Source organism: Blennius ocellaris, assembly GCF_963422515.1.
Source record: "Blennius ocellaris genome assembly, chromosome: 8".
NCBI classification, from domain to species: Eukaryota; Metazoa; Chordata; class Actinopteri; order Blenniiformes; family Blenniidae; genus Blennius; species Blennius ocellaris.
The window spans coordinates 18,336,843-18,408,931 of record NC_137657.1 but is presented as its reverse complement, the minus strand read 5'-3'; the positions used below and the strand labels follow the sequence as shown (position 1 = coordinate 18,408,931).

At 40.1% G+C, this 72,089-nt stretch overlaps 2 protein-coding genes across 4 annotated transcripts in view; both read right to left on the bottom strand.

The window, feature by feature from the left end:
* Window positions 1-8,787, bottom strand: part of ddc (dopa decarboxylase) — a gene marked incomplete at both ends in the record, with an annotated part of 12,784 nt that extends 3,997 nt beyond the window's left edge. Inside the window, 10 exons of the mRNA XM_080500363.1 lie at window positions 14-33; window positions 987-1,063; window positions 2,164-2,231; window positions 3,625-3,719; window positions 4,305-4,371; window positions 4,750-4,893; window positions 5,550-5,684; window positions 8,098-8,217; window positions 8,296-8,409; window positions 8,587-8,787. Of these exons, the coding sequence (XP_080356489.1) occupies window positions 14-33; window positions 987-1,063; window positions 2,164-2,231; window positions 3,625-3,719; window positions 4,305-4,371; window positions 4,750-4,893; window positions 5,550-5,684; window positions 8,098-8,217; window positions 8,296-8,409; window positions 8,587-8,787 (1,041 nt within the window). The remainder of the gene's footprint in view (window positions 1-13; window positions 34-986; window positions 1,064-2,163; window positions 2,232-3,624; window positions 3,720-4,304; window positions 4,372-4,749; window positions 4,894-5,549; window positions 5,685-8,097; window positions 8,218-8,295; window positions 8,410-8,586) is intronic.
* A 7,447-nt stretch (window positions 8,788-16,234) lies between these two features.
* On the bottom strand, window positions 16,235-68,338 carry grb10b (growth factor receptor-bound protein 10b). Of its 3 annotated transcripts, none has more exons than XM_080500290.1 (16): window positions 68,245-68,338; window positions 60,239-60,335; window positions 52,046-52,364; window positions 49,593-49,737; window positions 31,017-31,173; window positions 25,711-25,826; window positions 25,166-25,240; window positions 23,424-23,561; window positions 23,164-23,274; window positions 22,784-22,882; window positions 22,204-22,281; window positions 21,951-22,067; window positions 21,412-21,478; window positions 21,198-21,285; window positions 21,010-21,103; window positions 16,235-20,614 (listed from the first exon to the last, which is right to left on the bottom strand). In XM_080500290.1, exons 1-16 carry the CDS (start codon window positions 68,293-68,295, stop codon window positions 20,468-20,470), a joined length of 1,899 nt encoding a protein of 632 aa, XP_080356416.1. In that variant the 5' UTR covers window positions 68,296-68,338; the 3' UTR covers window positions 16,235-20,467. The 3 variants fall into 3 exon arrangements, with proteins under 3 accessions (XP_080356416.1, XP_080356417.1, XP_080356418.1); XM_080500291.1 differs by having other exon boundaries at window positions 21,412-21,475; XM_080500292.1 differs by having other exon boundaries at window positions 52,046-52,346.
* Between the last annotated feature and the right edge of the window lie 3,751 nt (window positions 68,339-72,089).

The following is a 72,089-nucleotide window of genomic DNA, read 5'->3' as shown; positions in this document are numbered from 1 at the left end:
AATAAAAACCTACCCTGTAATCTGTGACCAGACCTGTTAGATAAATAAAACAGTGTAATCGATTAAAATCCAGTATTGTCTGTTTTTATTATGTTGTACCTTAAGACAAAGTCTGTGTTCCTTTATATCATTTAATACGTTATTATACTTTAACATACAGAGCCTTTTCTGAGTACAAAAACATTGGCTCTCAAAATGAATCTCCTCTAAAAAGGTTCAGTTTCTTGTTGTTATCCTGGACTTCTCTTTCATTGTCCAGGTGTCGCTCAGTAATCATGGCATCGTCAGCCCACGCCGGCTACAGGTAGCTCATCTTTACAGAATGGAGGCTCGTGTTGGCTTGTGCTAATAACTACTAATTAGATTGAAGAGTCCAGATTGTATGAGCGAGGGCTTTTGTAAGGTGTCCGTGTTTGGTGGGAGGTGGCACTCTGGCTTTCTCTCTGCCTGCTTTATCTGTCAAGCAAATTACAGTGCAAATCTGAGCCCATCTGCAGCTTCAGGCAATGTTCACCAGCACAGTGACGGTGTATTCACGCAGATTCAGATTTATATCTCTGGGCTGTTTTTGTTAGCATTTTTGTTGTTTGACATCTTTAGACTTTGTAATCCTCAATCAATTACCATAAATATCTTAATGATATTACACTTGTCTTATTTATTGGCTTTTACTACTGTTTTTACTGTTTCACTGTCTTGTGTTGCGATGTCTTGTTAAATGCTTCTCTTCCTGGTTTTATTGATTTCTTATGTTCTGACGTTTCCCTATGTCTCTTGCTGACTCCCGACAGACCGATTGAGCGATGACCAAAGCATGCATGCAAATGTACAATTGGGAACTACAAATGAATTGCCCCTTGTGGTATAAATACAGGTGTCTGAATGTGACTCTGAATAGCAAAAATTATACCTGGTAAAATAGTTCTTTCACATTCTGATTGAACCTGTGATCGCTGATCTGGCAGATTTTATTGAAAACAACTCACCCGACTCCTGGTTTTCGTGCTTTAGATAGAGTGGCTCCATCTTAAAAGCTCCAATCATGTCTATTCTGTTCTTCACCCTGTTGACATTTTCACAAGTAGCAACTCTGTCACTTAATATCATGCTATTAACCATTGGAAAATTGTAGGTTCATGAAATATTATAGTGGTCTTCTATTAACAGTTTCACAGACACCTTTAGTATTAATTGATATTACAGAGTCGGAAAAATGATTTGAAAGGGTCTGGTACTACCAGGTGATTCAAACTGAAATTAATTTAAATACATTTCTATCATGTCCTTCAGAGATGCTGATAATACTAATTAAATGGCAAAGTTTCTGGATCTGTGTATGTGTGTTTTGATTATTGGCATATAAGTTGGCAAAACATATTGATGGCTTTTAAAATGGTTTCAGACATTTCAGACAAATGTCCCCCTCATGGAGATTTCTGTGTGTTTTGGAGTGTGGGTGGATGGGTGGATGGATAAATAAGCTTTATTTCCTGGGAAAAGATAAACTATAATCCCAGTATATCGCAGGTACAGAAATTTTTTTCCAAACAAGCGACAGGTTTTTGTTTTAACCTACTGGATGTTAAAAAAAAGTCAACACCTGAAAATAAAACTGCATTATGAAGCCAAGGGATAACGTGTTATAAATTATATCAACAAGTCAAGGTGGTGACTCTGTTAAACACCCACACATCCACAGCAAGCTTCAGGGAGTCAACCGAGCCTCATGGAAAAAGTTGTAAGGAAGGTCTTTTCTTTACCACACATTGGGGATTAAATGGGTTTCCTCTTTGTGCAGCTTATGTCTTGTTTTGCTATTGCTGACAGACGGGACAGGTGGAAGGGAAGACACACTCTTATATTCACTGCACAGATGATTGAGGTGCTGACAGATATCAGCATTCATTGTTATTTTACGGGACAATCAGTCACCGTTGAGTTAAACTATAAATAATAAGACAGGAATAGGACCAGATGCTAAAATTGTAAAGCTGTTTGTTAATACATAAAAAAAACTGTTTGAAATACAAATGTGAAAACTGTATAATTATTGTAATGACGAGTAACCACCAGAGATTAGTGCATGAATATAAGAAGACAAGAGAAGCAATGATGTGGTTTTTGTTTGTTTGTTTGTTGTTGTGAGTGTAGTGGTGAGCTTACCACATTGTAGAACAGTCAAAGTTGATCAGGAGCCATTTGTGTGGGTTGAAGTTGAACGAGTCTGCAAACTTTACAGAAAAAAAATAGTGATAAAGCCACAATAAACAGCAAAAAAAATTTAAAAATACAATACATTATCAATTGTTGTCAATGGTCGTCTGTGTGTTTGATTGCAATGTGCCCAAACGTATGATTTGTATCATTCATACAGCACTCAGCATATTATCCCTTTGCTCATTATCACTGCCACAGAGAGAGCCACGTCACAAGCAGCCACCATTTATTTGAAATGCAAAAGAGGACCGTCCATCCAGCCAACAGCTTGTAGCACTCTCTGAAAAATAACCATTTCAAGACGGGTTTATTCAAGAAGAGACAAACTGTTTACAATCTGCCTCCATCTTTTTGTTTCCTATCTTTTATAATATCCTTTCCTCTATCTCCACAAATGCAATAAGGCAGTCGAGAAACAATGCGAGACAGACTCCTGGCTGACAGTTGCCATGCTGACTGATTCAAAGGGGGGGCTGGTTGCCTGCTTGCCCATCATTCATATCCTAGCAACTGACCCTCGAGCAGGGCGGCAGTCTCATCCAAAAAGGACTAGCTTTCCTCTACGTGTTCTCGTCCAAACATTTTTACTGACCTTTCTAGAGTTACGTCCTAAAACTGCATGCAAATTCATTCAATATAACTAATATATAAATCAGTACTGGAGCACAATTCACCTGTGCCATTAAAGTAGGTTTCCAAATCCAATTGTACTTTTAAAAGCAAGCAAATACAAACTGTAAATTGTAATTGTTAAATCTAAGACTTGGGATGAAAGATTAAACAACAGTTGGTCATTTCGCTGTCAAAACGGCTTTCTCCATCTCCCCACCGACATTGTTTGAACTGGTGTGTCTAATAAACAGTGATATATAAAGGTCTAACACTGCCTCAGGAAATTACGCTGTCCTTATCTCTGCGTCTCTGCACAGCTTGGGGAGCAGCAGCTGCCTCGGCAGCCTCAAAAGGCGGATTGATGCTCCCGCATCTTACGCCGATTGTTTGGCCCATTACTCAGTCTTGCATGCTTCCTCCTCGACATTAACGCCGTGCCCTTTTCAAACACTACACACTTTTTATTTCCATCCATAGATGTGTGATATTTCACATGCAATTGAACAGAAATAGGTTCACTTGATATTCAGCACCATCGTCTGCCCACTTAAGTCTTGCACATTAATCTTTTTAGACATATTGATATGATCAAAGTTAAAATCATTGTCAGTTTTATAATAGGGATTCTCAGCTTAACCTGAACATGGAATATGTTTTCTATGTTCAATAATATGCATTATATGCATGATAATGCACCATATGAGCATGTAAGCCTTCATTTCAATTCCATTTTCATTTGTTCAGCGTCAAATACCACAGTGATTTCAATCTGTGTAAATTCATTTGTTTACGCACCTCGATGCCATTCAACAAAGGTCTGAATTCAGGACAGATAAATGCACTCCCAGCGTAAGCAGCATCAACATGCAACCACATATTCTCTGAATTACCTGCAACAGATTCAAAAAGAAAAAAGTCAAAGTAGTTTCCATGGATATAAAGTACTACAAACACGTTTCAACAACCAATAGCACAGTACTGACACAGTACTAGCACAGTACTGACAATTAATAAAAATGCCTGCAATGTAATAAAATAATAAAATTATTTTTTATTACCATGATTGGGTGACATAGCATCTTTACCCTCAAAGGATTAATATTTCGTCTATGCCAGCTACCATAATCATTTTTCATAAATAAATTGCACAAAAACCTCTAAAAAAGGCATACATTTAAAAAAATTTCTGTAGCAGCAACTATATCTGTTTATGCATCTCTATATTAGTACATTATTGGCTGCGGTTATGACATTTTCAAATCGATCTTTTAATGGATGCTTATATGCATACATTTAATCAAATATATTGGCAAAATGTCATTAAAATGGAGCAAATATCTCCTTACATTTATGGCAAGTTATTGTTAATGGTTACAAATGGTAAGATTTTTTTTTTTTTTTAATCTCTTGCAATTGGTCTCTATTTTACATCAATTCATCCTTAACATACATTTTTTTTTTTTTTTTTAACTCACACAGTGGTCCCAGGTCTGTGAGATGATCAAACGCGCAGGATGGTGTGGTGCCAAGAGTTGCACATAACTGAAATAAGCATGCAACAAAATTATTTGCATTATTTGTGCTTTGCTCTATAATTTAAACAAGATAACCAAACACAAGCCGATACAATCTTTGTAGCTACATTAACAGGTTTCTTAGATGTGGACGAGGAAAGAACACCATGCACAGCACTAAGGATGCACCTCTAATTCATCCGATAGAGATCTGTAGGCCCAGATGAGACACGGATTGTCATCCCTAACTCGATACACATACATTATATTCAACAGAAATAACATTATCCTTCTGCAGAAGCCTCGGGGTGTGCACAGCTACGTGTCTCAATGCCGCTGTCAGTTTAACGATGGGTGAACAAGCAGATCTGTTCGGGAAAACCAATGGATATCGTTCATTTCTTACAAAGAAAGGGATGAGTCCTTTCGCCTTGTCCTCCTCTAGCATCTGTTTGAGTACGTCCTCTCTGACAGAGTAGCTGTTGTCGGTGGGGACTTTCTTCATCATCACGCCTCCGATCAGAGCAGCACGCTCGACGGAGGAATGAGCCTGACAAGAAAAAAAGAAGCAACTTCAACAAGGTAAACAACCTGCAAGACACAAAGGGTTTGATCCGCTTTGTGAAGTCATAGGTGTGTACAATCAATGCTGCAGAGTATGATCAATCTTCACTTTGAGAGTTAATGCTAAGATTTTAAAGCAAAAATCAGTTCTTTTAAAGTCATGGACAAAATTAATTTAAAGGCCCAACACGCACACATAATCCTCCACATTATTTGAAAGCGTTTATCTAAATTTGATCATCTAAAGAATGTATTGTCAGAATAACTTAAGACTGCTTTTGAGCAGCTGGTGAATAAAAAGTGGTTCCCCTGAAAAGGTCTGTGTGGCCCTGAGGCTGCTCCCTAACCCAATCACAGTGCCAGCCTTGTATTAAACCTGATCAGACCTTGTTGTTGCCTGACCGGACCTCTGTCTTCTTCAGGGGCTAAAACCCCATGCTGCGGTTACTATGGTAACCAATATGGCCCTCACAAGTGGCCAGTGTTAGGGGGTATTTCATATAAGTGGGGTCATCTTAAACGCTCTGTTTAGTGCAGGTGAAAGCTCACAGGTGACCTGTCTAGATAGTAATAATATTTGAAAAAGAAACTGACAGACAATACAATATCAAAAAGCAAAGGGCAAGTAGCTCTTGCTCTTACTTGCTCAGACGTATAGGCCACCAGTTTGGAGAGTATGTCACACTCTGATTTTTCTGGCTGCATCGCTTGGAGCCGTCGGACCACCTTACAGCGAGCAGCAAGCAGAGCCATCAGCGTCGCCTCACTGGCTGTGCCCTGTTGGCGGGAGGAAGAGTTGAAGACATGAAATCTGCACTGGTTGTGAGGAGCCAGTCAACACGACAACCCTGATGAGCAACAACTTTATTACAAACTATATTGGTCACTTGGCTGGTAAAGGTTATGAAGCTTAACAGCTGTATAACCTTTCCTGATATAGAATATTTTTAGATTATTGTAGGATTTCTCAACTTTCATACTTGGGAGTGTAATTTATATGTACATATCAGCAAAGGGAAAACAAAGGTCAAACATGACTGCATCAATCAAAGAAACCATGTTACAAATAAAAGCAGACTTAAATTCAAATGATGTTCCTGTTACTGTTGTCAGTAATGAGTTGGATTACGAGCTGAAGTGCCCGTTGTTTTTTGTAGGAATAGTACTGAAAGAAATGAAAAGTTGGATATCCACTGAAGTAATGCCACAATAGAAAAACTGTGGGGAGTGTGAGAAGCTATCAGCCTGTCTGACACAATGAAGATTGTTTGAGGCTTTGTAATGAAGTGTGGTTTCCGAGATGTCTGAAGACAATATTACAGGACAGTCAATAAAACTGTCCAAATAGAACAATCGATAGAGCATAAATCACCAGACCAATATTAAGGCCAAAGAATGTCAATGTGTTGATACCAGCAAAATACTGAATAAAAATGGGCAAATGCATATAACAGTGCAAGGATCATCCTGCAGTAACGCCTTTATCAGTACTCAGCTGACTTTACTTTAACCAACAGTAATATTAGAAGAACATGTGAAGCAGCCAGATGCTGCTTTTGAAATCAGCAATAACAAGTGAGCAGTGATCCATTTTCTTGTAGCAAAAGATGATTCCATTTAATTTACCTGTGGTTATTTATTCATCCCGCATAAATGTGGGTTACAGTCCAATACGCATTTTATGAAGATTGAGACACAGTTCTAATGCACAGGAACTTCATTTATTTTCTAGATTTACAGTGCAAGTTCAGATGAAAACCACAAAGCTTTCAAACTCAAACTGTACTTCTTGGTCTTTTACCTGCTTACAATAGCACATTAGATAACAGAAAATATACTGAGACCATCAGTGATGGTGGCAAATAGCCTGGTATACTTCAAATAAAGTTTAACCGAATTATAACGTAACGTTACCACACATACTGCGTTTTCCTTGAAGTCTTTAGTGTATTTGAATTTATATGCAGAGTGAACCACAACGGGTGGCTGGTGACCTTCTACTGATCCACCATTGGAAGAATACTCATGTACTGCTCTCGGCTGCACACAGGAAAGCCCTGCAGAGGCTCGTGAGGCAGCCCAGAAAATCATCGGCTGCCCTCTACCCTCTCTGCGAGGAGATTGCCAGCTGGAGATGCTTGAGAAGGACCGCTGCCATCCTCAAAGAAACCCTCCCACCCAGCTCATCACCTGTATGAATGTGGCCAATGAAGGAGCACACATCCAAACTTTTAAACAATTTCTATTGTTGTTGGATCCATATTCTTAGTGCTTTTAATGTCACTCCTCATTATGCCATTATAAAGTCTCTGCATGCTCAGTCATTTATCTTTTTACACTTTTAAATGTTCTACTTATAAATTTACCTTAATTGCACTTTTATATTACGAGTGTTATTTATTTATTTAGTTATGTCTACTTTTCAACACTTTCTTAATGTTGCACATTCATTACATTCATACAATGGAAAATAAAGCTTATCTTAATCGCAACTAAAGTGGTTTGTTTAGTTACCTTTAAGTTTGCTTTTTATCCAAGGATGGCTCATTTTACTAAAGGGTTTTTGGAGCCATCCCATTCCCTCTTTGTGTTGAAACAAGGCTCATAATAATAGGCTGGCAATCTGCTGTCACTATACTCATTAGCCCTGCTGCAGTGCAAGAGCCCATTTGTTGCCATAGTGAACTGGTAAGCTGAACTAAAAAAAGGAGATTGGCAAAGCAGAAACAAAAGCACGATGAGCCATACGAACACACGCGCAGACACACACTCAGGTGGTCACAATAGAAGAGGCATGAAATGAGCTGTCATCAGAGTGCACTCCCATGCTTCACTGGGCATACACACACACACACACACACACACACACACGCGCGTCAGTGAGTGTATCGTCTGCTTCAGTTTCCGTTTCTGTCAATGGATCGCTAAACTAATGCTCAGCCCTTTTCCACACGAAAGCAATTCCAACACCATCACTGTCACCTCTGCCCGCCTGTGGATGACATATTAAAAGGCAATTTCCTGGGTAATTTTCACCCAGTGTGGGAGAACAAAATCGATAGCACGCAAATTGCTGATAAATATGGTTATTGAATATCGGAGCTGTTTGTGCTTATGGACAAGGTGAAAGGTAAACTGGAACCTGCACGAGAGGAAATAGTGAACCTGTGTGACATGTTTGTGCTCTTACCTGGATGACGCCTCCTCCTTGGCCACTCGTCCCAGCTATAAAGCACTCGGGCAGGTGGAGCATCTTTCCCAGCCAGTCCAACATCACTGTCTCCAGCTCTGTGCAGGCTGGACTGGCAGACTGCAACAAAGGTCCCAGTCAAAGACAGTCCCAAAGAAATTGTTTTAAGATGCAGTGACAGAGCAAAGTGTCTGTTACCCAGGAGAATCCAATGCAGCCAATAGCTCCACAGAGCATGTCGGCCAACATGGCAGGATAAGAGGAAGCCGTTGGGAAGTAAGCGAAGAAGTTTGGGCTATGCCAGTGGGTGACCTGGAGAAAAAAAAAAACACCTGGCTTGAGGCCTTCCCTCAATCTCCCAACCATGGAACTGGTTCTAGCTAATGTTTTGAACCAACTACTTTCTTTCTCAAAACTTCTCACATCTGACAAAAAATGAGTTTATATACATCTACAATGTAATTAACAACACATCAAATGTCAGCTCACCCCAGGCATTATGACCCGTTCCACATCTTTCATGACGTCTTCATAACTCTCTGGCTCCTCTGGCGCCTCGGAGGGAATCAGGGAACGAAGATACCCTGGATTCACATCTGGGTAGACGTGTCTCTTTTCTATTTTTTCCAGGTAGTCGGCCGTATAGTCCACCATCTCCTTTCCTCTGCGGCGAAATTCCTCAGCGTCCATGATATGACTGGAATAAAGCAGACACATTCCATCCTTAAAGAAGGTTTGGTGGACATTAAGCTAAATGACTTGGATAAAAACTCACTAAAACGGTAGATTAAAAAAAAACAAACAAACAATACAATGAGCATGGTCAAGCAGCCTTAGATGCCACCGTGAAAGGAGGCAACAAAATATAATAAGTAATGAATCAAGCAGATGCACAGTGCTACTGACTGCTTCTTTTCAACCTGGGGTGAAAGAATGTCACTGACAATAAATTAATAATAATAAAGTAAGGTCAGCCCTTATCAAACCTTTTCCATAGTTAACCTTATCACTGTACCCTGGCACCCTGCAGACAGTCTCCAATCTTCCGCTCTGATCCCATGAAATAGTCGTGGATGTTTTTATTCACTTTGTACTTGTACTTAGTGAGACAATCTTGACAAATGTCTAAATATGAACTCAATCCATAATCTAAACAGTAGACAACACAGGGTTCAAGGTTACTTTTTACTTTTTTTCCCCTGTGGGTCGATGTTATCAATACAACTTGATAACACCACAATAATGTCACATCTTTAAAAAAAAAAGAGATAAAGTGTATAAACTAATTTAATAAGTGCAATATTAAACCAGGATAAACTTTTACAAGTTGACTAAAACACTGAGGAGATTAATGATGATTAATGATTAATAACAGTGGAGAACAAACAGTTCCTTATCTTGGCATTTATAGGATTTGGGGATAAATACATTTTTAGAAATATGATATTTGCAAGCAAAAAAAGCGATTACCAGGAAGTGGCTGAAGACGGAGGTTCCTAAAGTTGAAGTCTGGGTTGATGTCATACATGATATATATGTGATGGAAAAGCTTACTTGTTCTGTGAGACTGAAGGAGAATACATTTTTAAAAAATTGGGAAAAACTGGATTTAGTACATTAAACCAACTAGATCAGACTTTATTTGATGTATATATCTTGAAAAAAAAAACTAATTCATGGTGACACAAGTTCAAGTGTTTTGATTTATTTTACTTTATTTGCAGCACTGGTAACACGATTTGGTTTATTAGGTCAAAAGTTTGGCATAAAATCTTGGATATATTTTCATTTTTGTACACGTATAGGTATAGATAATGTTTTTTTCAGTTTGATTCATAGTCACATTTACAAATAGACATATGTCGAGATACATGATAATGGATGGTTATATAAAAGTGCAGGTATGTATGGGCTGTGTGTACATATATGTACATGAGAGTGGGGGAGCGTTTGAGGGTCTGGACATGTATGCATGGGTGTGTGCATGGTATATTAGTATGAATATATATATTTTATCTTCAGAAGTAAATGGGAGAGAAAAGGATGGCGAAATATACAGAAAGTGATATCTTTGTTAAAGATATGTCTAAGTTTTGATTTGCTTAAGGCTTTGGGAACAAAAACAAAAACAGATCTGCAAATCAGTTGTTTGCAGAATGTTTGTAATGAAGTTCAATGAAGTACGTGAAAAGGGCTTAAACATTTTTTTTTTTAATAAAGCTGACAATTGATCTTCACCGGGGAATATAATTGTAAAAGAATTGCACATTTTTGGTGCATTAAAAAAAGAAAGCAGCTTCACTAGTCACTTTTATGTGTTTCATGGTAAGAATATTTAATTAAGAATAGAAATGTTTTACACATATCTGTGCTTCAGCACACCGAAATCTAATGTTTAAGTAATCATCAAGTTTTTTTTTTTAAGAAGTTCAACGAGGAGCATTCAACCAGGTGTATTGCAACTGGGAGCAACTGGGACCTAAAGCATGCAAGATGGTGCATGGTGGCCCTCCAGAGCAGGGATTGGACACCCCTGCCATAAAGTGCATTTTATTTATCAGAAAAATGTTCAGTTCTACTGACAAGATCACTAACATTAAGATAAAACTAAAATAATTCTAACACATTTCCAGACAGCCTGGCTCATTTAAGATGACCTGAAATAATATGGTATATAAGAGGCGTACACTCTGGCCTGACAGGAATACCACACATACATACATGGGGGAGAGCAGGTGAGTACGGCAGGTTTGATGAAGAAGCAAACAGTTTTCCAACAGCATCTGATCTTTTAGTACGTAAAAGGCTCTTTTGTTTGAAGGTGGAAAGGTCCGAGAATATGAGTTAATAAACGTTTCAGTTTATTGTATACAATATCTATCTTTATTGTATGCAATGTCATAAATGTGTTGGGAAGTCTCATCTGACCTCAGGACGCTGCACGGATCATGTTGGATCAGTCAAAAACGCAGTTAAATCCACTGAGTGGTTCAGTTTGCCCTTCAGTGAATGGTTTGCTGAGGGCTAAATGAAAGGCGATAGAATTTATACATATGTTTGAACTGCTGAGAAGAAACATTGTCTGAAGCTATGGCAGTGGAAGTTTAATAAATCTGATTGACACACAGCACGAACTGACTCTGTTGAGCCATAATCCATACATAATAATCCCCCATATAACGTAAATGATTAGTAGCAGATGAAGAGAGTTTTATTTGCTCATAACAGTGACAGTCCATGGACATTGCCCCTTGCTCTGCACCAACACCAGTAATCAACAAGTGTTTCATCGTACAGGTCCCGTTCCCTTGTTAAGAAGAAGAGTCCTTATCCTTATCCTCATCTCAAATAGGATTAGACATGCTGTATGGATGTGTGTGCATGTGGATACTCACAGTTTCAGGTGAGCGCTCCTTGCAGCGGTGGTGGACAGAGATCTTCCTCCTCCTCGTTCTTCTCTCGCCCTGCACAAGGAGAGCCAGACGCGGCCAGGCACGTGGGGAGTGTGTTAATGTGTATGTGTGTGTGTGAGTGAGTGTATTCAGTACAGGAGAAATTTGCTCCTTTTATCTTGCCACTTACCACCTCCCGTCCCACCAGCCCAGCCAATGGGCGCAGGGCGCACAGCCAACGCAAGAAGGATTCACTACAAGTTCCAGAAGCTGCGACCTTAAAATCACACGCACTTTAAAATATGAATGAATAGACCTTTGTCTTCGAGGTGGACACAAATAAAGACAAGATTAAGCGGGAGAGGGAAATAAATAAACAAACAAAAAAAAAACCCAAATATGAATAAATAAAAAAATATATATATATATTTGTAGAGGGAAAAAGAAGCGGTGCCTTTGGTTTTTTCTGGATTGCGTTTATTTTTCATCATTTAAACTGTTGGAATTTGGAAGTGGTTTATTTATCATGCTATGAAGAAGATTTTGATGCATTGGTGGAAAGACACATTTTCAGAGGTAGGCGCTGGAGTTTTTGTTTTTTTCTTTCTTTCAGAGTTTAAATTATTTTTGTGTTTCTGGTGTGAGATAATACAATTAAACACGTAATAATAGCTTACGGAAATGTTTTGACTACTATCTAAACAGAATGCAAATATATATATAAAAAAAATTTCTAAATACATTGAGAAAAAAAAAAGGCATTTAAAGGATGGATAGATTATCCCCGTCAGAAATCGTCTTCTGTACCAAGCATGCATTATATGTATGAACGCTGCGGACCCCTTATTATATCATTTTAGTGGTTTATTTTTCTAAATCAGGTCTTGTCACACTTTTGCAACATGTTGACCCTATGCACATTTTTTTTTTTTGTGGGCAGAACTACAAACGATTGCTTTTAACACTGGGAAAGGATTACACGTTACAAAAAAATTCTGCAGATTTCAGATGTTTTAAATTGAGTGTTATTGATTGATTGACACTTTTGAAAATTTGACTTATCTTTCCACCTCCGCATTCTGCATTGCTGAGGGATCATACGTCAATGCCATTCCACACTGGGAAAAGAGAATAAAGGAGGAACACACACACACACACACACACACACACTCACACTCACACTCACACTCACACTCACACTCACACTCACACTCACACTCACACACACACACACACACACACACACACACACACACACACACACACACACACACACACACACACACACACACACACAGGTATTTAAACAAAACAAGCCCCTAAAGAAAACAGTGAAATTATGGTATGTAACCGTCTGTTGGAAGGTCACAACCTCTCACACTGCTTTGTTTCTTTGTCGAGTCATTCTGACTTCCTAAGGTCACACAACATACACCGTGTATCCTACTGTAGCAAACAAGGCAACCTCTTGTGAAAACATGGCACAGCTTTATCAGTAGCATTGCATATATATATTAATGAGTCGCACCCAAACAGTAAAACTTTCCATTTAACCAAATGGGAAAATGTGTTTGAGGTATTAGTGGAATGCTGCACACAAAAGATATCTATACTGTTCATCTGTATTGTGTGTTACCGTTGCAATTGACTGGAAAAATGCCCTATGTGTCATACACCTCTGTCAGTTGAACCAGGGCTCAGCTTCCTTTTGTAACCTTTACTGGGGAATACATTGCTTACACCGTTTTGATGACTCCCTGTGGTTAAAAACAAAACAAAAAGCAAAAACACTTTATGCAATACACAAACACAATACATGAGGAAACCCACTGAGTCTGGTAGTAACATTTTTGCTTCTAATTTGGATAAATATTCACATGTGCAGGCATTCTTTTCTATTCATATACATGTACCAAACAGTATGAGACATACAATTCAATTTGAAAATATTGAATGACCGCAAGTTTGTCTAAAACTGTTGATGCGACTTAACTGGATTGCAAGCAAAGTTTATATATATATATATATATATATATGTGTGTGTGTGTGTGTGTGTGTGTGTGTGTGTAGCATGCTACAGATAGTCATGCCATGCTTTAGGCAGGCTCAGGATTCAAGGTGTATGTTGTGTGACCTTAAGAAGTCAGAATAAATGGACATAGAAACAAAGCAGTGTGTTAGGTTGTGACTATTCAACAGAAGATTACATACCATAAAGTCACTGTTTTCTTTAGAGGCTTGGTTTGTTTAATTACCGATTTAGTCCATTTGTATTTCAGCAGCTGCACAGGGAACAGTGTACACGGTATACTTTGTATGAAATGAACTGCTGGATATAGGACCTTTACTTTGTGTTTATAGGTGACTGCAAATAACCCACATCTCGCACTGCTGACTGTTCAAGTGTAATAGTCAAACAAAAATACATATTGTTATGAAGACAAGATTCTAAAATGATAATGTTAAGTTGATAAGGGCCTTGAAGCTCATCATATTAAATTGACTTGGCAACTATCACACCCAGTGAGTGATACTGTAACTTGCATCAAACAGTGTTGATGCATTGAACATAATGATGAGGCACTTATTGTTGAACTTTTACCATATTAGAGCTACATAGACAGGAAAATATGATGGCTGCTTTTGGGGTAAACAGCTGATGAGAATCCATGAAAATGTAGCCTGTTTTTATTTATAATATTAGAAAAAAGGCAAATTTCTTAAAAACTCTCACGCACGCGCGTGTGTGTGTGTGTGTGTGTGTGTGTGTGTGTGTGTGGGTGTGTGTGTGTGTGTGTGTGTGTGTGTGTGTGTAAGTGACATATAGGATAATGTGCTTTAGTTCAGATGGAGGTTTTGGATTAAAAATGTTGTTGCTCACCTCTCTGATACCAAGTCATCCCTGTTTTATAGGATTATCCATAAGTCCATAAATACACTTTGCCATTGTTTAATGTCATCTTTTGACCAACACACACGCACGTTTATCCATCCATCTTCTACATCAGATTCATTGGCTCACTTTAAGAAATGATCCACAGCCACCTTGTCTATCTTTAGACACACTGCAGTTTAACTCAGTTTTATATTATTTTTAGTGTCTTGTTTTTATTGTTTAAAAGTCACTAGTGATTTAGATTTTTCTGTTATTATGATCATCATTGTCAAGTAGTAAGTTTTCAAAAGTGCTGTATAAATAAAGTTATTTTTTATTAATATTCATTGAAACTCCCAGCACACAGATACTCAGATAATGAGAAACTGAAAAAAGAAAAAGACAAATAACAAAGATCATTTTAACATTATCATTTTATGCCTCAATGTCTGAAGAGCAACATTGAAAGTGAAAGCGATGAACTGTATTTAATTGAGGATGTTTGTGCAAAAGCTTGAGCAAAAGTTATTTTGGCAGTTAAATGCAAAGCTGCAGACATGTTAATCTGTTTCTGTGCCTACAGCAAAACTTTAATCCTTGAAGTCTCACTACTTTTGCATGACTGATAATCCCAAGTGTGTGACATGCAGATGGGGTCAGACGCTCAGTTCTGTGTTTTGTTATAGATCGCAAGTTAATCTGGCTTTCTCATTGTGTCAGCATGCATGCATCATAAAACGGTTTGAAAAGCGAATCAAATGGTTTAGCATCTGCTGTGAGTGTAAAGTTTGATCTGGATGTGGCTAAACCAATTGTTTGGAAGTCGTTCAGCTAATTGCTTTTTTCCTTGCGATACTGCGCCATCTCGTGGGGTAAAATGGGATGTCCATTTTTGGGAATAGGGGAATTGTGATGACCTTAATAACCTAATATGACAACTGTGAATGCAGATCGTTTGTGTAGAGAAAACCTTCCAAGGATGGTTTCTCTGTAAAGACAAACACTGAGGGTATTTTTTCCTTTTATAGCAATGTACTATGTTTTATTCTAATTACAATAAACAGAATATATCAGTCCCTTATTTGTACAAAAATACCTGAAAAGGTTACAATTAAGATTTATAAGCCATTCAATTATATACAGATTGAAGCAAAGCATATTATGAATACAGGCGCTCTCTCTGACAATAAGAGATAAGTTACTGTTTTCGTTTTTGCATTCCCTGAAATACATATTAGTTTATATTCTTATATATACATTTTTATTTCGTGACTCATTTGTACAGCCATGGTATCTAGTATGTTGACAATGTTAGGAAAATGCACAAAAATCTGAGGAGAACAGATTATTTCATCTTTGCAAGATCACGGTCGATTTGCTTTGAGCTCCAAACTTCTACTGAAACAAGACAAGCATTCATTCACAACAGCTTCAGCCATACTCAAAGAGTGCAGTTTTTTTTCTTTTCTTCTTACAATATTGACTTACATTTATCAAGTATTTGTAAAATTGCAACAGCATAGCTTCACCATTCGGTCCATGTTGCGCCTGTGTTGTGTGCGAGTGAAAATAGGATCAACAGAGGCACCATCTGTGGTCGCAAGTGACCTGGCTACAAAAACTGACACTGTGATCCACTGTCTGTCATTTTATTTGCACATCTGAGTGTCTACCTGCTTAAAATGAACAAAGCTTAAAACTATAACACACACAAAATAATTAAATTATGTTACTTCATTAGGAAGCATCAGTGTAGGAGCTTTTAATCAACTCAGGTAGCCAGGTGAGCATTGTTTTTAATCGTGTTTAAAAAAAAAAAATCCTAAAGAATTACATTAAAACCACTAATAAACTAGATGTTTCTTTTAAATAGTACTTGATCTACTCAATTTTCTTTATGTATTCTTTTCAAGTAATCACAACTAGCAGACGGTTGGTGCACATTTAATTGAGAAAAGTTTACAAGTCCCAGCTTCATAAAACTAAAATAGTATCATCCTGTACATGGAGTCCATCATCATCATCATCATCATCATCATCATCATCACCACCACCATCATCCTGTACATGAAGTGTTTTGATGGACCAGTAGTTTTTCAATATGCTCCAAGTCAGCCCTGAGCAACCAGTTACATTCATGTCTATTAAGTGTAAAACATGTGGACACTTACTGAATCCTGCCTTTTGCATTGCAGAGTACAATTAAGCAAGATCTTATGCGAATACATACTTCACACCTTGCAAGGCAACCTGACTAATCCCTCACATGGAAACATCTGCTACTTTTCACACGAGTCAGAAAAAAAGATAATGTACGTAGGTAGTTTTGTGGATGAGTGCATGAGACTTTATCTCAGGGGACGTTGATGAGTTATTTCGAAACATCTGGCAAACATGTCACCGATGTTTTGCTAATTTTCAACATGAATTTCAGCACCTGTAACTTAATTTATGTATTGCTGTATAAAATATCTGCACTGTTATTATTAGTGAAATAAATCCTACATGGTAGACTTTGTATCCATGTTTTATTTTAACTCCTCGAACAATACTCTGATATGTTTTCAATCAAATAAAACTGGAGATATTTGTTTTTGATTCAAGGATGAAAATCAATGAGTAGAATGCTTTACCAAAACAATTGTTACACATTTGAATAACTGACTTAATATATGCATTTAAGTTTTTTGTTTTTTTTACTGATTAATCTCGAATGTAAGGGTTTTGTGCTAATCTAAACTTCTACAATTCTTTTTTTTCTTTTCAAGGCAAGGCAATTAAACAGTGAATCACGGTCAAATGTCTGATTTCTTAACACAGTTTCCCAAAACACTGGCAACTTTAATGAAGTTCATGTCTAAAGTTTTGTAATTAAATTAATCAAAATATGGCAATAAAGACTGAATTACAAGCCCGTTTTTCAATTGGAGAATGCCACACTGTCTCTACAGAGTAAAACAAACAAACAAACAAACAAAAAAAAAGAAACAAGAGTTACTAATGTTTTGGGAGACTGGTATATTCTGATTTCAATTTCACAAAATTTTATTTGTCAACTACTGGAATGACTACTGGAGTTAAATCTACCAGTGTGCTTTAAACATCACTTCAGGATATATGTTGGATGATGACAAAATTATTTTGGAATAATCAAAACAAAAAACAACAACAAAAAAAAATCAATAAAGGCTATGCCATTAGAATTATAATAATAATCACACTGGTCAATAATTTCATGGTAATGACAAATGAAAAAAACCAAACAGTACAGAACAGCGCAGAAAAAAGAAATCTAAAATTTTCAAGTAATCAGTCTCATCCAGATAAATAAATACATTTTGCTGCAACAATAAAAACAGACAAACAAAAAAAAAAAAGAGTCATTGCATCTTAGATAAATAATAGTGACCATGCACAGAGTGTCAACATAGTGCCGCTTATTCTGCATCTTGGATGTTTTAAGACAACCTGGCTGGCAAAGAAAACATGGCTGCTGATGCACATATGTACACTAAACAACGCTACCCCCTTCAGGTGTACATATGGAACAAGCAAAGGAACAAAGGACGTAAAAAAAAAAAAAGAAAGAAAAAAAACAAATTCTGTTGTTTGTGCTGAAAGAGGTAACCCTGAGTCTAATTCACTATAGGTTGCTTCTGTGAGGTGGCAAAGAAGGATAATCATCCAACTGAGCATTTACTAACATCTGTGAGTAAAACAGTGTCCCTTCTGATTCAAAGACAAAGCTGGCGGAAACAGAGACACTGCAGTGAAACCCTCCATTCTATACAGTTAATTACAGGAGCTCGGTTATGTACTTGCAGGAAAAGACTTTTTTTTTTTTTTTTTCCTGTCATAAAACATTAGACTTTCGCTCAAACTGCACCGTCTGGGACAAACATCCCATTCGGTTGCTTGTTTGCTGCCTGTTCTCAGTCTGTTGCTCCCATTATTCTCACTCAAGGCTGCAAACCTAAATGAAGGAACAAAGGTGTGTTTGTGTTCTCCAGTTTCCAGTTTTCTGTCGCCCCTGATGGGTGTTTGGAAGAAGGGCATCAAGAGTTTACTCTGGACACACTTTATCAACAGCAGCTCTGTCTTGTGGGGACAGTTTCTCTGGACACACGGGTGACTTTGTCCTCAGTTTTTATAATTTTACATATAGTTCAATTTACAATACCTTTTCTGTCATATATTGTAGGCGCAAAACAACAGGGTTGTTAATCAATGAGCTCTTCCACCACATGTGTTGAAATAATCTGGCTTTCATTTCACGTGTTGAATTTAAAACAGGGAATAAAAAAAAGGGGAGATACGTCTGGGAAGAATAAGAGAAAAAAAATAGTTTGTTCTGGAACTAGTTCCTCTGGAAATATGAAACCATTGAGACACCATAATGGTTCATATGGGTAAGTAGCTGTTGACAGAAACAGCAGGATAACATCTGTACTGATTGAATCGAAAAGCAATTGAATCGAAACTCTCAAAGGACGGTGAGATGAGCCGACACTCGTCAAGTTCCCAGCATGTTTCTAAATATTAAGAATTTCATCTCAACATTTGAGGAAGATATCAGGAAGAAACTTGCGGGATGATGTAGACCTGATTAAACAGTGACTGCATTAGAGCTGGAACTCCACATACAAAGTTACGTTTAAGAAAAATAGCATCAAACCCTGATGGTCTCACTGCCTTTGGAATGTAATGCACACAGTTTGCCATTTCAGCCAGAGCACACCAGGCCATTCATTTTGTCACAAGCATAATGGACATTATGTCAGTGATTTACAACAGTTAGGTGATAAGTTGTGGAACGTCGGAGACAGGACCTCTGAATACTGCTCCAACACAAGATCTATTAGACTAAACAGCATTGCTTCCTCTGATGACAGCGACCCTGGCAAAAAAAACTCTTGAAGGAAATGCTAGTGGTTATCCTTCTGTGCCTCAACCATGTGGCCCAGGCATTAAAAAAACCAATATACTAAGTAGTCACGGCCTGTACCAGTTATTCCATTTGCCAATTTCCTGCACTGGATCTACAATTTCAATCAGTGAGCATATTTCACCCTGAATGGTACGCAAACGTTTTGATTTCATTCTATCGGTTTGTTTTTTTTGTGGCATTTCATTGAGGTTTACATTAAAAACTTCAGTGAGTAACTGAGTAACAAGTACACGATAACCTTTTTGTAGCTTATTTAAAGGATTAAAAAATAGCAAATTATTAAAATGCACAATGTGGACAAAATAACAGAATTGCAGAACAATACATAACAGCACCCGGAGGTACACTGCTAAAAGAAATCCTGTGTGGTAAGAGATGAAAATACTTCTTTTTAAAAATATCCAGATGTCATTTTCTCTCCCCCGCGAGACCTCAAACGGATTCGAAATCAAAACTTTTAGGTGCTTTTAAATCTCATCCATGCTGAAGTAGGACATGTCCATGCACTCTCATGACACTAGAGGGCAATAGAGGTCTCTCACATGTATGTGGTGGAGAGGTCATGCACCAAACAAAGGGTACACCCACTTGACTGAGCACAAAATTGCGAGACAAAACACTCCATCTTTTGTCGACCCTTTGAGGATGTGTGATTGAAACGTTTCACTGAGTTTGTTCACAGAAAGCAGAGTGGTCCACAAACAACTGTGCCACCGATTGTCCAGTTAAACAGAGGCAGTCTTCACTTGACTGTAAGGGAGAGTCCATGCTTATTGATGACTATAGATAGCAGGGTTGTGAAAGAGTTTGCAACAGCATTGACACAAGTGGCAGTGTTCATTTCTATTATCTTCCCTCAGATGAGGAACCTCGTGAGCTGTTGTGCATCCGACTCCACAAACCTCCATGCAAGCCAGAAGATATCAAACAAGTCAGCAGTCTCCAGCAGACTCACAACAGTAAAAAAAAAAAAAGAAAAAAGAAAAAAAAAAGTAATAGAGAACAACAATAAAACATCAGTCAATTCACCAGCTTCTTAAAACAAAACAAAACAAAACAACAAAAAGAACCATCCAACAGAGAGAGATTCCTTTTGTTGGTTTTAGGCAGTCAGGTCAAGTGTTAGGGGTCACAGGGTCACATGATCCGAAGATGTCATAAGGCCACAACGGTGCACGGGTGTTTGAGTTTACAAGGCAGCACTCCTCTGTTTAGCTGGTAAAACTCCACCAGTTGAATCAGGTCAGTGAATTTGGTGGCGCCATCATCAAGGCTGAAGAAGATTTGTCCGTCCTCTTCACACTGGAGGCATCAAAGCATCCGGGTGACAATCACACACGGCAAAGGAGAGAAGGGCAAAAAAAAAAAAAAAGGAAAAGAAGAGAGACGACAGTGAACTTTCTCTTTAAAGACCAATAAATATTGTATGGGCAACAATACACAACAAACATATCCCTTATTACTAGTGATCATTTTGGTAACTTGAAAAAAAAAAAAGAATATATATGCGTAAGACCAGATTTACTGCATCTTTTCATGTGCTTTATCTTAAGAAGGCTAGAAAATGTCAAATTCAATGAAGGTCAGCAAAAATGTGAAGTAATGGACTTAAAAACACAACAATACAACCTGCAAAATATCATTTTGATTATTTAGGAACGTGATGCCAGGCATGTCAAATATCACACATTACTCACCGGTAGTATCTGGAAATGTTTGATTTTCTGGTGATGGCACAACGTGAGCACAAACGCCTTGGGGTTACTCTGACTGACTCGCAGCAGGAACAAACTGGACGACATGAGAGGAAATAATGCCCGTGAGGAACTGTGGATTTTATCTCATGATACTTGAAAGAAATAGAAGGCTACTATTCTGCACGTACCCATCGACTTGTCCCTGCTGTTGGATGATGCGATGAGACTCTTCTCTCGTTATCCTGCCATGGAACCACAGCTGAGTTATGTGGATTACTGGGGGAAAAAAAACAAACAAAAAAAACAGCGTACAATCATGCAAATATACTTGAACAATAAATGATTATATAAACGCTGCAATAAAATTCACGATCAAGAAGATTTCTCTCAACTGTAGTTTACCTGAGTTTAGTGAGGAGTGGTGGAGTGGACTGTGGGACCCTAATATGGTCATTCGTTGACTCCTCTTCTGAGAGAGATGCCACAAAGAAACAACACAATCTGGATTAGTTCATGATTTAGTCACGTGACAGATCAAAGACAACGTTTATAGCTCTGTATTTGTGTGCCAAGGCTTTACATGTTTTGACAGTAATGGAAACAAAAAGCTATAATCTAAAACATAAAGAAAATGGGAACCGGTTGAATATTGTTGGTTTGGTGAAATATGTCCCCACTACATGCATGTTGATTTGTTGAACTTGATTCAGGAACATACGATTAGTGCTTGTTTAAGTACATTTGCAGCCATGGCTTCCATATATTTCTGTTTTTGCGGGTGCTCAGCCAGTTTTTGAGGCCCTCACAATAATCAAAGTTTTGATGCATGATGTTAAGTGCTTATAAAGCTACTTAGAAATGCCTGAATCGGACAAGATGTTTGGAGGTATGTTCTTAGCAGAGTTGACAGTGACGATATAAAACCCAAGCTGATGTCTCACCCTCCATGCGAGGCCCTCCTCCATGGCAGCACTCTGGGCTTCGACGGGGTTATCGATCACCCGGCCTATCCTCCCTGAGAAATCCATTGCCACGAGGGAGTTCTCTGATACACTCCGCTAGGAGGAGACGAGACGCATGACAATCAAGAAACTGGATTGTGCTCCTGCACAATCAAGTTTTCTTTTCAAAAAGTGAAAATGTTATAAAGGTGACACTTGAATTTGTCATGTTTTAAATCAAAAACTAACTTACCACAGGAGCTGAAAAGTGTGACAGTAAGGTTTTTCTTTGTTGAGGAATCTTATAATTCTGGTACAATACAATCCCATACTGTGAAGAGAAAGGACATACTGGTCAGTCAATGATTTCAAACAAAACCCGTGTAGTAACTGATGGTTTGCTATACAGTGCCTCAGAACTTCTTCAATTTTCTTACACATTCTCGACTGTCTAGAAATGATGTCCTTTCTAGTCAACCTTTAGCTTGTCATACACAACAAACTGTGAAACAGAGAGTATTCTGACTCTTCTACAAGAACCACCTTTGACATAGTTTGAGCTGCAGTGGCTCCTGACTCTGTCATCACAATTTGTTCTTCCTTTGTCCACTTCTGATAAATACTGACCGCTGCAGACTGGAGCTGCAGTTTTGGAGATGCTCTGATGTAGTCGTCATGTCATCAAAATTTGTTCTCGTCAAAGTCACTCAAAACATTAGGATTGCTCATTTTTCATGCTTCCAAATACATCAACTACAAAAGGCTCACTTGTTGAACCAGATATACCATGAGCGAATGTTATGCTGATTTGATGTATTAATTTGCGGTTTTACCTTAAAGAGTCGGAAGGCGGTCATCCAACAGGTCCTGCTCTGCTCATCCTCAGCACAGAGCATCCTCAACTCCTTCATCTCCCCTCGTCCTTTATTGGGCTGCCAACCAACACAGAGTGTCACAACACAGATAATACAGGATGCTGCTTGACTGCTGCTATCACTTAGGATCTTAACTAAAATGAATCATTGAAATAATTTTATTTTTCTGTTTCTTATCTTACCAATACACCACTAAACTTAAAATTTGGACTCATGCATAAGGGTTCAAGCATTCCTCTGCTGACATGGAAAACTGCACAGGATATGAATCACTATATATAGCATCTCATTAATTTAGTGTTTCATGAAATCCATTTCATCTGCCGTCTGAGACTCACCTTGATACAGAATTCGTAGTCTGTGGGTGCGGAGTGCTGTTTTTTGCTTGTGACGACCATAAAGATGTTGCTGTCCTCTAGGTCTGCTAGTAACTGTAGATGTCTGGGCTCCTGGAGACAGAAAGAATGAACGTGTCAATGCGTCACGTAGAGACAGGGCCTGGAGGTAGACTGCCAGACAGAGACAGACAGGCACTTTCTTTGAAGATATCTTCTTTTAAACCACCGTATATATATATTGCATCTTGAGTTGCGGTTACCTTTGAGGTTCCTTTTGTAGAACAGTAGAGTCCTGAGCGCCGCAGGAACATGTAAACTTTTTTCCACGACTTCCTGCCCACGTCCTTCATGTACAGATGCCCCTGGATTTCTGGACAGCTACTGGTTGCAAGGATGTTCTGAAAGGAGACACGGGACAAACAATGCTGAATTTATTTGCTCTGTGATGTCTTCCGCCAAGGACGCTTTGTCTCGGAAGACAGCATTGGGTGACATCTGTAGCCTCTAAGCGCTCCGTCACTGCCACAGCCAGACACCGAGAGCTGCAGCAGACACAATCTGGAGAGACTTTAAAGACAGGAGGCAATCGCTTTTTGTCAAGGAACTGTGTCATCTGGGTATCTTGCCGGAAGAGCATGCGTGACAGGGCCAGACAGTACACTGCTGTGTGCGGATACATGTGAATGGTGGAGTTTATTCATGTTTCCAGCTCTGTCTGTAATTAGCTTTTATAACCATTTTTAGTAAGAACATAAAAATATCAGAGCACAGTGTCATGTTATGTAATGTTCCTACTTTGACAAATACAGTTCAATGAGCATACACTACATATAGAGTACATTCTGTTTTGGTACTCTTAAAGCCTATACTGTCTTACAGACATTTGGAATATTAATAGCTTGTGGTTTTCATGTTTTACTAAAATATCACACCATGAAGTGGCAGGTTAAGTCATTGAAGCGTTTTTGGAATCTGTGGCTTGTGGCTGAAAGAGTAACTGTTCCAGAGGTCTCTTCAATATTCAAAGCACATGTTTCCCAGTGTTTTGGAAACATCTCACAATGGGCCTCATGCATGAACATTTTTCCAACATTTGTGGAGCGCACATTCACACGCAAAGTTAATTCAAAAAGCTCTCTCTCTGAGGCGCTACAGCTCACTGCTTTGTGTTGACATACGCTTCTTGGATAATGCCTGAATATTGCAAACACCTGGATGATTCGGGCTTGGAAAGTGCCAAGGTTTGGACAGCACTCTAATTGAGTGCAAAGAATTTGTGTTTAAAAGAAGTCAAACATAGGGAATTCCTGACACGACAACGAGCTCAGCCGATCCCCTTTCATTTATTGACTCCTACAGTATGTGGAGCATAACCGAGCATAACGTCTCCATAATCAGCAGGGGAGTTAAAAGCTTTTTGTGAGTGGAGAGGATGAAGGGATGGATTCCACTTGTGGTCCCGTCTCTGACAGCAATACAGAAGAGAACCATACTGCATGTAAATCCTCCATCCAATAGAAGAAAAAAAAAGCCCTGTAAATCCCAACAATCTTTTTGTATGTTCCCTTCCACATTTTTTCTTTTCCTCAATCCTGAAGAAGATCATATGGCCCCTGGAGATGCTTGTAAGGAACGTTTATGTACACATGTGACACAAGTGCATTAATTTGCCAAGTGCAAATAAAAAAAACAAAAAAACAAAAAACGAGGAACTCTATGTTCTATTTCTGATTGCCTAATTCCAACCATCACAAGTGTTGGGCATGCGGTGCGTGCACCGAGACAGTTATGTGTCAACAGAGGATCAACAGTAGTCATTACTGCAGGCTCTGACGAGACACACTGTCTCAGGGTCAGAGGTGAGGTATGCCAGCCTGATTGTACAGTATGCAGCAGGTGCTGACTCCAACATACACTAAACTGTGTGCGTGTCAGGAACAGCAGTGACAATGAAAGACAAAACAAATGTGCATGCGTGCATGCGTTCGAGCGTCGAGCGTACCTGCAGGAGTTGAGACGGCGGGATTGTGTGATTGGCCTCCTGGCACCACGCGACCATGTGCTCGGGGAAAAATGTCTGGTGGAGGAAGAGCGTGGCGAGACAGAGAATGTCAGCAACTGTGATAATAATTATAGGGTGGGAGTGTGTGACAGAAAGAGACGTCACGCAAATTTCATTAGTGCAGTCAGCTGTCATAATATTTCACAAGAACATAAAATGTTAATAGACACCTTGTCAGGGTACGTGCTCGTCAAAACAGCAGTCACACAATGTGGGGATTAAATTAACTTAAATACTGCAAAAACTTGAACGTATGCTAAAGAAATGTGACGTAACATAGCTATCCTTTCAGCAGCTGTAAATGGACAAACCTAAAACTAATAACGGAAGAAAATATGACTTGGAATACATCACAAAACTGTAAAAAGAAAACTCTCAAGCACTATTGCCCTCAGGTTTGTCTTGTACTGGCTATAACATATTTCATCAAGAGCATGTCAAGAGTGACACAGCAAGTTAAGAAATGTTGGAGAAAAAACAATTACCAGGGGGTTTCTGAAGAACTCATATTTGGCATAGTTCTTCCTGAAGAGGAATCTACTGTCGCTGTTCATGGAGGCTTGCACCTGAACCACCAGCTCATGGTCTTCTAGACAACGCTCTGAAAGGACACAAGTAAATAGGGGGAGAGGCTTATTAGGCTTATTTCACAATACCCAAAAAAGCACTTGTTGTATGTTGATTTTTTTAAACAAAATCTCAATAACATCTCAATAACATGCAACATAGTCCATTACCAGTCCTGTAAAGGTGTACCCTGCACTCGCTCACTGATCTCGTGACCCGCGGCCCTGAATCTTAGAACACGATGAGGCGCTCACTTCATTGTACTGCTACAGCACAGCATCATCAAAAGCATAGTGTGAGCTCACCCTTCACTTTAAATATTTGTATGACACATTTTAAAAAGGAAACAAAGAAAGATTTATAAAACTTTGGAATGATTCTGGTTTACTTATGGCACAGTACAACGGCAGTCACGATGACTACAGTTTCATCGGTTTAGCCTCAAAATACAGCTGTGACTGATGATGAAACACAGGCCTTGGAAGGAAAAGAAGAGTGTTTAGCGTGTGAGTGTGGTGAGACATAACTATGATTTATACGTTTGATTGTGAAAGTGAAACCGGACCCAAGTCAGAGGTAAAACCTAACAGGTCCTGCCATGCACTTAATTAAAACCATCCATTTTATTCTATTAGACTTTATTACATTGCATGCTTCCTGTTGTTTCCAAAACCAGAGGGTGATTTGACATGAAAATAAAAATCTAACTTTTTCTCACATCATTATCTCACTTCATGTGCCCCCCCCCCCCTTATCCCCCTCCATCACAATCTCTTCACACTGTCACAACTCATCTTTCTCTCTCCATTTCATCCAGTCGCCTTCCTGATGAGTCACTCACGTCCGTGACCATGACTCACCCCAGCAGCACCACCGCACTGTCCCAGAGCTGTTAACAGTTTGGGGCTTACAAGTAGAGGTCAATGGTACTTATCTCAAAGGGCTATTTCATCCCATTCAGCAGTGCACCAGGAGTGGGCCGGGCCGTACAGGAATAGGCCTCTCTGTTCAAACACACTATTGTTCTGGACTCTCTGAGACTTCTATTCTCGTCTCCCACTCAACCACATGTGCACACATGAAGGATTATGGGGCATGTATGTGCGGCGTCGGCATACACATGCATGTAGTGTTCCTAATAAATGTGAAACTCTTTTTTTTTTTTTTTTTTTTTTATATACATTGAACACTTCGTTCTCCTGACATGATACAAAATCTACCTGTAGAGTCAAAATGGGTTTTGGATTTGACAACTATGTTTCAAATGACTCGCTAAGCACACAAGTCTGGGTTTCTGTTTAATTAAATCTTGATGAAAGACTACGAGAAACAAAGTCAAAAGTGATTTAAACACATTTTTTATAACAACGTGTGATTGAAAAGCAATTAGAAAAGAAAAAAGAAGCAATGTCAACAACAGAGCAGGAAAAGTTTAGTAAAATTACACAACTCAACGATATCCTAATTACTGTGTAAAAATATCAGAGGATGTATACAGCACATAGAGGGATAACACAATTAAATTTAGATTATTGTTTATTGCTGTGCGATCATGACCACACTTGAGGTTTTCTACTGCAAACTGCAGTACATGCACACATTATTACAGCATTGCTTGTAGCGCATAGTCATTACCATATTGCATTCCCTTATCTTAGCCAAACTTTAACTATACAACATAGCTGTAACCCGAAACCTGAAACCACACCTGAATATATGTAAAAAATCTTGGTGTTCTCAGCTTTCAGGTCTGTAGCAGGGAAAAAAAACATCTACTCTGTACACACACAAACCTCAACCATCAAGATAATTTTCTCACTCTACTCCCCTTGATCTTGACTCAGAATTGTGATCTAAACATAATTTGATCAAATCAAAATTCATAAATGGGCAAAACATTAAATAGTCCACCTTTACGGTACTTTAAAGCTAAACAGGACCCCCTTGAGTGTCGTGAGCTCCCAGGTTATAGCCTCACAAAGACAGTATAGGCACACATCCATACACACTTCATTAGAGGGTTACTTTTCTGAAAGCTGCTGCTTCATGACATCTCATTTACTGGGCTCTCCAAACATTAAATAAGGGAAAATAGTTATTCCAGACCTGAAAAGAGTACAGTTGCAGGTCAGGTGCACCAAAATAGAAGATGGGCTATAATAGTTGTACAGCTACTCCAGGCCAAAAATGATGTCATTCACAATGAGAGAGCCTAACTGTATTTGGCAGCATCACGTTGGCAGCAGTGATCAGAAATGTAAGCAGACCAAGATGGATGGTGAAATATTAGATTAGAGCCATGGGACCAGTACTTAGAATAATAAAGTATTTTCAAAAAGTTTCCTCACCTACAGCATAACAGCCAGCAGAAAACCTAATTACACACACAGGTTGTCAGTTAAAACAGCAGAAACTAAATGTTTTTACATGTGTTTCTCAGCATGTCTCTTTCAGCAGTTTGTTTCAGTACCACAGCTCGATATGAAATTACACCCACTTCTCTCCCACATCTGTTTAACTATACTGACATGAGCAGAGAGCAAAGGCTCAACTTGTCTTCCATAAGTGCTTTATAATCGCAGTTTCCTGAGGGGGAGGCTGCGCTTTTCACCGCTCAGCTGGCCACAACTTTCCAAAGCTACTGTTACACTTCCAAGTCTTAACACAAAATCACCTTGACAAAGATACACTGCTTTGACTTTTTTTTTTTTGTGATTAGCTTCTGGCTTTTCACCATTTACAGTTTTGAAAGTGGCCTTTTTATGGCACGTTATTTTCAGGGTAATACATTTGTATTGATCAATAATCCATGCATAATTTACTGGGGTGGTCCTCCCACGCAGGGGCACCAGAGAGCGTTGTGTAGCTCAAGTAAAAATCTGTGGTGGGGGGTGGGGGTTGCCTTTCTTTCATTTAATTTTTGAAGAAGGCATTCTAACAAAAAAGAAATACGTGGAAGGAAAACAAATATTATTTTAGCCCCCCCAAAGACTTCTGAGCAGAATTTATCTTTGACATGAAATAGAGATAAATTAATTTGATAAAATAAGCTTGAGAGCAGTAATGACAGAAGCAGCCTGGTTGATATTTGTAATCGAAAGTCTCAAACTAGCACAAGAAGTCTTGTACTTCTTACTGTATTTGGATCCTTTCAGAAAACAAAATTATTTCAAAAACATTAAAAATATCCAAATTAAGTTGTAGTTCTGTGAGAAGGGTCATATTCGCATATCTGTATACTTTGCAATCCCTGAACTACTGTATGTAGGAATTTGCTCTTTTGAATGAAGTAAATGAAAACATATAAATCTATAGAGGGACACAACTCCAAAAGTCTGTTGCTATGTTTCAGTGTAAAGAAGCAAAATATAGCGAGAAATGTAAAAAACAAAACAAAAAACAAAAAATGCCCTCTATTTGCAGGCAGTGTTTTCAATTTTGTTGTAATCCTCTCTGCAGCTGTGTCTGTCTTCAGGCTAATGTTGGCAAACATCTGAAGCTCCTCACGATCGGCAGGATTCAGCATACATGTCTTTGTGTTGTTGCTGTTGATTTTCACACTAACAGTACACTGATGCTATGTTGTGTGCAATAGGAGAGACAGTCTTTATAACTGAGACTTTTCTTTAAAACGTCAGCCCAAGGAAATAATCCAGAAAGCGCAGTGGACCCTCTGGTGGGCTGGTTTAGGCTGGTGGGCTGAAAGTGAGACATCCCTGCTCCAACTGCCAATGATCAACCATTTGAAAACCAACATGATTTAAGCCTTCACTATTGAAATTGGTGTTCCACAAGAAAAAAAACTACTCCTTCCACATTTTTTGATTGCAGTCATCATTTTGACCTTTTTACACAAGGCTGATTGTAGGTTTCTGGTTCAGTAAGTGGTTGTATTTTCAGAGGGGTGGTGGTGGTGGTGGGGTCTGCATGACTGAACTACAGAACCTCTAACCTGAAAGAAACCCTTCATCAATCATCATCACCACTTCTCTGACATCATGCCACTGTCACAGCTTTGGATTCATGTAATGCTGCAGCAGCTCTGACATGCTGAGATGAGAGAAAGTGAGAAAAAAAGTTTTGTTCCTGAGTTCATCACTTACATCACTACATCTCCTAATCCGCAAGCGTCATTAATCAACTTCTCTTCATTTAGCGTCTCATCCTCTAACATCCACTAAGAAACCCCTCATGCAATTCCCTTTTCAGTAACAACGGAGGAAAATCTTCCTTAACAAGTTGCTCAGGGTATATTTTAATGAAGGGTGGAACTGTCCTGGATTTTTGTTCATAATTATGATGAATTTTTATCTGATTTTGACTAATAAAAATGTCCAACAGTAACCTCGAGTCAACCTCCCAGAGTTACAGAATATCAAGATCTCAACTTAGATATGCAACATTATGTTAATTTGCTCAGAAATGCCCAAATGAACCCAGGCATGGAGACTTCAAACTGTAAAATGTAGCACATTAGTGTTTGTTTCATTTAAAAAATATGACAGAAGGGAATTTTTGGAAGTACAGGTCCTGAAACAGTCAAGAAGTATTGAACAGAAATAATAAGGAACCCTATAAAAGACTTTAAAAAAAAAATAAAAAAAAAGAATTAAAGAATTAAGCATTTTTAACCATTTTTTTCATAATTCACATACAGAAAAATGGAATAAAAATCAGCTCCATAGCAGTGCAAACTAAACATCGTTAATGATAGTAGATATTACTCCATCTCACAAAGATGAAATCTTCTTTCAATTGTCTATTCACTGTTGAATCCGAAAATATTTAACCTAAAAGTAACTCCAGTGTCTGCTACAGCAACCCATCACACAGCTACTGTGTTCTACCTGATTAGATCACTGGACATCATGGTTCTGTGCATTCATACCATGTGTAGTATGTGCATGCTCTCATGCTTGAAACCATGGCTGCGTGAGAATATGTGCCTTGAATGCCTGCCCAAGTATGCGGGCACGCATGCATATCATCACATGTATGCATGCATGCATGCATACATGTTCATGCACCTGTGTGAGTGATTGTGTGAGGGATTGTATTGCATGTCCCAGCCCACCCAAAAGCCAATAAGTTTCTGTGTGGGCAAAATGAGCATATGTGAGAGTCATGTGCGTTTGGATTGTTTCAGTGAGCAAGTGTGTCTGCGTGCGTGTTTGTGTGTGTGTGTGTGTGCGTGTGTGCGTGGTTGCACGGCTTTGCCCATTACCTAGTCCTAGCAGCGGGTGGTGTTCAACAAGTGCCCAACTGTTGTCATCCACACAATGGCTTTTATAAACCAGGAGCTGGCACAGGTCCCTGGCAGTCATGTCGGCTGGGATCTCCACAACTTTACCCATGCCGTCTTCACTGAAGATCTTCACAATCTGGGAGGGGAAAAAAAAAAAAAGTTAAAATTAAACAGAGCCCATTTTGAAGCATCAATAAAAGAAGTTGGAAGTAGACAAAAAAAAAAAGGTTACGTCCAGCTTTTTTTGGGGCGGCCGTAGAAAGACATTTGCACAATTTTAACTGAAGCTAGTATGACAGCTTAAACATGAATGCTACTTGTAATCAAGTCATTTAAGACAAATCCTTTTACAAAACACAGCTTAATAAGTGGGTGAAGCCAGCAATTTTCTTCAAACACTCGCACAGTATTTATCATATGGCTATCCATGCACTATAGCATATACCGGCCTGTAATTATAGCACCACTCACAATAGAAGAAGAAGAAGAAGCAGAAGAAGAAGAAGCAGAAGAAGAAGAAGCAGAAGAAGAAGAAGAAGAAGAAGAAGAAGAAGAAGAAGAAGAAGAAGAAGAAGAAGAAGAAGAAGAAGAAGAAGAAGAAGAAGAAGAGAAGAAGAAGAAGAAGAAGAAGAAGAAGAAGAAGAAGAAGAAGAAGAAGAAGAAGAAGAAGAAGAAGAAGAAGAAGAAGAAGAAGAAGAAGAAGAAGAAGAAGAAGAAGAAGAAGAAGAAGAAGAAGAAGAAGAAGAAGAAGACATTCAAGTGCATCTAGTAATTGTGGTGCTAAAAATCACAGACAAGCATTTCTTAAAGGAACTTGTTGGTGTGACATATAAGCAAATATTCTGCCAGGAGATTACAAGACTGCGCTCTTGTTTACACAAATGGGATATACTATACTATAAAGGGAAACAGGACTGAAGTTTTCAACTATGGCTTCTCAAGAACAAATATGCAAGTATGTAGACCACACTTGTATGATTTTGGAAAAGTCCAGTTTCACTTTGTTTCCATTGATAATCATTTCTGACAGTTACTCCATAGATAAATATGTTGTATAACAATAATACTTAATCAGGTGCTGTACACCCCCCCCCTCCAGGAAATAACACTGCCAGGCTGATCGAGCTGGATTGTTTTAGATTTCCTTCTACTAAATGTCCACAGGTTGATTTCCACAGGATGCAATGCTTGAAGAAGCAGGGGATACACACGTTTGTAAGGACACTGAAAAACTAGAGCAGCCTACTTAGCCTACACAAGAATCCAGCCGAGTAATCCTTCACATGTAATGTATGCATGCTTCCCACATCATACATCATGACAAAGAAATGCTGTTCTCGAGCGAAGAAAAGATCCATCTTACAATATCACAGTTTGGACAAACCAGGCCTGAAGCTCCCCACAATTCAAAAATGTCCAAGACAAAAAGGCAAGGAAGCCTCAGTCATTCAAAGCTGTTGACGTATTTGACTCTTTTTCCCCCCCTCTTTGCTCTGCTGACATCTTGAAAAAGACAAATTGTCTTTGGCCTTCAAGGTATTTACACATTCCATTTCTTGCCTCTGGTTAAATATGGCAGCACTTCAAAGAGAAACAGTACCAAATTGTAAAACAGAGAAAGAGTGAAGCAGGCACAGTGAAGCTAGACACACGCTCGGGGAGATAAGAGGCACAAAAAGAGAGCTGTCTTACCTCCACGGCCGGCAATAGGCAACAGTCCGGGAACACGAAGGCATTTTTGGAGAGTCTGTTTCCCCGAGCACTCACATATACACACTCACTTGCACACAGTCCCTTAGACAGAAAACCGAGCTGTCCTGTCACCCTCCGGGAAGAAAGATACAAATTTGAATGCCAACCGCTGACAGTTGCAGTTGTTCTACCTGTCATAGAAAATAATCCTTCAATCTATCTGTAGGCCACCGCGTCTCCCCCCCCAAAAAAAAGGAAAACCAAAAAAGAAAAAAGGACAGTCGAGAACTGTCTATGTGACCTAAAGTCGATGTGTGTATACAGCACACAGGACAGACCCAGGCAGCGATCAGATGGCAGCAGGTACAGTGCTTCCAGTGCCGGCTGAGTCTGACAACTATTCTCTCTCTCTCTCTCTCTCTCTCTCTCTCTCTCTCTCTCTCTCTCTCTCTCTCTCTCTCTCTCTCTCTCTCTCTCTCTCTCTCTCTCTCTCTCTCTCTCTCTCTCTCTCTCTCTCTCTCTCTCTCTCTCTCTCTCTCTCTCTCTCTCTCTCTCTCTCTCTCTCTCTCTCTCTCTCTCTCTCTCTCTCTCTCTCTCTCTCTCTCTCTCTCTCTCTCTCTCTCTCTCTCTCTCACACACACACACACACACACACACACACACACACACACACACACACACACAAAGGGTTACAGCCTCAGCTACGGCTCCGAGGCACACTGAATCAAACCACACGCTCACCAACCAATCATAAAGCTGCAGTGGGCTGATGTAAATCATTCCCACACAGACCTAAGCGCACACACAGACACACACACACACACACGCACTCCAGTCGACACACAGACGCACAGTCATGCACAGACCCAGCCAACTTTTTTCAGACCTCTCAAAGCTCCCTGCTTCAGTTTCCTGTCAGATCCCGATGTGAGAAGTTTAACAACGGTGTGGGGCAAAGGGAGGGAGAAATTAAAGCAAGGAGGGAGAAAAGTTTGTTTCTTACTGCCTCCAAAAAGGTACGAGGTGTTTAGAAGAAAGGGTACATTGGCTGGAATGGGACCACCGCCCTCCCTCCCATCATCTCTTCCCCCCCATATTCCCTTCCTGTGGCTTAACTTTGAACTTCCAGGCAGATTTCTTAGCCTCATTCAGCAGTACACGACTCATTACAGAGCAAATGAAATGAAACAAACCTGGAGCCGCACTTGAACACTTCTCTCCTCGCGGTGAGCTTTGTGCAACATCCTTTCTCAAAAAACAAAACCAAAAACCAAAACCCTGAAAAACCTTGAGATTCTTGCAGACACATACACACATTTGTAGACACAGCCCCCCCACTCAGCACCCCACTCCCCACACGTTTGACGGTGATATTTCATATAGCAAGAGATGAACAAAAGCTTTGACGCTGTCTGGGAGTGACAAGGGGAGCTTTACATTGTCCTTGATGGAACTTTTTCTCCACTTTAGAGCAGACACGTGTGTGCGTACACGCGCATGTGGGTGTGTGGTGCAATTGTAGGTGTGTGGGTGAAAAGTAATCAAGGAAAAGCATAGCTCCACAGAACATTGGAAGAAAGCGTGGTAAAAGTGGTAGCAGTAAATGAGATACAACATTTATTACACCGGGAAACTTTTGGGGAGAGGGAGAGGAGAGAGCGAGAGAGAGAGAGCGAGAGAGAGAAAGAGAGAGAGAGAGCGAGACAGAGAGTGTGCTTGCGTGCACGATTGCACATGCACTATATGTGGGTGTGTGTAGGATTGAGAGAAACTGGAGACAGACGGATGTGAGAAGTGAAGGAAAAAGAGTGGGAAGTAGAAGGAAGTGAGAGAGCAAGAGTGAGAGACACTGTCTGGTGACACTGCAGCAGAATGTTGAGTATGAATGCTTTCTACTGTTAACTACATATCTAGCCATCACAGCTGTCTTTCCCACCCACCCATTTGCACAGAGTAAGACACACTCCATGCTTACGTCACGGTTTGTCAGCCAAAGGGGAAAGCCCCAAGAAGGCTTCACGCATAGTCATTGCACAGTGGAGTTTTCTTGGTTTTTTTTTAACATATGATACCATAACTATATTAATAGCTAGTTGGTTTCTGTCTTCGTCATTTCAGAACAATGAACCAGGAAAACGTAATACATTGACCTGGTTTGGTGAGAACAGCTAAACAGGTTTAACAATGGTCCGTTCCAACGGTATAACAACAAGATTAACCCAATACAGAGGTGGCATCAGGGCATTGTTTTGCCAATACAAAGATTGAAGTGTTAGCAGACAAATCTAAAGATAAAGCCCAATTTGAAACATTAGGTCTGCATTAACTGTATTACTACCAAAAAATTGTTTTTTACCCAAGCCAGCACAAAAATGATGCAGTAAATGAAACAGTTCTGATGAACCATGGTGGGTTGAGTCAAGGAAGAACCAGAAGGATTAGGTAATTCAACATGGATGATTATGAGCAGATACATAACACTTCCCCAATAAACCCAATATGCATCACTACTCCTAAGAACTAAAATCAAGGGCCAACCCCCCCCAAAAAAACCAAAAATAAATAAACATTGCCACCCACTGCGGTACAGATTCTGTAGGTGACCATTTACTACTACAAATATCAAGGACGTGATCCTAAATCCACAAAATATATTGTTTCAGACAAGGCTGTACAGATTCAATCGTACGATGCATGGGAAACTGACCGGCAGTGTTTCTGCATTAAATTAAAATGCCTTCTATCAGATTACATGACAACTAATGCCTCATTCATGATCTGAGTCATACGCTGCACACAGATCTCAGACGGTCTTTAAATGACTGTTTCTAATAGTCATTGCTCAAATGCTGCCATGTCAGATATTGACCTATGTGTTCTTCTCCAGTGAATCTCCCTCATCATAGTCAACAGCTCCAAGAGCATATGCAAGAGGTGACAAATGCACAGTCCATTTAAACCCGTAGACCTTCACATGCTAGAAAAGCTTAATTCAAAATCTTGTTCCATCTCAATGTGGCGCCCCAATCAACCAAGCAAAAAATCCCAAACCGAACACAGAGGTTATCCGGATAGTAAGCATTAAAGAGGAATGAGCACTAAAAGTAATAATCATGCTGCAGGTGCTTGGTCAGACGTCATGGTCATCTCTCACTTTGCAATTACTTGAACAGGCAGAGTAGAGAATGACTTCAAGCTGCATCACCACTGAAGAAAATAATACCACTGTATAATAACGTATTTCTGCTAATCTTTTAATATTTATTCAAAATACGTAAAAATTGGAACATTACAAATAACCATCTATACTTCCGCTGATCATAGAAGAAAGACCAGACCTGTGAAGTAGGGATGGATAATGAAGATGTCAAGCAAGAAATCAGGCAAAGAGAGTGAAAGAGGGGAAAAAAATTTTTTTTAATACTTTTACATAAGTACTCATTCAGATAGAAAAAGAGAGCAGGGCCTCCCAACCTCTCTGATGACTCAGCTCTGATAGCTCTGTGATGTAATCCTTCAGGGAGAGACTGAAAGCTTCAGGCAACACACACACACACACACACACACACACACACACACACACACACACACACACACACACACACACACACACACACACACACACACACACACACACACACACAATGCAGGCGCCCAGATATGTGTGTCTATGTAAATACACGCACGCACACAATGAGAAACTGTGTGTACACAGACGTGTGTGTGCACGCCCAGTGGCTAATACACACATCAATCTGTTTGAGAATTGGCTGCTATGCTATAAATAGCTCCACTGGTATTACGTACACATTACAGGCCATTACATCAGATAGGAGTTTCTAAAAGACTGCACATATAAACCTGCACACATTAGGTAGATTATATACAGGTGGCATTGTATAGCCTCAGAAATAAAGGGGCAGCCCACAACACAGTGAGGTCGGCTTGGTAAAATAACAGCTGGAAGGATGATGAAAAAAATTGCACTGCAACAGATTGTTCGTAAATACAGTGGTAAGAAAAAGTAAGTGAACCCTTTTGGAAATTGCTAGTTTTCCCACATTAATTGGCCATAAAATGTGATCCGATCTACATGTCAGCCACAAGTATAGACGCACTGAGATGGAACTGTGAATATCTCATATCGTTGAGAGGGATTTTCTTTTTTTTCCACCAGCAGTGTGCATGGATGTGTTCCATAAAATATGACCGCAGTATCTGTGCAGTATTAGATTAAGCAGTGAGTGTGTGTGTGTGTGTGTGTGTGAGAGAGAGAGAGAGAGAGAGAGAGAGAGAGAGACTCAGCAATGCAAACCCATTCTCTTTCCAAATAGACTAAAGAAATCCATACTTTTTCTTAATACTTTATGCTGTCAGGTGACACAGTCAACTGCAAATTCAACCCAGTTGCCAATTCCCATGTCAAATCTACCCAGAGTCCTGACATAAGAAGAAAAGCTTTTATGATTTCCATGCTCATAAACTTTGAAGCTTTGAAATAACTCTTCAGGTGAGGGACAATTGTTGCTTTCTCAAATGTATTTTTTGCAATAATGAAATCCAGTGTCAGACGATCAAGGCTTTATTCGCAGTCTCAGATTTATAAAAGCCCTACAGGTCTCCAGAAAAGAACTGGAGCCATTGATAGACTGATTTGGCTCACACGACCCACCCATATTCCCACTAACAAGTACCCTCTATGAAGGCCCTCTGACTGTAATGCGGTGCTGTGTGTGGTCTGGGCTGATTCTGGAAACTGACGTCCGTTGATGAGATGGAGACACAAAAAACTGAATGAGCCCCGGACAATTGGCTGTCCTGCGCTCAGCGCCCGTAGTCAGCAGGAGTGGGAGGCAGCAGCCAAGAAAACTCTGCTGACTCATGAAGAAGGGACACTGAACTGTCCCTTGTCATCTAATTACCGCATCAAATTAAGACCCAAGATATAGGCTCAGCGAAGCAAAAGAAGGCAGAAAGGGATTTAGTGGGTAGGGAACTGAACGAAGGGAGGGTGGAGGGTGGTTGGAGGGGTAGGAAAGGGAAAGAAAGAGGGATGATAATATATAAAGAATATGTATGGAGTGAAACACAGGAGGAAAAAACTCCCAGTGCACTCTGACAATACAGAGTCATGTAAGGTGGCCGGTAGCCATCTCTGCTACTATGCAGCCATGAATCTGACTGTACACTAGGTACTAGGTAGTTAGCTACAACACAGAGGCGGATCTTTCTGCACACAATGGAGTCCTAACGCCCTCTCAGACCCACAAACGTAGAGTTTAGCAGATTTGAGAACTGTGCCTTGTCAAATTTTAAAAAGACAACAAAGGTCACATTGCCAAATTTATGTCAGACATTTGGACAAGCCATATGAACATCATGTAAATGTATTTATCACAATAGAGAGAGATATTAGAAATCTCCAGGCCGATGATCAGACTCAAGACACAAAAAACACACAACCCCCCCCCCAAAAAACAGTAGTACTTCTGGTTGCACAAATTTCCAATTGTATGCATTTTGAAGAATACAGTTCATCCCATATGAACGATGTAGTATCTTGAAGCTCTGTGTTAATCTGAAGAAGACCACTACAAGTTTTCTTTCATCCAACAACAATACTTTTTCATGTATCATCATCTTTCTTTCCCACTTTGATAGTTTACAGTTTGGGCTAGCTTACGTCACCATGGACCATTTTCTAGTTAAGCTGCTATATGTTTACACTGCTGAGAGACGGTATTGCACTTGTGGTGGCTATACTACAATTGGTGCTAAACAATGAAAACTGAATTAAATGAATGAATAGTCTAAATATTACCATCAAATACTTTCATCCACCCATCTCTCGATCCCTTATTTCCTTTATTCCTAGTCATATATAAATAGATAGGTTATATGTGTCAGTTGGGGTTACATTTTTGTGTGTTAATCCTTTGTAGGAGTTATTTGGAATCTTTGTAAATACATCTTTGTATTTTGTTGCATTTATTGTTGTGAAAGCAGCTGGAAATTAGAATTTACTTCAGCATCAATGCAGTGTTTATCGCTCTATCATCTCTCTTTTAAACTCAATTTCGACAAAGTTATGTTTCTCGCTGTGACTACCTGGTGGGAAGCGCCCTGCAGGAAGCAAAATATTTTACCAACAGGAGCCACAGTGGGAGCGGATGCCTAATTGTGCACTGAGGCTCATTGCCAGCAAACCCTGGACAGCAAGTGTACTTTCAGACTACGGCTGATTTGGAGCTATTGTCCAATTACAGCAGGAGGGCAAAAGAAGGGGGTGGTGGTGACAGCGAAATTGTAATTCTGAAAACAAAGGCTGACATCACTGCCGTGATTCTAGCAGTAAAATGGAAATGGTCTGTTTGTTGTATAGTAAGTAAGTAAGTATGTCCACTATAGAACAAGTGGACATTTTTAACTATCATCCACCATGACCGTTTATTTTCCTGTTCAAATTCATTACAAATCGACAAAACAAATCGCAGTTGGGATCACTGTGCTACTCAAAAGGGGGAGCATGAGAGTTGAATATCTGCAGGTTTTCACATGGTGTGATTACAACAAAAAGACCAGCAGTATCACAGGCGAGCGCAAACACTTATTTCTCATTCAGATGAATCACAGCATGTGCTTTAGTCAGTTCTGTACAAACTGTCCTCAATAACAGGGAGTTTTCTCTTGAGACGTCAAGATCATAGTGTCTTCTGTGTGCCAGTGTCTCTTTCTCTCTCCGTCTTCTCTTTCTCTCTCAATCTGCTGACACAAATCCCATTGCCAGCTCTTTGAGAGGGGCCCTTCTCTGTTTAATATCTTTGATGAGGAACCTCTCAGATATGAAACTTGTTCCACAAAATAAAACCTGAAGTGTAGGGGTCACAGATTCTTCAACAGCAATTTTTTTTCTCTTGTCTATTTTTTTTTTTGCCTTGGTAAAAAAAAGACTGCTTAAATATTATGACTATTCAATTAGATAAACTCGGTAGACATACAAATTGCTGGCATTCATTTCTACTCGTCTCATGGCTTTTTAGACTCGGCTGTCTCCTTGATGTGACATTCTGTAATCTCATTAATTCATTACAGCTTATGGAGATAATAAAGGGTTTCCTGCTCTCTTAAATACATAATGTCTGATCAAAATATTCTAATAAATTCCACTGTGTAATGCTTAAAAAAGCCCAACTTTTACAACAGTACTTGATTAAATTTTCCCTGTTTGTAGCACCTTTTAATTTCACCCGCCTCTGTATATCCCCCCCATTTCTTCCTCTCCTTTTCACAGCAGCAGCTTCGGAAATCTGAGCTGTCCTACTTTCCCCAGACAGAGAGAGAGAGAGAGAGAGAGAGAGAGAGAGAGAGAGAGAGAGAGAGAGAGAGAGAGAGAGAGAGAGAGAGAGAAAGAGAGAGAGAGAGAGAGAGAGAGAGGGAGAGAGAGAGAGCGAGAGAGAGCGAGAGAGAGAGAGCAAGCGGAAGGCAAAGAGAGAGGGAAATGCAGTCTCCATGACCTACATGAGTCCAAACAGCGCTGTTCAGCTTTGGCCAGATGAAATGCCTGCAGGCAGCAACACATAGCTTTCTCTATGCAACACATGCACACAAACAAACCCAGCCACATGCATATACACACCTGTATTCCAAATCTTTAGAAAGGAGAGTACTCAGATAATTCTTGCATTAAAAAAGGCCACACGTCATGAAACTGCACAGTATAAGTGTCATAAACTAAAAGGTTACAAGTGTCTCATCACGGATTAATGAGTGAAGGAGTATTTGCACGCACGCACGCACGCACGCACGCACGCACGCACGCACGCACGCACACACACACACACACACACACACACACACACACACACACACACACACACACACACACACACACACACACACCACACCACACACACCTGGATACTGACGATAGAATACAGAGTCAGCAGCGGAGCAGAGAGCAAACACTTTCAGGGATTCCCATTAGTTGGGCAAGTAATGGGATCTTGCCCTTTTAGCTGGGAGAAATGTGTGGCTTCTAATCTTACACAGCCTGCCTTCTGGGACAAGGAGTGAAGGATGCACCATTAAAGGTGCATCATCCCCCTGTGCCAGGGTGGTCCCGTTATGCTCCTGTGGAAAGACATTTTCCCTTTAGCTCAATTAAATACAGTAAGAAGATATAAGATTAAAGACAGCTTTAATTGTCCACTATTGTTTAATGCTTAAGTCCTTTGCACCATTCCATCAATGAACTACAAAAATCCTGAATCTCCTCAGGTGTTCAACACTGCAACCGGACTGAGATAATATGGCTTAATGCGCAGATGAAAGGGATCTCTGTGAATTGATTGGATGCATGGCATTATTAGTGCTTGCTCAGGTCTCTTTATTGCTCTTGCTGGGGTTTTTTTTTGGACAAGGTTAAAATTGTCGTGTGCACACAGGCAGAGGTGTTACTTCAGTCACAATGTTCACATTGCACATTTACACTGTTTTGTTGAGACGTCCAAGTTTTGACCACTGATATACTGGATATTTTGTCAAAACACTGAACTGAAACAACAACAACGTCTCCACTGTTTGTTCTTACCCGAAGGACAGCGGTCTGCAGATAAAATCAATTTCAGACTCCTATTAGTTATTTAGAGCATCAGCAGTGTCTATTTCATCAAATACTCATGCAGCTTTTTACTGCAACCGAGGCAATTGAATAGAAATTACAGCAAACCTGGCAACCCACAAGTGCCCCCGCCCACCCTGACTGTCACCTGTTTAAAGTGATGTTGATCATCATGTGATGCTGCCACCATATTCATACTATAAAAAGGAAATACAACTCAAAGCAGAACCTAATTTGTGGTAACCTAAACTTGTGTGATAAGTGACAAAGCTAAGGATTATATTAAATAGTTTGATGATTAATTTGATTACTTTTCTTCCTGTTTCTTCCAAATCAATCACTTTAAAACTTTATGAAAAATATTGAATAGATGATAAGAGTCAGGCTAAAAAAGAGAGGTACTTTGTTGCATATACAAGGATTTAAGTAATAAAAGCTATGTAACTTATACAGATATCCGTGAACAAGTTGTCAGGTCAACAATTGTGATTTTTCAGCAAAATTACCGCAACTTCAGAACTACAAGCTGCTACTATTTTCACACACTTTGAACCCTAAGGCTTAAACTATGATGCGTGTTTATCGACACTGATTTTAACGGTTTGAAATTTTGATACATTCTATGGGGATGAAATGTATACAAGAGTTCCCCGCTGACAGTGGAGAATGTATAAGTCATCTGGAGTGGGAATGCACAGAATGAGGTGACTTACCAACAAAAGCAGAATGAAGAAATAAACACACAAACTAAACAATTAAAAAAACAAAAATGTTTTCACTTAGTAGCATAATTTGTAAAGAGAGGCAGGCATCAGTATAAGCCATCGTTTTTATTACTTTCAGGTGCTATAAAATGTAACTGTTTGTACTCCAGGTGGGATTTTAGTGATCGGGATGAGTTTCGCTCAGGGTGCACACGCTATAAAATGCTATTACTCTGTTGTCACTTAGATTTATCGAACGCCAATTCTGTTGTCGGATTTCTTTCGGCTAAACCATTACACCGACTTATCATCCCATTACAACAGGCCACGAGTACCTGTGTGCCTGTTTGTGCTCACGTGTGTGTCTGTGACAGTGTGGCAGTAGCAGGGCGAGCAAGCAGGTTGAGGCATGTTTCCATTTAGCAGCTTGGGATAAATATGGAGCTGACACATGAGATGTTCCAGAATCAAACCACAACCTGCCTGGCTCTCCTCCAGGTTGCATTTGTTCAACAGCAGCCAAACAATTTGTATTTCACAGCACTGACTGCTGCAAATCCACTCAGTCACCCAATGCGTTGTGTATATGTTGGACCGTGTGTGTGTATGTGTGTGTGTGTCTACTTGAGAGAGAGCAGCGATATCTGTGCTGACAAAGGGTTACTGTACAGCCTGCATTCTCTCTTTACCTCTGCCATAAAGAGCATCAGTTAACAGACAACTGTGGTTGTGAGCGTGCGTGTGTGAGTGCGTGTACGACTCGAGCTCAGACTTGATGTTATGTTAGGAATAATGAAGGCAGGCCAGGTTTAAATACACACACATTAATACACGCATGCTTTAACTTGATGTACGTATCCAATTTTAGTATAGAAGATAATACAGATTATATACAAATAACACACATGCACATTTGAAATATATAAAGGAGTATCTGTGCGTGTGTGTGTGTGTGTGTGTGTGTGTGTGTGTGTGTGTGTGTGTGTGTGTGTGTGTGTGTGTGTGTGTGTGTGTGGTGTGTGTGTGTTCCTTGCTCCAATTTAAGATCCATTTAAAAACAGGTCAGCTGCTGGAAGAGTGAACCAGCAGATTTCTTGCACTGTCACCTTTGATCTCTGCACAGTGCGGCTTGCAGAACACATCAACGCCAGTACGAGAGGCAGAGCAACACACATAAACATACCACCAAGCACTCCTGCAGATGCACAAGTAACCCCACTCGTAAAGGCAAGCATACATACATTAGACACACGCTCGGCACACAAAAACCGAGCCTCATGTGCACACATGCGTGCATGCACACACACAAGCACGCACGCACGCACGCACACACACATACATACACACACACACTTACTTTTAAATGCACACAGTTCTACACAGGCCACAGACATTCCCACATGTTGAGGCCAACAGCATTCCACTCTGCTTTTACAGTGGAAACATCTGCCCTCTGACCGAGACTATTTCCAACATTCAGGAAGGCAGCAGCCAGGGAATGCCATGTTTCACTGCTAAGAGAGTGAGACAAGAGATGGATCAATGCCCATTATTTATATATGTGGTGTTTCTAATTAAAGGTTGCTGTGCACGCTGTAGCAACTGCACAATGGATGCTGTAAGGATTCACTGTGTAAAAGCTGCTCTGCTACACTGACAATCCATTTGCACTGAGACGGACATTAATGGACAACAGAGTCACTTTATAGTTCGAGAGATGCTTTGATCAATAGTTTGGATTGACTTTATATTCCGGCTGTGGAATTGTCAAAAATGTGCATTGAGTCAATACTGTTGCACATTTTTCCGAGATCCGGCAGTTCCCACCGTGTGCGGCTGTGCATGTACAACTATGTGACACGCTGGTAAATATATTTGATCGCGCGGTCAAGTTCAAGGGGCAACAATAATGAATAATATGTGGATACAAAGCACTATTTATCTGTAATATCATAAATGGTCTACAAGTTGTGCTTATAAACCACATGCATGCAAAATCCTGTCAGTTGTGACAGGATAGAAATAAAAAGGTTACCAATGGGAAAAATGACTACTTGCAAAACGAGACTTGTTTGTTATGGTGGAGTGCAAAACAGAGCTAAAGAGGTTTGGATGTTGTACCTCCACCAAGTAGGAGAATGTGACATGAATTCAGAGTGGAGACCATGACAAATACAATATCCGTGTAAAGTAGCACATCAGAGGTAAAGCAGTTGAAATCTGGCATACTCGCATACCAAACTCACATCGCTATGTCGTCCCAATGATTCCCATTCATTCAATCACATTAGTGAGTGTTTAATCGAAAGCTAAATATTTTCTGCCCTTTCAGAATTGTTCACAAGCTTTGTAACTTATCAAATGAGAGAAAGTGAAACAACAAAACAAAGATCCAAAAAGGAAAATAAGTGAGGAAGAGAAAGTATCAAAAGTAAAATAACAAAAGAAAAATCAAAACAAGATGAGAAAGAGAAAGAGTGCAAGAAAGAGCAAAGGCAGAGAGGGCTGTGGAAATGTGATCAGTACCACCATCATCAGAGCAAATGTTAATGATCCCTTCTGGGACACTGTAATGCTGCAGTTGCCAATTTAGATAAGAGAAAGACAGAAAAGAAAACTGAGGACACAGCACAACTCTCATACCTCTCACACATAACCTAAAAAACAAAACATATTTTGACAATATATATTTGAGAAAGAACTATTATGGAATGAACACATTGAATGCAACAAATGCACTTGCATGCTGCAACACTGAGTTTATAATGTTCAAAACGTTATCCATGGAATGGTCTAAAAGCACATTCTGTATCCTCAATTCCTGAAATCTGCACCAAAATGAATGGGTTATTATTTTGGTAATGTGTAAAAGCATTCCCTTCAGTGCTAAAAATATTCCAATAAACCTGCCGAATACTCAGAATGTAGCGAGACTATTTTATTAGAAACTTGTTCATCAAGACAATGATGCTGGCAAAATGCACCAACAGCCCATTTGCTAATCTTATTATTGCCAACCCAGGCTTGTCTGACACCCTGATCTATTTTAGGTATCCTACTTCATCATGTGTAAATAATCATCTTTCTAAAAAAAAATCAGATTGTTAAAGGGACAGTTCTCGAGCCCAGCTAAATTCGAAAGGACTGACATTTTGGAGTAGAAGCCCATAATATGTAGCGATGACCGAGAAGCTGAGAAAAATAAACACTAAGACTAAGACACAGAGATACTCGGGCCATTACAGAGATAATGAAACACAGACTACAGAGGCAGGGGCAGGGCATGGGGATTCTGCCATACCATAGCACAAAGCTGGCTACAGGACATCCAGTCCGAGTACACTAAATCCAACAAAATCTGGTAACCCAGTGATCAAATCAGTGTTCCCACAGTAGAACGAGTGGGGCAGCACTGGGAACACAGTGTCCAATAAAGTAAAAAATATCACTCTCCGCGGAACTGCCGAGGACACACTGAGAATGCAAACTCATAAAAATGTACAGATATCTCAGATAAGTGTGATTGCGCTTGAGGCTTCTTAGATGGTTTTTCCATTACACATTATATATCATGCAGGCCAAACTCTTGGAAGGAGTAGTATGGTTGTAATACTTGCTTTATGACTGCTCGGTTGTATGTGTTAGGATGTACAAAGATTCAAGGTTTTATTAATATGGGCACATAGAAACGCAGATGTTTTCACACACTATTGGAAAGTTAATGCTCTTTGCTGTTATGAAAGTTTTTGAAAGGTTGCACCAATAATAATGTGCACATAACAGCTACTATGATACATTAGTGTTTTGTTAGCATAGTGCAAGTCAAGTTTGATTTTAAGATTTCTTCTTTCAGTTCATCTGAAGTCAGACTAGTTACATGTAGGGAGATAAAGGAGATTGCCTATATGTCACAATTTCTGTGAGAGTCACCTGACTTTCAGTCAAATATCTTTCATGGCAGTTTGAGTGAGATCACTATTAGACCATTTCTCCTCCAGCAAACAGGAGCTTGATAAACTAGTAACATAGCTGCTTGCCGCGGCAGACAAAAGCTCTTCTAAAAGCAGTTCTATGTTCATCATAAGAACCCGTATAACCTTTTTCATCCTAGTAATACCTAACCACTGCAGCACCATCACACATAGTCATATGTCATTTGCTGCACATAATGTCATTAAATGTCCTCAAACAGTTCTGATCTCTTAAACAAGTCATTGGCAGAGCAAGTTAAGGCCAGGCCAGGCAAGCCCTTCAACAAACCCTCCAAACAAGCTATTCTGGCTTTTTGTTAATGTTTTGTCAATCAATAACTCAAGTTACTACCGACTCGGACAATGGCTGGTGAACGATGCGAGGTAAACAATGCTAGTTTGCACACGCAACACTGATTGTCACAAAACACATGTTGAGCAGCATCAAGGTCTGTAATAACGAAAGAGTCCAGCCCCCATGCAATCAGCCGGGGGCCTCCAGCAGCCCCAGACCAGGGTGATGACTGCTCCCCCAGCGCTCCGCCCCAGTCTTAAACTAACAAAATGAAACCACTTGGATGTTGTCTTCTATATTTCATTGCTTCTTACAGAACAAAGTCAAACTTTGAACCTTGATATCAGTACATAAGTTTGCTGGAAGTGCTCCCAGAACTCGAGTACATTGCAATTGACCTTTCATGTTTATTAATTTAAAATCACTCAGGATAGTCGGTTCATGCATGGAAAGACCAGCTGAAATAGGACAAAATGAGGAAAATTGCAGGGGGTGGGGGGGGCTGTGGAATAAAGTGAGGTAACATGGAATCATATAGCCATGTCAAATAGTTTGGCCAGTGATTCCTGACAGCTCTTGCACTGCGTCCTCATGCCTCCAGCAAAGAGGCCAGGGAATGAGGTAAGGAGGTGCAAAGAAAAAAAGAGCCATGATGAGAGTCCTTAAGAAAGTGCCTGGAGGATGGAAAATTCAGTAAACTAAACAGAGAAACTTCTCCGCAGCAGGCTGGCTGCCTGTACGGGATATTTGGAGGGTAGGCAGACTGGTAGATAGAGACAACGCTGACAACACTGCACAACGCTGCAGTAGAGAAAAAGTCAGTGGGAGGGGAAAAAAAAAAAATGGCACAAAACTGAGCACATGTGGTTCAAATGATAAAGGTTAGAGGTCACAGAGAGTGGGTGCAATAATTTACGTGCCTTGCATCCCACTTGTCCAACCAAGAACAAATCACCTACTCCTTTATTGATTTGAACCACTCAACAACACAATGCACTTTTGCAGGAAAGCCATGTTACTGCTGTTCCTTATGCCTTCAAAGCCGGACCCCAGAGGCACATGTGAGCGATGTGATGGCTCCAGGGGAGAGGTTTTTTTGGAGAAAAAGTGCTGAATAGAATTTCCACTGAGGAACAAGTACAATGAGACATACTTTCCACTGCCATCAACAATGCACGCACGCGCGCGCGCACGCACACACACACGCACGCACACACACACGCGCGCACACACACACACACACACACACACACACACACAGCCAATGAGGTAAATAGTTTACAGAACTCACAAAAACAAACATGCAGACATATGCACAAACACACATGCATGTCAAGGAGAAAGAGAGACTCATATGCATGGGTGGATTCACAGGACACGCGTGCTTACATGACGTGCACACGCACGCACGCACGCACGCACACACACACACACACACACCCAGCAATTTCCTGTGGCTTATTCAGCATTGTGCTCCACAGATGTTTGTTAATCTATGCTTAATAAAAACCAGTAAAAACGTATTTTTAGGAACACTTCACATGTTTGAGCCTTTGTACATTTTCTATGCATGTGTGGCAACACTTCAACATGTGGTAAACTTGGATTTGTTCGGTATCAAATGACACACAGTTGTAAAGTCTGCATAATTTCATTAAAATCAATGGAAACTCAGAAATTGCATATTAATAATAACATTTTCAAATGAAAAAACACTGTACATGCTTATTTTATGTCTTTTCTGAATGAAGAAAACATCTCAGTGAACTATTGGTTCACTTGGTTCACTTATAGACACTTGGTGTTGCATCCAAAAATATTCTTAATCCCTCTGTATTAAAGGTAGTGTCACCACGCTCGCACGCACGCACGCACGCACGCACACAAAACATCTGAAAGAGGCTCTTTGTGATATGATGCAATAGTGGTGCCAGAGTCAGTGGCTCCACACATCAATGGTGGTCAGACCTGAGTCAGTGTGAATGAATCATAAAATATCACTTTCATTCTATAGTTACAGGTTAATAAACCTTTCTGACTAATCTCAGAGTCTCCCTGAACTTTCTTCAGTCCCCAGCTCCACTTTCTGGAGTTATGGTGTTCACCGCAGCCTCAATAGCCCGTCTGGGAATTCAAAAAGCAGCGGCCTTTCTATCCCACTCTAATAAATATATTTCGCAAGATTTACCAGGAAATGTCTGCTTTGCTTGAACAGGACTAAAAACAAGTGATTCAATGCCATATTCTTAATCCTTGACCTTTTTACCAAATTATTTACCAAGCAATTTGAATTCATGCCAACAGCGAGTAATTCAAGCCCGCATCATTCCCACAGAGAAAGAAACAAGCCTCCTCCTTGTGCTGAGCGGGAAGAAACCCAAGCTTTTAAGGCTTATCAAAACATTAACCATTTAAAGCTTTATGTCTCAGGTGGCGATTCAAAGCCAAAACTTCCAAACTTTTGAAGCATTTACTGGTTTATCAATTAATTAAGTGACTCATGGGATTTTCGAGAAGCAAACCCGGTCACTTTAAAGTCGGACCGGTGTGTTTTCGTTAGAAACGATCTAACTGGAACTGTAGTCTATGATCCCGCACCATAGGAGTCACAACCCCAACAGACCAGGATGGTAGCCAGGGAGAGTATTTATGAGAAATAGTCCGCCCTCACATTACTGTAAACTGGTATGTTACTGTAACCAGCGTTGGCTGGTTCCATATGAAGACCATTAAGAGTGATGATGCAAGGACTTTGACTTCCAGGAATCGACAGACCAATCTCTGAATCTTTGTCAGCACACAAATACAAATAGGCACACAGAAAATGCAGTCATGTGTGCAGTTACACACAAACGCACCCGCAGCTTGTCCCCTCACTTGGGTTTTTTTTTTCACTCTTAAAAAAAAAAAACAATAAAAAAAACTCTGACGTGGGCACTGTGCAATATGCTGCTATCATATGTAAGCGATCAACATGCCTCATGTGAGAATAACACAGAGCAGATTTAAGGCAGGAAATATTCCCACATGTTCGACTTACAGCTGACTGCTCAATTCAGCTGATACTCAACCTCTGCCTCCTTCAAAAGAACCAAGGTGAGTCACACTTCTTCAACATGTAAATACATCTAAATTAGCCATTGGCTCACACCATGATTTGAAAAGGGGATCAGCAATTGACAAAAGGCAAACCAAATGCAGAAAGTGTTTTGCAGGTAATGCAACCAGACTGAATTACAAAGTAGGGTCGCAGTCTGTGGGGTGATCACTTACATATATGCCTGAGGATGACTCTTCAGGAGGTAGAGAACCTGGACTGAGGACAGGTGAGCCGGCTGGACTGCATAGCTCAGGAAAGGGATTTGGGATGGCCGGGAGAGATGATGTCCTCAGCTGCTGCTCCTCCTCCTGCAATCTTCTGAAAAAAGGACAACGCAGAAAAAGTCACACTAATTGCAAACCCTGCAATTACAAAATTACCCACGGGAAGAACTCAGCCTGCACAGTAGGCTTTATTTACTTATTATTCTTGCTGAAAAGTGAAGTTAAATCAAACATTGTGACCTGGGGAAGCCTCTTAAAAAGTGAAATGAGACAACTTTAAATTGGGAGCTGCTGACATATGTGAAATATGTGCAGGGAAAACGAGATTAATAAAGCTCTGGCTCATGTCTGTTTCTGTCTGATCTGCCCATAATGAAAAGTCTCTCAGGAAGTGGAAATCACAGAACCCACAGCATACTGGCTAATTTTTTGCAATATTTATCAAGCATCAATATTAAATCAAGACGTTACTTTAAAGCCGTATCTGAATGAGCCGCATGCAGCCAAAGTCTCAAATCTTGATTTGACAGCAGATCATAAACCTTTCAGGATTTTTATCATGAGAAAAAAAAGATGTGTGGGTCAGTTTGTGAAATTCTAGCTCAACAGCATCAATGTTGGAAGGCTCTTTCTCTTCGCCTCTTTTTCTCCGTCAAAACTCAGCCTCTGTGTAGAACCCGGCGAGTTCAAAAGGGAGCGGGCCTTTTGATGTCATCCCATCTGAGCTGGAGAACAGGGTTATCCAGAGGTCAGTCCTGAATAATAAGAACTTCAGGGCCTGTGTCTGTGTGAGTGTGTGTTTGAGAGAGCTCATAAGACAGAATACTCCATTACCTGCTCATCCAGCTTCTGTTTCTGTCATGCGGTGCAAAGGCAAATAATCAGAGCTGACACCAGCTCCGCTTTGAACCTGCATGTGTGCAGCTCCACTATAGCCTGAGTGTGTATTTGGGAATGAGCATACCCACTTTTTCCCCAATGCAGCCCTAAGAGGATATGGTTTAGTTTGCTTTAAATTGGGAGAGACGTATGCAGCAGAAAAATGAGGTGGTTTTTTTTTTTAACTTTTTCCCCCTGCTGGTGCTGTCTGAAGCAAAGGAGGAGTGACAAGGTGGTGCGGGTCATTGAAGGGCTACGGGCTGGGTACAGTAAGAAAACGTTATGCCCAATTATCAAAAGGGTGTGGAGGAATGATGTGTGCAGTAAAAGGTTCCTTTTCAAATGTGGAGAGGAGAAAAAAAAGGAGGGTTGAGCTCCACACAGGCGCATGGCTATAGAAGTGTGAATTCACGGAATTCTAATGAACGACGTGTTCAAGGTGTGGTGCCGTGCTTTTGTCACAGCTGTGTAACTGCACAGGTACAACTGAAGTCCAAATCTAACTTTCTTTTTTTTTTTGGGGGGGGGTTCATCTATTTTATTTAACTTTTGGTGGAAGCACCCTATACATTATGTCATTTCTATTCCTGTTTAAATATATTTTACAAGCAATCTACTGTTCAACTCAGTTCCGTGGGCCTGGAGGTAATCTCAGTAGGTGACTGTGGGTTGATGAAGGGGGAGACATCCATAATCACACCTATAGGGTCAGGGGCAACACAGAATGAACAATGAACAAATCAATTGTAAGAGAATATGTACATTCTACACAAAAACATCCAGCATCCTGGAATCGAACAGGGATATTCTTGTGAGGCTGTGTGCAATTATGGAATATATTAAAAACAATGTTAAGCTCAAATATGGGGCAAATTGTAAATTATATAAATTCAGACCATATTACTTGCTGATTTAGAAGAGGTTGGATTTAATAAGTTTGTAATCCCACTCTTAGAATAGGATCCTGATTTTATTTCATCCTCAAAATTAATGAAGTTCATTCACTAAATCAGAGTGCTCACCACCGTATCTTCTTTACATGTGTTGCTTTTGTTCTGCTATTCACATCAATCCGTTGCCATTTGTGTGTAATATGTTTTATTATCAGTTTCTCTTCTTTTTTGCCTTCTTAAAAGCAGATTCAATCTCCTTTTAATCAGTTTAACTTAAGTATTGACTGTTAAGGACAACAATTCTTTCTATTCATGTTTTGGATTTACTGTCTCCCTGGCTTTGCTTAGCTTGCCTTATCACTGTCAATTATTTGTGAAGCACTTTGAATTGTACCAACCTTGTTCAAAGGTGCTATATGAATGAAGTTAGATTTATTGGCCAGTAGATTTTATTAGTCGGCATGTGTGAGGGCGCACATATATTCACGTTTATGATGGTTAATCAAATAGTTATCATTATTGCTTAATCTACCAAGTTGCAGTTCTTCGTTTGATGGGTATAAGGCGAACGAAACAGCAAGGTTCAAACTTTAGTATACTTTCGAACAACAAAACATTGAAAAGTCGTACCGGACAGCGAGGATGTGCATGGGCTGAGACCGTCTGAGGCTGGTTTGGGGCAAATCCGCAGACAAGGAGGAGGAGGGAGGCTCTGGAGAGATGTGGCTTAACACGTGCGCGTGCTGACCCTGCCGTGGCTGGTTGTGTTGTGTGTGGTTTTGATGGTGGTGATGATGGTGGAGGAGGTGGTGGTGGTGGTGTGAGGAGGAGGTCTGTCCGTTGTGGAGTAGTGGCGTGGACTCGTTCTGCTGACCACTGCAGGAGGAGTACAGGCTCTCCAGCGAAGAGTTCATATCATTCACTAGGGCCTCTAAGTCGACGTCATCCTCTGAAACAGAGGGAGAACAAATTAAGATGGAGAGAGAAACATGGTGGGAAGACTTTCTTTGAGGAGGAGGAAATAATGAAATGGTTTTAAGACAGCTGAAGAGAAACTCTATTTGCAATAAATCACTAAAAACAAATATCAATCTGATGTGCTTGGACAGAGTTGAGTCACACAAATAAAGAAGTGAAATCCCTGGGTATTCAGGGACTTTCCTATTCTGTTTGAGTTTTTCTATCATTTAATCATGGCCAGGGTTTGAACCCTTCACCTCACTTCACTGTACTTCAAAATTAAAGTAATGCAGAAAAAAAAAACAAAAAAAAAAACAGTGACTGGATGGCATACAACAAGTGCAGATGAATAACCAGCTTTACCAGAATGCTCAATCAGCATGACTATCTTGGCTCCATAAGCTGCACATCCAAGAGAGCCAAATCTTCAGGGATATCAGGTACAAGCATGAACCTGCCCGCAACACTGTTCAGCTCTCAGCTGCCTCTCTGTAAGCAGCATCTGCATCACATCCACTGCACGCCTTCCAACATTCAGTTTTTAAATGTCTTAAAAAGGCGAGATGTGGAGGCACCCATGCCTCAAAGCCTTTGTGAAAACTTCTGAGCCCCTTTAAATTCATGAAGTGAGTTTTATCGACTCACTCCAGGAGCGTGTTGTATCAAAGTCTGAACTGAGCTCAACTGAGGAGAAACTCTGGTCTAATTGCTTCATGCTGTGAAAGTTTTATCATGTGGGTGGACCAGATGCCTCACTTGGCCTTTTTAAATTATGATCTGCAGTGGAGACTCGGGTTATGGTTAATAATTCTTCATTATGAAAGTGAAATTCATATCATGAATTCAACATCAGATGTCTGTATTCTGGAGTTCACAACGACACTGTTGTGTACAAGTGAACCACCAGAGGGCGACAATCTCTAATTATATGAAGTTTCAAGCGATGAAACCTCGACCAGATCTTAAGACATCACATTACTGCTGCTTTGGTACTGAATTAAGGTTATTTATTCATTTTTTTTAATCCTACGCAGTTAACATAAAATCGATTGTAGAAATATGTCAAAATTGTTGCCATGTACAATGCAAACTGTTGTGATAGTATTACTTAAATTAATTAGTAGTTCATGATCAGTAGAATGACATGAAAATGATGATTGAATAGAATAGAATATTCAGCCTTGTGAATGTTTTTAATTAGCAATTATAACAGCAATAAAAAAGCCATGTAATATAAAGTATTCATAATATAAAGTATACAAAAATATGACCAAGAAAGGAATTAATATATTGCAGATATATTACTGGAATTAAACTGTATTTTCTTTCTTTCTTTTTTTTTTTTTTGGGGGGGGGGGGTAATTCTATTTCAATGAACATTTTGTTAATCTTGTTTTTTACTTATGTACAATTCACGTCATGTAATATACTCTGCTACATTTAAAATCTGAAGTTACTACTTGAGTAAGCCAAGAGTTTTGATCTGCATGTTTGTAGCCAACATGTTTATTTCACTCATAGAACAAAATGCACTGCTTTAATTTGTTGTTTACCATTGTGTATTTCAGCAATTAAACGTTTTTTTCCATCATTTTTCATGCAGGCTAATATAATCCAAAGGGAAAGATTGACAGCATGGCATTACATATACTTCAACAGACTTTACTTTTGTCTGACATATGTTTGAACCAAAATATCCAATACAGGTAAAACTGTAACAAATTCCTGCTAGTAATGAAGCCATCAAATGAGGTATTTCTTTAAAAAGTTTTTTAATTGTATTTGGGAAAAATATAATCAGTTTGGATATTACTTAGTTAGATATAGATACACGCTCATGCTTAATTTAAATAACTGATGTATTGTGCTCTTGATATTAATTATAAAACACTTTCCCTCTTTCTTTTTTAATATACCTCTTTCAAACAACCTGTTTATATAATGTCCATTCAGTAATTAACTAAAAACAGCATTGTTTCTGTTACTTATTTTATACAATCTGATGACCATTGTAATCACGTGCAAAATATCTCCAATAGATTAACAATTGCAGTCTGTGCAGTAAATCTAGGATACAGTATTGTTACATAATTTCAAAATAACTGATTCTGTTATTTGATTGCTTTATAAAATGGAAATGTTAGATTTTCTGATCTCTGGATGCCATGCAGACGACTTATAATGCAAGACCTGGTCCACTTGTCTTATGGAGGCTTTGCTATCAGTTCTCCCCTGCTGAGAGTGTGCCACATATGCCTCCTGCAGCGTGCCCGCCTAGCTCAGGGTACAGGACAGCTGACAGCTGGATCATGTGAGGTGATGCGGGGGTCTAAAGTGGCTAAAAGTCCTGCGGCTCAGCAGAAAGCTGGCACTGGAAAACAGCGGGCTGATTGATGGGAACCTTTAAAAGAGCCGGCTTCAAAAGAGAGCCCCTCGGCTTGGAAAAGAATCAGCTTCCTGTGGAAGTTTTATGTTTCCAAGACAAAAGAAAAAAGAAAAGAAAAGTATCTTTCTTGAACAATAGCATTAGCCACAGCCACCACAGGTCAGCAGATTGTCACCTTTGAGAAGCGTTTCCTGAAAACGTGTCAGGTACCTGTATCACAGGTGCCTGTGAATCACGGGTGGTTAATCTGCAGGTATTAATAGTGAGAGGTAAGCTGGAGCAGCTACTTATAGATAGCCCCGAGAGCTAAAGAGCTATATACCGCAGGACACAGGGTGAAGTCCAAATGCCAGGGTATGACAGAGGAAGACAACTGCAATTGTAAAAAAAAAAAAAGAAAAGAAAAAAAAGCCAGCTAACTAGCGAGGAGTAACTGTGATAAATAAATGAAATATGAGGGATAAAAGGATGCCTTTCAAAGCTGCATCAAAAGTGATCAAACTTAAATATTATGTTTCCCTCCAATCATCTGGCATTCTCACACGGTGAGACATGCAGCCTGGAGCAAGTGAGAGAAAAAAAGGTTTCCGAGGAAACGTGACCTAGTTTGGCCTTTGAATAGGGATTGGCAGGGCCGTTTGACATACAAAGAAGCACAACACATAAACTCACGTATACGCGTCGGATCTGTGCGTCACTGTCAGTCACAGGATTGCTGCCACCAATGCATGTTGCAATCGGGCAAACACAGTTATGCGTCAGGCAGAGAGGTTGATGACACAGATTGCATGCAGGCAGGCACGCACACATGGGATTTAAAGCCACCAAAACTTGGAGCAGGGAGAAGAAGCCTGCTGCTGTGCTCTGTTTGGCAGAAACAGACACCGTGCCAAACAGCCAGGATGGGCAGGCACAAGAGATGACATAAAGACAAATGTGTTTTTTCCTCTTTTTCCAAATTTCCAAATCAAGAGTGGCAAGCTGGTGCCAGCCTTCACCTGTTGGTCAAATTCTCAAGTCTCCAAATGTATTCAAATCCCTCAAGTAAGCTATTTACAGTATAATCAGAAACTAAACTGACAATATTTTTGGATGTTTAAATACACGTTTCTTACCATGATCAATCAGTATTAACAATAGCACCACGTTTTTCAGATACACAATTATATATCTGGTATTTAATCATTCATAAATTTGGCAACAAGTGGCCTTTGAGTAGTTCAGTTTCAATTTTATTTGCTTTTTTAGTTTGTGTTACTTTTTTCTGGATTATTTACACAGTTTATTACTCTTCATGTATTTTTTATTTTTTATTTTTTTTTATTATTATTAATTTTATCTGCTGCTGTAGTTTCTTTAAAATATTTGAGCCCCGTTTTCACTGCACAAAATGTGCCGGGATGGAACGGGACAGTTCGGGTTGTTGTGCCTTTCCACTGCAAAGGTTGTGGATGGTACCGTAAAAAAACCAAAGGGGTTACTCTTTTTCGTCAACCTTCCGGTAGGGTACCCAGCACAACTGAACGGCTCAGATTTACAACAGCAGACTTGGCAACATCATGGCACCGTGTAGAATACCGTGTAGGCATTGTGGCGGCCTGGAAAATCACACCATTGGCCTTCAGAATGGCCACTGCCATCAACAGGGCCTCAAAATGAGTGGTGAAGGGTGAGAAAACTAAGAATGGGATCCGGCTTTAACCTATTTGAACATATATGGATTAAATGACCACTCTGACCACGACTGCAGCATGCACCAAGCGACTCCTGGTAAAACTGCAGGAATAACAAATACTTTTAAAGAAAGACGCCTTCATTCTGTTCATTAAAGGCCAGTTACAACCAAACTATAGAGGTCAGTCCCAATTATAAAATCCCAATAGGTCATAATACAACCCTCCCACGAAGTGTCATTAATTTGCTGCTCTTCTCCTGTTACATGTTTGTCTCCTCCCTCCTCTTCCAAAAACATACCACCGGTTGAATTAGTGGTAAAAATAGAACGAGCTGTTTCTATTGTCCGAACCATGTTAAATACGCTGATAACAATCTGTAAGCGAGTGAAGTCTGGTAAGAATCGGCATAAAAGCTGTTTTGGTTGCTTCTCATCATTAGTGAGCGAGACGTGGCAAAAACAAGACTATTGTACTTGACAAATCCATATGGCTCCTCTTAACCCAGGAATGTAGCCTATGCATTTTTATTCATTTCTGCTAGTAAAAAACACATAGGAGGGGCTACCCTCCTGTAAGGGGCACACATATACAGTACATGGACGGAACACAAAATACACACGCAAAAGACACACAAGGGGGATAAAGTGCCTCTGAATACAGGCCCGGCAGAGGGGTTTCCATTCAAAGGGATCAGTGTGAGTGTAGACAGAGCAAGTCTAAACAGTAAAGCGTGGCCCTGCACTGGGGAGTACAATACCTCTGGTAACAGGGCACACACCCACCGAGGGCCGAGCCTCCTGATAGGGACGCACAGGGAGGGAGGGTCAGGGGGAAACGGGAGGCGAGAGGGCGGGAGACACATAGGCAGCAAAGGAGAGAGCGACTGAAGGTAAAAGAAAGAGTGGGTGAATATTTTCCTCGTGCAGATCTTGGTCTGAAGTCCAACTGATGCACTGTTTTATGTCCAAACTGAGGTCTGTTTTAAAAATATACACAAACTTTTTAGGCACTTTTAAACCTGTACAAGAATGCATTGTGTACAGGCTGCGCTTCCATCACAGGGTAAACACAGAGACAGACCATCACATGAACACCCAGGGGCAATTTAGAGTCACCAATTAGCCTCAGTTGCAGGCTTTCAACCGTGGAAGGATAGCTGAGTACCTCGAGCAAACCTATGCACACACAGAGAGAACAAACAAAAATCTACACAAAAAGGCCCCCTGGCCCAAACCAGATTCAATCCACAATCTCACTTTGAGGCAAGAAGTTCCACCTTCTCCTCTGTAACCTTCAATATTCAATTCAACTCAACTTTATTTATATAGTGCCAAATACAACACAGTCATTTCTTGGCACTTTTACAGAGAAAAAAACCCCAACAATTCCACAGGAGCAAGCATAAGCAACTGTAAAAAGGAAAAAACAACAACTCCCCTTTAACAGGAAGAAACTTCTGCAGAACCAGGCTCAATTCAATCACCTTACCTGTCCCCGTGAGGCAATTCAACAGCAGCATAAAAATCACACCTGTTGGTGCTGAGTTGAAGACTTACTCTCCTTATCCGAGCTTGAGATTCACCACATCAATCACATGTGTATATACAGACTTACGTTCAGTAATTGACTACAGTGTTGCCATTTTATGCTTATGGGGATTGTGCCTGTATGCACCTGAGCATGTGGGCCCTTGTGTTTCCCACTCTCCAGTGTGAAGGCACATTTCCAGGGTTGAGATCATGACTGGATAACCCCTCTGGAGCCACGCCATTAGATTACCCCACTGCATTGGTACCATTGATAGGATTTGTTGCCTAGCAGCTGCATATCCTTCTGAGATGCTCCATTCTACCCTAAAAACCCTCCCCAGGAACAATGGCCACATCCATGTTACGAGCGAGGCATCTCGGTGGACTTACTCTGCCCTGCAAGTACATAATGCTGCTTGTTAGAGAATGAAATTTTTTTTAAACAAGTTGATAAGTTGAGCTGTGTTATTATTGACTTCACTACAGTTTGGAACTGGCTGGGACTTCTGATATCATAGTACACGACATTCAGAGATTTTATTTGGTTAGGGAAAAAAAATAAAGACCTCAGACAATCATGCCCATGAAGTCAACATCCTGACCTCCAACATTCTGCAGTGATTTGATATGGCAATGAAGTAACCACTGACATTGTACGGCGCTCAAATCTCAGTGACGCCATGACTGCTGGTTCATCAAGCCAATCATGTGTGAGTACTGTACTTCTTTAGCAGAGACAGAGCCTTGATATCATATAATTGATAATGTAGCATCAATGTAGATGCTGTAGCAGTTTAAACTCAAGACTCAAACCATCTTTGATGCCATTTGTTGTCCTTACAAAGTAAAGGACAACAAACTAAAGTACTAAATAGAGGTACTCAAATGACATCTGAATATTCCAACTTTATATGTTTGATTGTGGACAACATAACTTTTATAACTCAATGGAAAATGTCTCAAATTGCAGCAGAATTTACTCTTTTGCATACGCTTGGATGGGAGGTATAATGAGGAGAAAAGTTCTGCAAAGTACAAATCCAAAATAAATCATCTATATGAAGGTTGATGCTAATGCATGGGACAATCAAGCAGTTTAGAAAAAAAAGAAGACAACGAAACATCAGGCTGCTTTAAATTTTGTAGTATATATTTAGAAATTAACACTATAATACAGTATAAAATGGATTAATATTTGACTGACTACATGTTGAAGGTGTCTAAACTCTTTCTTTAATCATCACAAATGAATATCCTGCTCGATGATCGTCCCACTAATGGCACCTGTGGTACAGAAGTATATTCTAAACATCTACCAGGGAGATACAAACTGAGTAGAAAATCTCAAATGGGTGGTGAGATCTGCTGAACTGGCAAAATTAATTAATGTGATGACATGCTGGCTGCAAAATGTTAGTAATTGCTTAATAGATTATTAAACAGCATATTAGGCAAGACCAAAACGTAGGAATTCTGGTGTGATCGAGTCAGTGCTCATAACTCAGCCACACAACATATGTCTGGAAAAAAAAACAAAAAACAAATCTATGCATCCATTTAAAATGCAATTTTTCAGGCAGTGGAGACAAAGTGTTGCTTGCTCAAAGTCATCTTAATTCATGTGGCTCTGTACTCCTCCTGATTTCCCTCCACCCTGACTGATCTTGAAAAATGACAATGTAATTTCTGCTCCATTTATTTCCCATGCCATGGCCAAGCATTTTATTCACTGGTTGAGTCTTGGCGAACTCCCCACCCTCACCTCCCATGCTGAGCCAATATTGTGCTTAAATCTCATGCTCCGATTGTCATGGATGAACTCTGTATGGCACAATTAGATAGACAGCGTAATTATAATGGCACCCTGTGTCCGTGCAGATCACCCTTTGAACAGCTGAAGTGTTTACAGCGGAAGAGACCCAAATATATATCATACCCTGTAACCCACCCCTTGCCCAGTGGAGGAGAATGGAAAGCAAGCTGCCCTTCATGCTGCTCTAAGACAAGATACATATGCACAAATCTCTCGCGACTCCATCAGTTTCTATTACTTACAATGGCTGTTAATTACTTGCTTGAATAAAAGTGAGAATAACAAAACTCAAAAAAACACTCAGTCCCCACAACAAATGGAAAGACATATAATTCAGAGGTCGAACACACACACGCACACACGCACACACGCACACACGCACACACGCACACACACACACACACACACACACACACACACACACACACACACACGTACATTAAGTACGTTAAGGCTGACCTTGATGGTTAGGAGAGCTGTGATTGGCTGATTGCTGGAAGCTTGGCCCAATGAGGTCGGTCTGCCTATGACTGGAGGATCGGTCTATATTGTCCTGCTGAAGAGGAGAAAAGAAAAAAAATAAGGAAAACAAACAACAGAAAAATTAAACAACATATTACTTACCAAAGGTTTTCTAAATTGTGTTTTTACGCATGAAAAAAAAAATTGCTTCATTGTACCATTTAAAATCAATAGCGCGAACATCGGAATCTGCATGATTTGAATTTAAGAAAATACAAAATCCTAAATACAACTTATGAAATTATCCGTGAGCGTCACTCTTTCTACAGTGCTGATACAAAAGCAGTGCTAAACATAAACAGAGTGTGAGCATGATCAGGTGTGTTTGAGGGGAGAGGATGAGAAGCAGTAGGAAGGACGGGGATGTCCTGCTTTGACCTGTGCAGTGCACATTCCACTCAGCACATTCCACTCACAGCAAAACTGTTCCAAAACAGAGAAATCACTGCAAGCAACTAAGCATGTTTATATATGTATAACCGTATTCGACTTTAATTTGCTTCTGGCACTACTGACTACTTATCGTGTGTGTGTGTGTGTGTGTGTGTGTGTGTGTGTGTGTGTGTGGGGGGGTGTGTGTGCGTGCGTGTGTGCGTGTGTGTGTGTCTGTCTGTGACTGGCATCCCGCGCGGGACAGCTAGAGTGGGAACAGGACGTACTCTGGCGGACCACTATGTTCAGAACAACATCACCACTGACTCTGTCTCTGTGTCTCACACAGCAGACGTCCTCTGATGCTGTAATAAAAGCCGTTACTTGTTCTGCCTCATTTTACAAGCAGTGACAGAAAACACAGGAAGAACTGGATTTTTTGTTCTCTTCTTTTCTTTTTCCTTACAATGTCGTTGCAATTGATATGAACTATTCTTTCAAATTTGCCGCACAAAACTTTTCTCTTGTCGGATAATAAAGCATTCTTGAACAATTTGCAATGACAGATGCTTCTGGCTTTATCCTGAGGGAGATTTGTTGTTTTTAATGATATTAGGTAAGAATGGTTAAATAACAGTAACCAGGGAAACCAATTATGTTATTCTGGATATGCACTTTGCATTTGTACATTCGCAAAGTTGCCCAAGCACTAATTTTATGACCATTTACACAACAACCGAACAAACTTTCATAGAGAGAGAAAGAGACTTAGAGCTCAAATCAGACATTTAAGAACTTTTTTTCCAATTTTATATTTACCTGCCCACACGCTGCTAAACAATCGTCCTGAATTATCCACTTTCACCACAGATGTTGAAACACTCAGTAGCATATGAGACATTTTAAGTTACAAAATAACATTTAATAGTAATGAGCAGATAAACGAAAGGCGACTCACTGAGAGAATAAAGCTTGACATGCAGTTCCACCCTGTCTCCATCCGTTCCAATCAAGTAAGCACAAAAGGTGTAGTTTCTGATCCTCAGTGGAAAAAAAGCCTGTGCTCCTTACTGGTGTACTGACAGCTATGGTCCGGCTAAACTGAGTATAACTGGATGCATGTCAGTATATTGCTCAGTCCACCACCACCACCCTCTCACCCCTCTTCTATACCAACTAACCCAACCGCATCCAATCATTATGTTGCATTGTTCCGTCTTTGTATTGTCTTGAATTCCAGCCGTCTCTGTGAACCAATAAGGAGATTTTGGTTCTTAACTGGACTAACCTGCTCACGAATTAAAAAAAAAAAGAAGAAGAAAGAAAAAAAAAAAAAAAGAAAAAAGTTAAAAGTGACCATCACTCTATTTGTTCCTGTGACATAGCAAACCTTGTCATCAACGTACAACGTCTGGGAGTCCGGCTACCAGACTGTGACTGATCCCTACCCAGTCACCCAAACAGCACTGGGACACTGTTTGGTTAGTGGGATGGTACTGCAGAAAGTTGGTGTGTGTGTGTGTGTGTGTGTGTGTGTGTGTGTGTGTGTGTGTGTGTGTGTGTGTGTGTGTGTGTGTGTGTGTGTGTGTGTGTGTGTGTGTGTACAAACGAACACAGGCTACAAACGAGCACACCTTGATCTCTCTTGTGGCCATCACCAACAAAAAGCCAAAACCCAGACAGCCATTGACTACTGTATAGACAATTGACAGAATGTTAACTTGTGATTTTAATCCTATAGATGGTGACCGTTTAGCATAATTCTCAGCCATACCAGGGTCCAACTCTGCTTTAGGTTATATTTATTGTATCCTATAAGGCATGACTTAAAAAGTACAGACAGAATGAGGTAACTCTTAAAAGCTACCACTTTTTTTTTTTTTGGTATACTTCCGAGAAAAAATGCAGTTAGTTCCCTGGCATTGTGTCATCCTACTCCTCCTTTCACACTCAAGCACAAAAGCACTGGTGAACACACACACACACACACACACACACACACACACACGCACACACACGCACACACACGCACGCACACGCACGCACACGCACGCACACGCACGCACACGCACACACACGCACACACACACACACACACACACACACACGTGTTGCTTAGGTCCTTAAAGAGGGGTCAAAACGGGACTGCGGGCAGGCCAAGTTTTGACAAGGAGTGTATAAGAGCCTTTTCATAACGATGAAGTTTGAAGGAGCTCCAAACAGGGAGTTACAGAGTTCAGGGTTCAGCCTTTTAAAAGGGGTCAGTGGAAGGCCAGACACAGGGTTAAGACACTGAAAGCAGGACAGACACAAAGGTCAGGAGGTCAGGGCTGAAACAACAGAAATAAAAAAAAATGGCTGCGCTGCATGTCAGAGCTCCACCGTGAGAGGTCAGAAGAAAGTTAAATGTTCTGTTCAGATATTGGATTTGGATCAATATCAGAATTGCTAAAAGGCTAAGCAGGAACAGGTGAGTGGAGCCCATAACAACACTTCAGACATGTTGGGATGAGTACCAAATTCGGTACTTTTATGGGTACCGACTGAATTCCGTAGGTACTACCGAGTACCATTTCACGTAAAATCAAATGTTACTATGTTTCGGTACCTAAATGCATACTTGTGCCTGTGAGAGTGGAACAGTAGGCGATTCCATGCCATATTTGAACACAGCATTGCACGCACAAGAGCGTAGTGATGTCAGTAGCTGTGGTTCAGTCAGCAGAACAAGCATGGCTGATAAAAAGCACTCGAGAGGCTCCACTTTTCAAAATGCAACGCCGATTATGCTCGCTGCAATATTTGTGGTGCTAAGTGCAAGGCCAGCGGTAATGCTTCTAATCTGAGGAAGCGCCTGCCAATTAATGAAGGTAAACAGTAAATGTAGTTCACTGCAAAGAAGTCTGCTTCACTTCCGTTTGTAGACTGTAATACTTCTATTTGTAAAATATTATATCTAGGTATATTTATTTTTACTCCATCCTCATTTGCTCACTTGTTTTGAACTTATTTGCCCATCCCGAGTGACTTGTGATGCACTTGTCTGGGAGGCTGCATTAAAACTGCTGAAAACTGTAGCAGCATGTTTTCATGTGTTTTGCTATTACAGTGTGTGTGTGTGTGTGTGTGTGTGTGTGTGTGTGTGTGTGTGTGTGTGTGTGTGTGTGTGTGTGTGTGTGTGTGTGTGTGTGTGTGTGTGTGTGTGTGTGTGTATGTGTTGCTCATACAGCAATAGTGCCTCAACCACTCAACCAAAACTTGGTGTGCAAGCTGGAAATTTAATTAAAAATTTTAAGCTTCTTTATTTGGGGTCATATATTCAAAAATCTGACTTTGATGACAGTCGTGCCTCATCTGAAAAAACTCAGAACACATCACTGCCATACAATACGTTAGTGGAACCCTTAGTCCTACATTTGAGTCCAGTGACGTGAAGTCACAGCAGCTACTTTATTAACTGCTTTTTAAACTCCAGACGACAACATGTCAGCAAACGAATATGTTTGGCAATCTATACTGTGGAATTACATGCCGGAACTGGCTGAATGGACATTTTCTTGAAAAAATATGTGCCACAGGGATACCAGGTGTGTGTGACTTCAAAATAACCAAGTGAGAAAAGCACTCTGGCCTACTGCAGGACTCACACGCCTGACTGTAATAACCTTTCACTTTCTGGGAGACATTTGGCTGTGACTCAATATTCCCAGAAAGCTTAGAAATGGGGACATCAAAGGTTCAGGTGTGATCACACCGAGTGACAGCAATAGCAGGAACTGAAATAGTCCTGTTACAAAGTACAGGAGCACTCAGTAGCAAGTGGAAATCCCTTGCATAATTAGCCCGAATGAGATCAGGGGGTCACACAATGTCTGCTCCAGTGCTTTGTTTATACTGGGGAAACTCAGTTGTGGACAAAGCCAGAAAAGACCCTAACAAGCTGGGTTATGACATATTTGTGTAACATAAACACTCTCGAGATTACTACATTTAATCTTGTTATTACTGTAAGCTTTTCGTGACAATGCCTTCATTATTCAAGGTATCCATAAACACTGAGGGTACTATAGGATAGGTTTCTGAATAGTCATGATCCCTGGTTATTTACTCCTTCAGAATAACAACAATAACATACAACACAGAGTAATTGGACTTCAATGCAAAACATCCTCCATCCAATTTAATCCTGTGCAGGGTCGCAGGGCACTAAAGCCAATCCCAGCTTACTAAAGGTGAGTGCAGGATACACTCTGGATAGGTCACCAGTCCACACACACACACATTCCCGGAGTACTTAAAGGCAATTTAGAGTCACCAATTAACCTTATGGGTATGTTTTTTGGACTGTGAGAGGAAACCTAAGCACACACAAGGAGAACATGCAAACTCCACACAGAAAGGCCTCCGTATTTGAACCAAGACCTTCTCGCTGTGAGGCGAGAGTGCTAACCACTACTTCACCGAGGGACCCCGCCGCCACCTTAATATCAAACACTTGCACGTGTTTGTGGATTAGATCACAAGGGGGACTCAAAAATCCACAAATTCATAAACAGATGGATGTGGAAAGCTTTCCCAAATAAACAAATCAAAAGCACACTGTAAATGCACAAAAAGTGCTAAATTGCAAATTTGAAAAAAAAAAAATACATAAAAACTGCTTTAAAAAACATATTTACGTGCATTTAAATTGAAAACAGAAAAGTTGAATGAAGATGGTGAATATAAATACAAATCGCAAAATGTTAACGCTGCAAGAATCTCAGTACCACACACACACCAACAATTACAGCACAATCTCCCTGACACAAATTCGTCAGACTAGTCACACTTAGGGAAAAAAAAACAAAAAAGCAAACTGTGAGAGCAATTATAACGAGCAGGTTTTGGGAATTATCTCTCTTAAATGTGTAGTCCTGCATGAAACAACCCAGCAGCCTGTGATTCTCTCACAGTAAATGTGCTTGTTCATTGAATGACCCACAGCATGGATTTGCAAGGACTGAACACACTGGCAGACTGAGGCTAACAAAGCATTTCAGTTTGTCATCGTGTGTAGTTTTACTTGGTTAGATTACCACTCACGCTATACTGGCCTTTTTATGGCCTTGCTAAAACAGGTCATGGATGCTGTACTTTCTGGATTAATCATCCCCGTCTCTGACGTTTTTTTTTTCTCCTTATCAGTGTCCCCTCATGCTGTACATACGCATCATTTATCTACCAGTCATGATTATATAGCTGAAACGAGATTCAAGTGACAATATGATCCTTCAAGTTTAGAATGAATGTTATCTTCTTTTGAATCGCAGCTCCAGTTTTATCAGGGAAAATCTTCCATAGCCCTGGAATTTCAGAGTGAATGGGTTTTCTCATCCAGCAAGTCAAGGTACATCTGTGATAACTCGATGGTTTGGAAACAGCTGGGTGAGAGTATCTGTACAAGTGCAGCTTTGTGTGCGTGTGTGTGTGTGTGTGCGCGTGCGTGTGCATGTGTGTGTGTGTGCGTGCGTGTGCGTGTGCGTGCATACATGTGTGCTGAGAACATACAGAAATCAGCACAACCCCTTTCATGGAAAAGTGAAGAAGTGGATAAGTGTACTCTCCAGTTTATCAAATGTCAGTTCTGGGCCTGCAACTCCAGCAGTACCGTCCAATCACAGATTAGATTCCCCACTGTGGTAACACACAAAACTCAAATAACATCTGGCTGTTATTCAATATATTCAATTAAGTGATCTATAAAAAGGAGGAAAGCACACACCCATTTCACATTTTACAATCCTACACCTTTAGAGTAAAAACTAATAATTGTCCCTGAATCATAAGAAGGGGGAATCATAAAACTCTGGGGTTAATGATTTGTCTTGTGGCGCTCGAGGAGAGTACAGTAGGCTGAACTCCCAATTCTCAAGATGTCAGTTCAAAGGCCAAAGCTACGACTCAGCTGACCAGCCAACAGGAAGATAGATTTGGTTGGGGCTCATGGTGCCACTGCACCAGTCCAAATATTTGGACCGCGTTACGTTTCGGCTGTGAAACGTTTCCACATTTGGAAAGGTAGAAAGGCCCATTTAAAACAATAAGATTTATTTTTATTTTTAAGATGTTTATTCATGGACTGAATATCAAACATGTCAAATATAGTTTGTATCATGAGCGAAACAGATATTATTTCTATAATTGTTCATTTCAACCGTTAAAACTGAGTGCACGGAACTTTCACATGTCACTGAACCTGTGTCAAAAATGTTTTTGGGACCAGTTGCACATGCAAATTTAAGATTTTACTATCAACCTCAAAATGAATGAGCAATGAAAGCCCGGAGACCACACAGGAGTTGTTTGCAGCAGAAGAGCCTCCACTCTCAAAGCCAACTGAAGTTGCGTCGAGTCAGGGGTGCATCCCAAAGCACTGCATTTGCAGGATTGCGAGGAGTGAATTCGCCCCCCCAGCAACAACAGGTTTTCTAAAGCATCTGAGGAAGATCACTCAGTTCACAAATAATGCCACTCATAAGGCTTTTTGGTCTACTCATGATCATGGCATGAGCACTCTTTCCTGATTAGTAATTTTTCTGCTATTCACAGATGAACTCCATGTTTAAGTGTTGCTGTTTTGACAGAGCGTACACTGCAGATGGTGGTTGACATCCTTGGTCAAGGTGACTTGGAGGAAGTGTGTTATGCGTCACAGAAGGACTGGGAGCCGACGATTGTTGCACAAGTTGACTACTTAGTGAGTGATGAAAAAAATTGTAATCAGGCTTTGTTGGTTTTTTTTTATATCCTTTATATCCTAAACATTATGGTCACGTTTTATATATTCAGTACAAAAGATTCAAGTTTACAATGTTCTTAAAAATCCAAGCAACCAGTACATTGATGTGTTTCAGCCAAATGTGAACACATCTGTTCCCATATTGGCACAAATGTGTATTCCTGTACTGTTCTTTGTGAAGTCCACCATTCATTGGCAAAATTCACAAGGCAGGAAAAACATAAAAAAATTGGTTTCTATACACGTCTCAGTCACTGCACATTAGATCACATAAAAAATGATCAATCAATGCACGGTGAGAACGGTGAAAAGCTGAGAAAGAAGAGTTGATGGTAGATGTTACCACATGAACACATTCCCAAACTATTATTTCAAAATCTTGGAAGCACATCTTCCGGTATTTCTTGCATGATTGTCTATTCGTGATTTATTCCAAACAATTATTGAAGTACTTAATTTGCACAAGAACACAGTTAAAATTTTATGACATGGATTCACTAAAACCTACGAAATTCACTCCAACTAGTACTTCATAGGCACAGAAAGGCATAGCAACTAAGTTACTTTAGGTTTGAAATCTGAAGTTTATATCCTGCATGTTTGACTCAATTAAATACTTCTTGACTTCAAAGTTCAGCTCTACACTCTCCTTTTGGCGTCGTCTTTTTTGTTGTTGTCCAAACGGCTATATTTTCCCTCAAACCAATACAAACACCACACACATACATAAAATGTTATAAAAGTGCAATGTAAAAGTTTTGAATATCACACATAATAAACTCCCATTTACCTGATAATTTGGATGATGCAGGAAATAATCCGGACACCCAGCCACAGCCATGGTTTGAGTTTCTCAGCTTTTTTGAGTCAGCTTCAGTGTGAGATGGGCGGCAGAACCTGTCAATGAGAATCAGGAAAGAGAAAACAAATGGTGATTAATCCACAACTACAAAAGGAAGAAGAAAATGGTGAAAAAGTCCAAGAAGGGAGGCTGGAGGAAAGGGAGCGGGATGACCGTTGGTTGGAAGGTAACTTTTCAATTCTGAAAAATCCACTTTGAGCCAAGATTAGTTCATTTTAGCAGTACAAATTTGCACAATTTAAACATCTTGGTTAATTCTTGACTAAAAATGTAGACCAATCGACTAAAAATGTAGACCAATCTTTCAAATTCCAAGGTTTACATTAGTTAAAATCACACATCTGAAAGGTTTTGCTGTGATTTATAGTGTTTGGTTCAATGTTGAGAGTAAAATTCATTAATTGGAGCCAGTAAACCGTTACATCTTTTAAACGAATGATTAAAACATGTAATCATTGCAGTACACTAATCACTACACAGTGCTGTGCCATGAAGATTTGCACCTTGCAGTATGCAAGTCTCAATTGACTTGTCATCTTGACTTTTGTTTTTGTTTATTCTGGCTGTGTGCACATGCACCAACTTGCAAGCTTGCCATGCTTCACGCGGAGAAGTGACTGAACAATGTGGTGAGGCTGAACGGCAATAGATGTTCTGTTTTAGCAAGCGTCCCTAATGGCCATCCTTGGTCAGAATAACCATAACTTCAACAACATGGACTTCAGTCTATTTGAACTTCTTAAAGTGGGTATCCTACTAACCTCTTGGCACCACTGCTGCTGAACAAACATCTGTAAACATCGACCCCAGAAATACCCCACAGGCACAAATCCAGGTCCAAAGATAGCCCCTGCAGTATATTTGGAGTCAGGCAGCTCAGGCTCACTTCTATGATGGTCTTTAATGCAGCAGTTCATGACCCCCAGTGCGTGCTTTAAAAATATGCCTTGCCATTTTATGGACAGCTAATATTATCTCGTGTTTGCATTGGCGGTGGAGAGACGGCTGCCCTTGTGGACGTTCAGTGTTTACATGTGTGCGTTTCTGCTTGTACATGTGCTTCTGCATGCTTCTTGTATATGTGTACTGCATGTGGCTGTTTACATACAGTATGCAGCACGTGTGGTTCTGCATAGGTGTGTGGTAACTTTGTTTTTAGAGGTTTTCAGGGTCTTTGAGAAGCTGTAGTTGTGTATTTTGCTGTCTTGGAACCACTGCCATACAGACATGTGAGAACTCTGGGTGATAACTGACTCCACCAAAGACAAACTGTTGACTAGAAGGGGTGCAGATGTAAGATGAATCAACTTTTCTCCAAAAAACGTAATGGCACGGACTGTCTGAGTTAAGCCTAAAAAGATCAGATTCTTATGAGGTGGTTGTCCAAACAGGTCAGGAGGTAAGACTGTTTATAGTAGTTCCAAGATGCTGCATGTGAATTCACAGCAAAAGGCCAATTTCCACAGCAAATAAAATGAGATATAATAAATCAGACAGTCTATTGGGAAATGTCTGTGCTCTTTTACAAGAAACTAGTTTGGAACTAATAATAAAATAGATATAAGAAAGATAATCAAATCTTTGCTAATGTTTCACTTTGATCCATTTGAGCCTACCAAACTTAGTGAAGAACTCTTCTTCAAAACTTAAATGTTTATATTCATGAGCAGCTGTGGCTCAGATGGTGGAACAGGTTGTCCTCCGATCCTGTGAGTGGTGTTTTCACCTCGGGCACCTTATGTGGCACAGTTGATGTGTTACTGTGCATGTGGATGGTCGATGGACACTGTGAAGCATCGTGACACTGCTAAAAGCAGAGAAAACATAAGCACTGACTCCTTGACCGCCTTTAAATTCAGATGAAACCCCACCTGCTCAAACTTGCCTACTCACAGTGAATACTGTTGTTTCACAGCATACTTTGTGATTTATTAACAACGGATGGTTGTCAGTACTACCACAAATTACTACTAAATTAAAACATACTGTTGTGTAATAGTAAAAACAAAAGAAAAGTCAGAATCGCACAACTTCTGAAATATTATTTTGCTGTTCTCCTTCCCCACAATGGGTTATTTTGAAACCATATCAGCTGAGGAGACTCAAAGCTGTCACTCAAAAGGCCTGCCAGTCCAGAATGTATTGAGGAACTAAAAATGAAAGAGGTTTTTCTGTCCCACCAAAATTGGGCTTGCAAATAATGACTGCAGTGTGAATGCACTCTAAACAAAGAGCTTGGCACCGCCATCACTCAGACCGCTGAGAGGGCTTCCTTGTAAGCGAGTGTCTATATGCGTATGTGTGTGCGTGTGTGCGTGCACGCGGCTGTGTTAGTCCATGTGTGTGGCCTGGCCAGCTGGCATGCGAGGACAACTCGTCATTTACACATTATTTACAGACACACAGTTTACAACAAAAACAAAACAAATGAACATTGGTCTAAACTCTCCGAGCAGCCCCTCATTAAGTACCACAAACCTTCTGACTTTCAGTGGCCAAATTGTGTTATTCATATTTCCCGATGGTGCAAAAAAAAGGTAGCGAGAGCCTCAGCTACCTGCCTTCAACTCTAAACAGAGTGGATGTGCCCCGTGGACGCTTAAACCCTAATCAAAACAGCCACTTTGATTTGGCAAGGCTTAAATATTAAATATTTAATCCCACTTCATTAAAGCCACACTCTGCCTTACAAAGTTGCAGGTGTAGCCTGTGACTTCTGTTTCAGCTGTGCGTGATAAAACATGGGAAAAAGCTCAGGCGTTCCATGTAGCATTAAAATACCTCACAACCCAAGTATCAAAGTGCTCATATGTGACACGTCGACTCTCTGTGACTGATATATTGACCAAACATACACGCACCTAGGCTTAATTGCCCCTTGACATAATCAAAGCCATTCCAGTGCAGGGATTAGACCCTCTCAGAGCCCTTTGATTCAATTCCTTCCACTTGAACAGTGAACTGAAACCAAACCATCCAGGACCCTGATGTACAATTACCATTGCATTAAAATGGGGGATCGGGTGCATGATAATCGGGTGCTGCTGCTGTACCCAGCAGTGAGGTCACCACATCTGGAGTAATTAAAGAGATTTTTGCTTCAACTTGAGGGAGAGGGTCAGCTGATGGACTTTAAACAAATGGATCCCATAATACCTATCATGAATCATACATCTGCCCATAGTAAGACCTCTCGGGAAAACAAGTGTGTGCGGTGTGTTGTGGTCTGATTGTACCGTAAAACGTAAATATTCAAGCGCCTTTAAACTGGCTTTCTTCATCATATAGAACCTCACAGTATCTGTTGTATGAAAGAACTGTCTCCATGTGCACTCCAGATGACAGATTGGTTAATGCAACCGCTATTGGAGAGGCGCCATTATATTCAGCACAGACAGCACCTGGATTCATTCATTGTTGTGATCGATCTACTTGTGCATGTGTGGAATGATTTACTATGACTGTGCAGGACCCAGCATTTTAGAAACATTCGGTTTTCTCTGGGAGAGGTTTTGGTGACTCAGAGCGCTTTCATCATGCAAACAAACAACCAAAACGCACTCAAAGTTTTCCATTTTCACTTGAAAACATTGCCGTGTTAACAGCGCCTAGGTCTACTGTAAAGTTGGTTATTACAGAAAATACTCCAACATCTTAGTGTGTGTTTTAGATAAACAGCGACAGTGCAGCAAGTATGTTGATTTCCTGCTAATGAGGTTCGACACTCGATGTTAAAAGTCAATGTGCTTAACTCAAAAGTTAGTTTTATTTAC

Coding starts and splice junctions, on each gene's coding strand:
- grb10b (XM_080500290.1), bottom strand. CDS start 68,295: ATGGCTGTGGCTGGGTGTCCGGATTATTTCCTGCATCATCCAAATTAT. Junction 21,286..21,411: donor CCACTCCTCACTAAACTCAG/GTAAACTACAGT, acceptor TTTTTCCCCCAG/TAATCCACATAACTCAGCTG. Junction 20,615..21,009: donor AACATTTCCAGATACTACCG/GTGAGTAATGTG, acceptor TGATGCCTCCAG/TGTGAAGAGGACGGACAAAT.